Genomic DNA, 58,682 nt, shown 5'->3' on the forward strand with positions numbered 1-58,682 from the left:
TTAGCTAGTAAAGGGGTGATGTTAGCGGATTCTAAACCTGATCCCCCAAAATAGTCTTGCCATTCATTGACTCCCATTGACTCCGCCTAGCCAAGCACTGACCTATGACCCCCTCCATCCTCACCTTCACCTACACTAGAGTGATCTATTACAGGAGGCCACTGTAATAGCTGCTTGACACTTCTACTTTATCTGACCTCCAGGGCCAGGCGATTAGAGATAATCTCAAATTCGCAGACCTTTAGACTGAGCTGGAGGGAGATTTGAGAGTGGCTAGGCGATCTTGGAACTAGAATAGTACTGAATCAATGGTGGCTGTGGCTGTCTAGTAACAGGTACAAATAACGATAACAGTCTTTTTTTTTTTGCCCTGAATGACCCAACTTTTTTATGCCCCCCCCTCACCACTACCACCTCCACTTCTCTCACAAAAAGAGGTTACAGTTGCTAACAGCATACCATACCTATAAATAACATTTCTCAGTTCATTTTAAATGTACAGATATGTACACCTCATTAAGTATTCCCTGTTAAAATACTATATGAAGCGCTTGGGATTTTCAAGCAAGGGTTCCCCCTAGTGGATAAACAATAGAACATCTCAAACCTGCAGCAGTTACAAACGCGACATGAAAACATGCCTGCAATTGGGAGATCTTATGTGATTCAGTTGAAAACACTAGTCGGAAACAAACTGAATCTATATGTTGCCCTGATCAAGTGTTTCTATAACATCTAGAACAGAGGAAAAAAATACACCAGCTGTTGTTGAAATAAAATAATCAACAGCAAACATTTCTCATCCCATCCCTCAACATACCTCACCACAAACAAACAAAACCTGAAATGTTGCTGTTAAAGATGTGTGCGTAGTAAATGCGTACAAAAAAATGTGGGTGTTTCTCTGACAGGGTAGAAAGTGTGATGGAGAGTATATGACTGACTGGGATGCAAAGCAGGTAAGGCATAGGAGGGTAAGAATTAGTTACTGTACCATGTGTGCCACTCACTGTGAGACCATCCTATGGTCCAGGAGTATCAGTGTCCTTCCACTCATCCTATCTCAGGTAAATATGGCATCCCTATCTTAGAGAAATTGTTTGTTTACAGCGTTGTTGTTTTTTGTATTGCTAGGTTGAATTACAACATAATGTCTGATGTAAGATGTTGTAAAGTGTATTTGTCACCGATGCTATTAACCAATTTGGTCAACAACAAAAAATGTTTTGTTTAAAATATATGTAGAAATTGATTGGCATGCGTAAAGTATGGTGTGACTTTTCACATGTCTAGAGCATAGAGTCCAGGGTACGTAAAGTAAAGCGAAACCACAGAAAGTAAAAGTGAGTCACAATATGTAATGGACAGAAGTGATATTGGAGACATTTAGTTAGTGGAGAAAGAAGAATAAAACACGCAGCCTAATAATTGAATGAGCTTTTTGAGTCAACATTACTGATAGAAGTCGCGCCGCCTTATTGATGCTGGTTTTGCATGATTTCCTAATTTGCAAGATGTACCATTCATTGTGGACAGCTACATGACTACTGTATCTCTCAGGTAAATGAAGTCACTCGAGGGCTAAAGATGTGTTAGTTGTCCTCTGTATAGTTAATAACGAACCTCTTTCAGACTCTGTTGAACTTACTGCTTGACATCTTGTGTTTTGAATTTTCACTACTTAGCTGAGAATTGTTCACACCATGTTGTTCTGTCTGGTTTGGCAAAGTTAACAGTCAGCTGCTGCTGAAAGTATTAACATAATTCTCCTTTTTGGCATGTGAGGATGTTCTCCTGGATGCATTTGATCTCAGATTTGATACGTTTATGAAAGCTTTGGTACTCTGTACAACTATACAGAGTACAACTGAGACAGCATGGCAGGTCGATTTCAAGTAGGGAAAGGGAAAGTGGGACACCTCGTCAATTGTACAACTGAATGCATTCAACTGAAATCTGCTGCAATTTGCTTGTATACCTGTATGTACAGTATGTATAAAGAGTGAAAGTACTGTCCCATGTACTGTATGAACACACACTTGTGTACCCTCCAGGATCATACATGAGGGAATGTCCTGGTCACACTATGGCAGAGAAAACCCTCTCTCTTCTCATTATCATTACAGGCAAGTATAGCTCTTTCCATAAAAACCGAACACAATATGGACAACAATGGATTTACTTTTCAGATACAATGAGTGATGTAGATGTTTGTCAGTATGCAAGACAAATTGTTTTTCCAATAATATAATGCCCACTAAATTAATTTGCTTACAAATAGCCATGATCAACATGAATTGCTTAGGTAACACTTTATGTGGATAGTCCATCTGTAAATGCTCTACAGACTATCAGTAACATTTCAACTAATTATCTACTAACCCTAACCTGTATCCTAATCCTAAACTTAACCCTTACCCTAACCCTTACCTTAACCCTTATTGTAAACCGAACCCCAACCTTAACCTTAGCAAACAGTTGCTTATCAACAGATAGCTTGTTGATAGTATGTCCATCTGTAGAGCATTTACAGATGGACTATCCGGACTGTCCAAATAAAGTGTGACCTCAATGATGAGTAATACAATCAGCACACCTCTGTCTTCTTGCAGGAATTGTTCACAACACTATGTCACCATTGCCAGGCAATGCTATGAGGTATGCAAATCCTATGCTTTACAGTATCTTTGGTTTCTATGTTTTATTGCCTTGTATACTCCATGTCAGTAACTACTTTGTTTAAAAGGTACATTTACACTTATAAAAGAGGATAATTACACCATTACATTTATCTCAATGGTTTGTCTTCAGGGTGAATGGAAGAGCACATGAACCCTATGTTGACATCAGTGGCACTACCCAACCCACTACAGGTCCAGGAGATCCTGAACCAACAGTATCCTCTGAAATATTAGCTACCACCACATCCATGGACCTGTCTGTATACGCCACTGAAACAGCCTTTACAAAGTCACAACAGGGAGAGTCAAACCCCCCTTCAACAACATTAGGAGCTCCCTCACCTGGGGATGAAATCATGACGGAAACTTCACATGTCCTGGCAACCACTTTTACACAAGCACCTTCCACAAAAGAACCCCCTGCAAGCACGTCTCAAATTGCCCTTGCGACGAAAATGCCTGCCCAATTTGAAATAGCAAATGTAAAGGCCACAGAAACTACAAACAAATTGGAAGAAACTTCATATGAGACAAAAACAACAGAGAGAACAGACGTAAGTTCATTCAAAACATCAGCAACAGGCATCTTGAAAACATTGACCGCAGTTAATAAAGAAAGAGTAACTGCAGCTGCAGAATCATCTGAAAATTCAGAGGTAAAAACATCTGAAATGTCTACAAGTGCATTTGAACCAGTCCGTGTTGATGCTCATGTAAGATCCTCAATTTCAAAAGACATAACTACACCCACAACCTCTTTGATAACAACACCTACAATCAAATCTGCAATCAAATCAGAAATAGCACCAACATCTGTATATGCTTCAAACTCATCTGGAATGTTAAAAACAACTACATTACAAACCATAGCAACAACTAGTACATTAGGGGGGAAAACGTTTGAGCTGTTAGCCACCTCCCCTGGAAAACCATCTGAAAGAGCATTAGAGACGTCAACTATAATGCCAATGTCAACATCTGCTTCTTTGGCGCCAGGCAGCGTTTCTGAGATATTGTCTGCGGTTACATCACAAAGGATAACTTTTGCCACAGTCACATTCCTACCTATTGTATCAGTTCCTACGCCTGATAGCCCATTGGAAACTAAAGCTATAGCTACGACAGAACATACAGATGAAAACAATCCTAAAGCCACAGCTGCAACTCCATATGAAACAACTGATATAAACACACCTGAAACATCATCCACAACCCCATCAACTAAACCGAAAACATCATCCACTTATACAGCATTCCCATCAACTGCACCTGAAACATCTGTGAAAGTCACTAAAGAACCTTTTACGACAGACAAACTGTCAACAGTCTACTTTCAAGCATATCAAACCACAACTTCAACTGATACATCAACTAGAACTTCTACAACAAGTGACTCTTCAACTATTACTGTGTCTGCAAAACTGTTAACAGTTACAGCAGAAAGGATAACTACGTTCCCCCCATCAACCGAACCTAAAACAGCATCCACAGCCACATACACAACAATCCCACACACCGAAACTGAAACATTAACCACAACTACAACATCCATGTCAACCAAACCTGAAACATCATCCACAGCCACATACACAACAATCCCACACACCGAAACTGACACATTAACCACAACTACAACATCCATATCAACCAAACCTGAAACATCATCCACAGCCACATACACCACAATCCCACACACCGAAACTGAAACATTAACCACAACTACAACATCCATATCAACCAAACCTGAAAAATCATCCACAGCCACATACACAACATTCCCACACACCGAAACTGAAACATTAACCACAACTACAACATCCATGTCAACCAAACCTGAAACATCATCCACAGCCACATACACACCATCCCCATCAACTGAACCTGAAACATCATACACAACTACAACATTCCCATCGACCGAAACTGAATCATCATCCACACCTACGTCATCCCTATCAACCGTACCTCAAACATCATCCACGACTACAACATTCCCATCAATTGAAACATCATCCACAACTACAACATCCATATCACTCAAACCTGAAACATCCTCCACAGCCACATACACAACATTCCCATCAACCGAACCTGAAACCTCATCCATAACTACAACATCCCTATCGACCGAAACTGAAACATCATCCACACCTACAACATTCCCATCGACCGAAACTGAAACATCATCCACAACCACAACATCCATATCAAACGAACCTGAAACATCATCCACAACTACAACATTTCCATCAACTGAAACATCATCCACAACTACAACATCCATATCAACCAAACCTGAAACATCATCCACAGCCACAACATTCCCATCAACTGAACCTGAAACATCATCCACACTTACAACATTCCCATCAACCGTAACTGCAACATCCACATCAACCAAACCTGAAACATCATCCACAGCCACATACACAACATCCCCATCAACTGTACCTGAATCATCATCCACACCTACAACATTCCCATCAACCGTAACTGCAACATCCACATCAACCAAACCTGAAACATCATCCACAGCCACATACACAACATCCCCATCAACTGTACCTGAAACATCATCCACAACTACAACATCCCCATCAACCGAAACTAAAACATCATCCACAATTGCAGCATCCATATCAAACAAACATGAAACATCATCCACCGCCACATACACAACATTCCCATCGACTAAAACTGAAACATCCACAGATACAACATCCATATCAAGCAAACCTGAATCATCATCCACAGCCACATACACAACATTCCCATTGACCGAAATGGAAACATCCTCCAAAACTACAACATTCCCATCAACTGAAACTGAAACATCATCCATAGCCAGAAACACATCATCTCCACCAACTGAACCAGAAACCTCATCCACAACTACAACATTCCCATCAACCAAACCAGAAACATCATACACAGCCACATACACAACATCCCCATCAACCAAAGCTGAAACATCATCCACAACTACAACATTCCCATCAACCGAAACAGAAACATCCTCTAAAACTTCAACATTCCCATCAGCTGAAACTGAAACATCATCCACAACTACAACATTCCCATCAACCAAACCTGAAACATCATTCACAGCCACATACACACCATCCCCATCAACCAAACCTGAAACATCATACACAACTACAACATTCCCAACAACCATAACTGCAACATCATTCACAACTACATCCCCATTAACCAAACCTGAAACATCATCCACAGCCAGAAACACATCATCTCCACCAACCGAACCAGAAACAGCATACACAACCACACACATTACTTACCCATCAACCGAAACTGAAACATCATCCACATCTACAACAACCCCATCAACTGAAACATCATCCAAATCCACAACATCCCCATCAACGGAAATTGAAACATCATTCACATCCACAACATACCCATCAACTGAAATTAAAACATCATCCACATCCACAACATACCCATCAACTGAAATTAAAACATCATCCACATCCACAACAACCGCATCAACCGAACCTGAAACATCATACACAACCATATCCACAACAACCCCATCAACCAAAATATCATCCACAACAACCCCATCAACCGAAACTGAATCATCATCCACAACATCCCCATCAACCGAAATTGAAACATCATCCACAACAACCGCATCAACCAAAATATCATCATCATCCACAACAACCCCATCAACCGAAACTGAATCATCATCCACAACAACCCCATCAACCGAAACTGAATCATCATCCACAACAACCCCATCAACCGAAATTGAAACATCATCCACAACAACCGCATCAACCAAAATATCATCATCATCCACAACAACCCCATCAACCGAAACTGAATCATCATCCACAACAACCGCATCAACCAAACCTGAAACGTCATACACAACCACATACTTGACATCCCCATCAACCGAAACTGAAACATCATCCACATCCACAACATTCCCATCAGCTGAAACATCATCCACAATTATAACATCCAGATCAACCAAACCTGAAACATCATCCACAGCCACAACATTCCCATCGACCGAAACATCATCCACAACTACAACATTCCTATCAACCGAAACTGAAACATCATCCACAACTACAACATCCAGATCAACCAAACCTGAAACATCATCCACAGCCACATACACAACATTCCCATTGACCGAAACCGAAACATCATTCACAACTACAACATCCCTATCAACCGAAACTGAAACATCATCCACAACTACAACATCCCCATTAACCAAACCTGAAACATCATCCACAACCACAACATCCCTATCAACCGAACCATCATACACAACCACATACATGATATCCCCATCAATCGAAACGGAAACATCATCCACAACTACAACATCTGCAATATCAAAACGTGAAACATCAGTGAACGTCATATCTGAAACATTTACAACAGATGGAACCACAACCACTATCTCAGTAGAAAAACGGTCAACAGCATCCCTTCAAACATTTAAAACCACAACTGAGACATCAATAACTACACTTGAAACTCCAGTTTCTACACCAAGTGACTCTTCAGCTATTACTGTACCTGCAGCGCTGTCTACAGTTACATCAGGAAGGATATCTACAGCCCCACCAACAGAATCACCATTAGAAACATCCAAAGCTACATTTGAGACATCAATATCAACCATTCCAGTAACTACAGAGATATCCCCCACCGGATTATCAGCTACAATAGAAAGTCGAACAGCAACAACCTCACCTGGAAATGTATTGACAACTACAATCACATCCTCAATATCTGCTTCAACTACTGAGGGAAAAACAGAAAACCCATCTTCCATCACTCCGGAACCTCCAGCTACAAAAACACGTGTTACATCAACATTTACAGCCTCTTCAGAGAGGCTGAGTATATCAACATCGAGTACCCTCCCAGAAATCACAACTCAGAATTTGACATCTACTTTAACATCTACCTTTTCTGCAACAACGACTTCAAATCACAACATAACTCGGACGACAACAACAAAAAAAACTACAAAACCTGACAGTGTGACGGACAAAGTTGACTCAACCAAACCTAAATCTTCAACGACCACACCTGTGCCAATCCCACCTCCACCCACCTCAACTAATGACATCTTTATGACCATTACTTTGATTATCCTATTATTGATTTTGGTTGCTATAACTTTATTAATTTTTATCTTTGATCAAAATCCTTGCAGAGAGAGCTATAATTTATAATATCTTGGACACAAAATGTATTTTTGACTAAAAGGACCTTACTTAGTAGACAATTGCAACCTCAAGAGAGGGAGAGTAAGAAATCTATCCCGTGTTGATGTCACCTGAAGAGATTTAGTGCCTTTGATCGGGGTATGGTAGTAGGTGCCAGGCACATCGGTTTGAGTCAAGAACTGCAACGCTGCTGGGTTTTTCACACAGCAGTTTCCCGTGTGAATCAAGAATGGTCCACCACCCAAAGGACATCCAGCCAACTTGACAACTGTGGGAAAGAATTGGAGTCCACATGGGCCAGCATCATCCCTGTGGAATGCTTTCCGACACCTTGTAGTCCATGCCCTGATGAATTGAGGCTGTTCCCAGGGCAAAAGGGAGTGCAACTCAATATTAGGAAGGTGTTCCTAATGTTTTGTACACTGTGCATACACTCTTAGAAAGAAGGGTTCCAAAAGGATTCTTTGGTTGTCCCCATAGGAAAACCCTTTTTGGTTCCAGATATAACCCTTTTGGGTTCCATGTAGAACCTTTTGCACGAAAAAGGGTTCTTCAAAGAGTTTTCCTATGGGGACAGGTGAAGAACCCTTATAGGTTCTAGATAGCTTCCAACTTACCATAACTTTGTTGTTAAAGTATTATAAAAACATGAGATACCAAACCCGCTCACAGGATTGGTTAACTCTTGAGGTTCCTCGGGTCTCCACTGAATTAGGTAAATCCGCTTTTAGTTTTAATGCACCTCATTGTTATAACCAACTGTAAAATACACTGCAATTGGATGCTCTGATGTTTTTTGTTTTGTTTTTTTCACCTTTTTTTAACCAGGTAGGCCAGTTGAGAACAAGTTCTCATTTACAACTGTGATCTGGCCAAGATAAAGCAAAGCAGTGCAACAAAAACAACAACAGAGTTACACATGGGATAAACAAACGTACAGTCAATAACACAATACAGTGTGTGCAAATGAAGTAAGGAGGTAAGGCAATAAATGGGCCATAGTGGCGAAGTAATTACAATTTAGCAATTGACACTGGAGTGATAGACGTGCAGATGATGTCGCTTGGGGAATTAAAAATATTGATTGGAGAACTATTTGCTGAGGAATGTGACTGTTTTTCTTGAATGTTTGTTGTGCTGTATTTTTGTTTGTTTTTGTACTTTGAATTGTATATGCAGCGCTCCCTGCGAAAGAAACCCTGGCCTCAGTTGTGACTCCCTGTTTAAATAAAAGTAAAATAAAATAGCAATTTATTTTCTTAGAGTGTACATTTTGGGCATGGTGCCACTACGAATAACAAAGAGAACCTTGCTTTTATTATTGTATCATGAAATGATTGTAAAATAGACTGACATAGTTTAATTTGGTCAAACTTTATTTGGATAGTCCGGATAGTACATCTGTAAATTCTTTACAGATGGTCATACTATCAACCAGCTATCTGGTGATAAGCAACTGCTTGCTAAGGTTATGGTTAGGTTTAGAGTGTAAGGGTTAAGGTTAGGGTTAGTGTTAAGTTCGGGGTTATGATAAAGGCTAAGGTTAGGGCTAGGGTTAGTAGATAGTTAGTTGAAATGTTTCTGATAGTTTCAAATCAAATCTTATTGGTGCGTACACAGATTTGCAGAAGTTATCGCAGGTGCAGTGAAATGCTTGTGTTTCCAGCTCCAACAGTGCAGTAAAACTAGCAATGAAAAGCACAATTCACCCTCTGAATGTGCCATTCAGAGGGTGAATGGGCAAGACAAAACATTTAAGTGCCTTTGAACGGGGTATGGTAGTAGGTGCCAGGCACCGATTTGAGTGTGTCAAGAACTGCAACGCTGTTGGGTTTTTCACGCTCAACAGTTTCCCATGTGTATCAAGAATGCTCCACCACCCAAAGGACATCCAGCCAACTTGACACAACTGTGGGAAACATTGGAGTCAAAATGGGCCAGCATCCCTGTGGAATGCTTTCAACACCTTGAAGGTGGGGTCGGGTAGCTGAGGTCCTTGATGATCTTCTTGGCCTTCCTGTAACACCGGGTGCTGTAGATGCGCTGGAGGGCAGACAGTGTGCCCCCAGTGATGCTTTTGGCTGACCGCACCACCCTCTGGAGAGCCCTGCAATTGCGGACGGTGCAATTGCCGTACCAGGCGGTGATTCAGGTTATTTTCCTGGTACTACTCCACCAGGAGTCTCATCTCCCTGTAGGCTGTTTCATCGTTGTTGGTAATCATGTCTACCACTTTTTGGTAATCAGCAAACTTGATGATGAGTTGGAGAAGTGCACGGCCAAACAGTCATGCTTCAATGATGATGCCTCGAAGCGAGCATAGAAGTTATTTAGCTTGTCTGGTAGGCTCGTGTCACTGGGCACCTCGTGGCTGTGCTTCCCTTTGTAGTCCGTAATAGTTTGCAAGCCCTACCACATCCGACGAGCGTCAGAGCCGGTGTAGTACGATTCAATCTTAGTCCTGTATTGACACTTTGCCTGTTTGATGGTTCGTCGAAGGGCATAGCGGGATTTCTTATAAGCTTCTGGGTTAGAGTCCCACTCCTTGAAAGCGTCAGCTCTACCCTTTAGCTCAGTGCGGATGTTGCCGATGGGGCCCCGTGTTGAGGATCAGCGTGGCTTAGGTATTGTTGCCTACCTTCACCACTTGGGGTCGGCCAGTCAGTAAGTATGTAAAGCGTCTGCAGATGGACTATCCAAATCTAGTGTTACCTTTAAGTTTATTTGGAGTAAAATACATTTGAATCTGAAGACAAAGTGTGCTGAATTCTACTCTATATCATTCTCTATATCAGATGGAAGGAATGGCGCTTGAGGGGATGGCTGCCGTTTTACGTGCTCCTAACGAACTGTGCTATTTGTTCATTTTTTCTGCAACTTCTTTTTACTTATTTTGTACATACCACCAGAAACCGATGCTGGCACTAAGACGGCACTCAACATCGTTCCTAGTGGCCGGGGACTTTAATGCAGGGAAACTTATATCCATTTTATCTAATTTCTACCAGCATGTTAAATGTGCAACCAGAGGAAAAAAAACTCTAGACCACCTTTACTCCACACACAGAGATGCGTACAAAACTCTCCATCACCCTCCATTTGGCAAATCTAACCATAACTCTATCCTCCTCATTCCTGCTTACAAGCAGGTAGTACCAGTGACTCGCTCAATACGGAAGTGGTCAGATGACGCAGATGCTAAGCTACAGGACTGTTTTGCTAGTACAGACTGGAATATGTTCCGGGTTTCTTCCGATGACATTGTAGAGTACACAACATCAGTCACTGTGTCACGTCCTGACCAGCAGATGGAGCTATTGTATTAGTTTTGGGGTCAGGACGTGGCAGTTTTGTGTATGTGAATGTTTGGGTTGTTGATTGGGACTTCCAATTGAAGGCAGGTGTGTTGAGTTGCCTTTGATTGGAAGTCCTATATAGGTGTGTGTGTTTTTCTTTGGGGTTGTGGGTGGTTGTTTTTGCACAGCATTTAATAGCCTGCAGAACTGTTGCTACCTTTATCGTTTTGTCAAGTGGATGCTTTACTCTTTTTTTAAAATTAAATATGAGTATTCACATACCTGCTGCGCCTTGATCTTCTCTCCATGACAACTATCGTTACACACTGGCTTCATCAATAAGTGCATCGATGACGTCTTCCCCACAGTGACCGTACATACATACCCCAACCAGAAGCCATGGATTACAGGCAACCTCCGCACTGAGCTAAAGGGTAGAGCTGACGCTTTCAAGAAGCGGGACTCTAACCCGAACGCTTATAAGAAATCCCGCTATGCCCTCCGACGAACCATCTAACAGGCAAAGCATCAATACAGGACTAAGATTGAATCGTACTACACCGGCTCTGATGCTCGTCGGATGTGGCAGGGCTTGCCAACTATTACAGACTACAAAGGGAAGCACAGCCACGAGGTGCCCAGTGACACGAGCCTACCAGACGAGCTAAATTACTTCTATGCTCGCTTCGAGGCATCAACATTCAAGCATGCATGAGAGAATCAGCTGTGCCAGACGACTGTGTGATCACGCTCTCCGTAGCCGATGTGAGTAAGACAGGTCAACATTCACAAGGCCGCAAGGCCAGATGGATTACCAGGACGTGTACTCCAAGCATGTGCTGACCAACTGGCAGGTGTCTTCACTGACATTTTCAACATGTCCCTGACTGAGTCTGTAATACCAACATGTTTCAAGCAGACCACCATAGTCCCTGTGCCCAAGAACACCAAGGTAACCTACCTAAATGTCTACCGACCCGTAGCACTCAAATCTGTAGCCATGAAGTGCTTTGCAAGGCTGGTCATGGCTCACATCAACACCATTTTCCCAGAAACCCTAGACCCACTCCAATTTGCATACCACCCCAACAGATACACAGATTGCACTCCACACTGCCCTTTCCCACCTTGACAAAAGGAACACTTATGTGAGAATGCTATTCATTGACTACAGCTCAGCGATCAGCACCATAGTGCCCTCAAAGCTCATCACTAAGCTAAGGACCCTGGGACTAAACACCTTCCTCTGCAACTGGATCCTGGACTTCCTGACGGGTCGCCCCCAGGTGGTAAGGGTAGGTAGCAACACATCTGCCACGCTGATTTTCAACACAGGGGCCCCTCAGGGGTGCGTGCACAGTCCCCTCATGTACCCCCTGTTCACCCATGACTGCATGGCCAAGCACGACTCCAACACCATCATTAAGTTTGCTGATGACAACAGTGGTAGGCCTGATCACTGACAACGATGTGACAGCCTATAAGGAGGAGGTCAGAGACCTGGCAGTGTGGTGCCAGGATAACAACCTCTCCCTCAACGTGATGAAGACAATTGTGGACTACAGAAAAAGGAGGACCAAGCACAACCCCATTCTCATCGACGGGGCTGTGGTGGAGCAGGTTGAGAGCTTCAAGTTCCTTTGTGTCCACATCACCAACAAACTATCATGCTCCAAACCCACCAAGACAGTCGTGAAGAGACTGAAAAGATTTGGCATGTGTCACGATTCTCTAAAGCAGAACCCAGAAGCCGACCAGGACAAGGTGAGTAAAATGAAGTTGAGTGTTTATTTACAGAGTCAAGGTGAAAGCAGAATAATCCAGGAGACGGAGCGGCAGCGGAGGTGAGTTGATGAGAGTGAATAGGCAGATCCAATGATGTCACAGAAGCCACCGACGACCAGGCAGGGGGGGGTGAATGTTCCGGGAGAATGACTGTAGACAGAGTAAACGGAGGTGAGTAACCGGTAAAAAGTACAGAACAACAAAACTAACTCTATTGACTTGAGGCTGATACGCTGACACAACATACTGTTCATTGCTAACGATCCGGCAGGGAATGGATGTCAGGTCAGAGCTTATGAAGTGGAGAGGTGATGATCAGGACCAGGTGTGCAGATAGCTGATGAGATGCAGGTGCGGGTAATCGAGAGATCTCCTGCCTAGCTTCGTTGCCCGGCAACCAGACAGGGTGCGTTCAGGAACCTCAGGAAACAGACTCCAAAACAGAAAACAGTCAGTTCAGGCAGAAAACAAACTCAGGAAGCGGGATTCATGACAGCATGTGTCCTCAGATCCTCAAAAAGTTATACAGCTGCACCATCGAGAGCATCCTGATTGGTTGCATCACCACCTGGTATGGCAACTGCTCCACCTCCGACCGCAAGGCACTACAGAGGGTAGTGCGTATGGCCCAGTACATCACTGGGGCCAAGCTTCCTGCCACCCAGGACCTCTATACCAGGCGGTGTCAGAGGAAGGCCCTAAAAATTGTCAAAGACCCCAGCCACCCCAGTCATAGACTGTTCTCTCTGCTACCACACGGCAAGCAGTACCGGAGTGCCAAATCTAGGTCAAAAAGGCTTCTTAACAGCTTCTACCCCCAAACCATTAGACTGCTAAACAGTTAATGAAATGGCTACCCAAACTATTTGTATTGTCCCCACCCCACCACCCATTTGTACGCAGCTGCTGCTCTGTTTATTATCCATGCATAGTCACTTTACCTCTACCTACATGTACATATTACCTCAATTACCTCGACTAACCGGTGCCCCGCACATTGACTCTGTACCGGAACCCCCTGTATATAGCCTTGCTACTGTTATTTTATTGTTGGTCCTTAATTATTTGTTGTATATATATATTTTCTCTTCTTAAAACTGCATTGTTGGTTAAGGCTTGTAACTAAGCATTTCACTGTAAGATCTACAGTACACTTGTTGTATTCAGCACATGTGACAAATACAATTTGATTTGATTTGATATTCTAAATGATGAAAGCTTGGGAGAAATTTCTCTAGTATAATGAGATACTACATCATAAGTTAATTTGTTAAATCATTTTTTTACCCCTTTTTCTCCACAATTTTGTGATACACAATTGGTAGTTAGTCTTGTCCCATCGCTGCAACTACCGTACGGACTCGGGAGAGGCGAAGGTCGAAAGCCATGTGTCCTCCGAAACACAACCCTGCCAAGCCGCACTGCTTCTTGACACACTGCTCGCTTAACCCTGAAGCCAGCCGCACCAATGTGTTGGAGGAAACACAGTACAACTGGTGACCAAAGTCAGCATGCATGCGCCCGGCCCATCACAAGGAGTTGCTAGAGCGCGACGGGACAATGACATCCCGACCGGCAAAACCCTCCAGTAACCCAGACGACGCTGGGCCAATTGTACGCCGCCCCATGGATCTCCTGGTCGCGGCTGGCGGTGACACAGCCAGGGATCGAACCCGTTTCTGTAGTGACGCCTCAAGCACTGCGATGCAATGCCTTAGACCACTGCACCACTCGGGAGGCCCATCATAAGTACATTAACATTCTGATGTATATGGATGATGTTGATAATGGGCATACAGAAGAAATATGTACAAACTATAGGCAGGGACCCTGAACATTAGGAACACCTGCTCTTTCCATGACATAGACTGACCAGGTGAATCCAGGTGAAAGTTATGATCCCTTAATGATGTCACTTATTAAATCCACTTCAGTCAGTGTAGATGAAGGGGAGGAGACCGGTTAAAGAAGGAATTTTACGCTTTCAGACATGGATTGTGTATTTGTGCCATTCAGAGTGTGAATGGACAAGACAACAAATTTAAGTGCCTTTCAACAGGGTATGGTACTAGGTGCCAGGCTTCACCGGTTTGTGTTAAGAACTGCACCGCTGCTGGGTTTTTCACACTCAGTTTCCCGTGTATCAAGAATGGTCCACCACCCACAGGACATCCAACCAACTTGACACAACTGTGGGAAGCATTGGAGTCAACATGTAGAGTCGGGGCATGGACTCTACATGTTGATGTTTGGTGTACTAAGGCTCTACAGTATGTAGATCACAATAGAGTTCTCTCAGCCATTCTCTCTGAAGTACTTTGAAGTCTTATTTCTTCTCCATTGACCATGGCAGGCAGAAGAAACCCCGTTTCTCCACCCGTTGAATACATCTTTGTATTCCTTCTTTAATGTCATACTCTGTATCAGTTTCATAGCCAGTCTTAATAGATGAGAATTTCACACCAATCAATGACAATGAATATTAAAACAAACTGTATATTGATTATAATTCATTTGTTTGGCAGAGGCTCGTCAACTCCCTGAGTACATGTAACGTGATTCATTTATGAAGCAATCTGTTCTATAGTGCATGAGCCTGTGTTGATTTTCTTCTCATGGACAGAACAGGATATGGATGGAAAAAAATGTCTAATCCCAAAGAAAGAACGAATCCACTTTATAAAGAATACAGTCACAAACACACATTTGGTGGTTGACTTCTGCAGTTTAATTTCTTTCTCTCAAAAGCCACTTTGGTTCCTTACAATGCATTGGCAAACAAACTCTGTCATTTTGTTAAGAGAAGTCACTAAGCATGCCATTCCATTTGCTTTGGGGTTGATTTTCCATCGTACTTCGGAGGATTTACTCTGGATACACGAGTTAGGTCTGAATATTACCTTTTACCTATAGTCTAGCTTCATTTGCACTCAATATCCACATGCCAACAATCTACAAGGCAATTAAATGGTTTCCAATGAAGTACAATTTCTTTCCAAAACATCCCGTAAAACAAATGATTACAGGAGCTTGACAGGCACCGATCCAACAGGCAACAAAGTAATCTCCACTTCACATACTTTACAAAACTGGACAATGAAGAGTCTAATATCCCAAACTGTACAATAAGGGTCTTCTACTCATACAGGAGTTCAGACACACAGGAAGGGAGTGGGATTGACAGGAAGTTCCTCATCAAACTGCCTGCAGGAGGGCTTAAGATTCATGGATGTATGAGATCAATGCAACGAGGAAACAACTCAACAAATAAACAAAAACACAAGTTTAACAGTCAAAGGACACAAACAGTTAAAAAAATAATAATTACAAAAATACATACAAAATAAACCAATATGTTACCTTTTTCTATTTTTTTCCCCCCAAAGCATTATCTTAATTAGGTACAAGGAAAATAATTGCTAAGAACCAAACTGGAAGCCTATGCTGCATCTAAGTTCAGTGAAGGAGGAGCCAACGACAATAACACATTTTCTACATTTCAAACATTTCAAAGCCCTTTCAAGGCACCACAACATACTGAATATTGAACGTATAAGACAGAGGGGTTGCATGTGTGTATTTGTGTATGTTTGACAGAGATAAAGTTGTTATAGAGCCCTGGTACGGGTATGTTGGGCCTTCGTGCCTGGTACACATATATTGGGCCTTCGTGCAGGGACAAAGCCATTTTTGCAGTAGCACTTGAATGAGCCAATGGTGTTGACGCACCGGGCATTCTTGCATGGATTAACTCGGACCCCTGGTTCAGCACACTCATCAATATCTGAAAAGAGAGAGAGGGAGAGAGAAAGAGGAAGGTGGTTTGAAACAAAACAGAGAGCTTGCCATCTGCCTGCACATCTATTAACATATAAACAATGTTCCCTCCCAAAAAATTCGGAACAAGGCAAATGTTAGGTCTGCTGAGCGCAAACTTGAACTTGTGAAAATTCTGTGCAACGTTTGACGCGCGTTTACTGTGAACACTGAGGCTGTACCTGCTTTAAGTTACAGTTTTAACAGCGGCCAAGTAGGCTACTGTGACTACTTCATCATAATGCAGGCCATTCAGAGAGGCCTACCATAAAAAACAACGGAGAAAATGCATCCCATAACATTTTAACTAGCTGTTTTAAATAGCTGTTCTAGCTTTCAGCCTATAGTAGCAGCCAATTTGTGCTGTTCGATGAAGGCCTACATTCTATGAGACTTTTGAAAAAAAATATGCAGGGCTTGACATTAACCGGTTTTACACTAGGCCTTCAGATAAGGAGGTGACTGAAAATGTGTTGTTTAATGCAAGAAACCACTTCACAAAATAACGTTTATTATTATTCCCATACCATTACAGAATCAGACAAATGATCCTACCCTCTGCCTATTGGCTACTTAACTTATTCAAGCCAGTCTCAAAATACAACACTGCCCCTTTAAGAGAGAAAAAATGCTCTTTACCTGACTCGTTTTTCAAAGATGGCTAGAAATGCACACGTTTTGTGCTCTTGTACAAAGCAACCACTCCCCCATTGCTGATTATCTATAACAGGGCTAATAACTTACTAACTAGCAAAGAATATGAACAAATGTGTGCACGTGGCTACATGCAGCTCTTGACTTTGATCTCAAAACAAGTGTATCTACTCGTGACCACTCATGCTGTAAACACAGTCCAGTTCAAAGTGAATGGCACAGATCCATATATGGCAATTGTCTATTTGCATATAGGGATACAGCAGTTCTGATTGGTCTGTAGAGTACGGGCTGAGTTGTGCCTGTCAATGCAATAGAATCCTACTCCGGTGCGTTCTGCCTACAAGAAAATCTCTTGCATACTAAGTCTTGCATAGTTTGTTTTGTTTCGGTATGTTGCATTGAAAGTGGCTAATATTGTCAATTCCCACAGTAGAGGGAATCGTTTATAGTGTTAACTAATGGGGAAAACTAGAAAGTTGAGTGAAGTTCAGTCTCGTGCTTCTCTGCTCGGACTGATAGTTCTTCTGCGCTGCAGTCCTGGGAGCTGGCGCCCGTGTACAAACACACGCAGCTTAGAGGGAACATTGCATATAAAATCAACAACCAGATGTTCTTTTCAATGCTAAATAACATTTCAGGCATGTCTGTCAAAACACTTGAACGAAGGACAACAGCTACAAATTATATAGAGACACTTCTGTTCGGCAGAACTGATGAGCATCCAAATTGGCATCCACCTACAGATTGAGACGACTGAACTGAAAATAAAATCCAAGCATTCGCCTTCACTCTAATCCAACACAAAGTTAAAAGGAAGCAGACAGACAGAACAGGTGGATTGTCAACATACCTGTGCAGCGGGTGCGGGAGTGGTCCAGTCTAAAACCTGTGTTACACTCACACATAGTGCCCAGGTAGGAACGCACACAGCGACCATTGGCACAACTACACTCATCTGAGTCCTCTTCTGAGCTGTCCCCTTCTGAGCCAAAACAGAAAGAGAGAGTGAGAATGAAAGATACAGAGAAAATATTATTCAAGTGGTCTAACAGTAGAGGGTGTGCTCTGAGGTAAATTTCGAAAAACAAATTCAGAGTGTAATCAAATATATTACAGGCCTTACCAATACCTGGGTTGTAGTTGGCGAAAGCTGCCAGGAAATCTCCCTCACCATCAGACTCCGTCTCCAAGTGCATCTCACACAGCCGGTTAAAGATCCCTGAATGAGAGGAAGAAGGATGTTTTCTGCAGTCAAAATTCTGTTTTCCTGTGTTTTATATCATATTGTACAACAGCTGATGAAACTAACACTGTAAACGTATGAAAATCATGTATGTTATTTCCTGATAGTTGCTGGTTGAAAGTGCAATCTACACAGGACCTTCTAATCAGCAGGTTTGCATGGGCGGAAGTTTTGGCTTTCCATGGTAACATCCCCATGCGGTAAATTGGTTAATAGACCAATAACAAAGAGAGTTCCAAACATCTCTGCCAATATCAACTAGTTTTCAATTTGCCTATCCCCACTCAGACCATTCCCAGACAACCCTTTGCTAAAAAGCTATTTTTATGGAAATCTGTTACAGTAATGTACTTAATTGTTACCCAGAAATGATTTGTTATTGATATTAAAACAGATGCATTAATTGCCCTTTAATTTATTAGTATTAGACTATTTATGCTGATATGGGCAAAGCCGAAACTGGAGTGACCAGCAGACCAAAAACCAGTGAAAGAAATGGTGCTGGTGCCCACCGGAGTTTCTTTGGGGACAGGTCCTACACTCAGGGCCCCAGCCACGGCCATAGTGACAGCAGCACTCAGAGTAGGTGACAACCAAACCGTTCCTGGGGTGGCTGCAGATCAGGTCCTCATCCACCTGCAGGAAACACACGTCCTTATGGGCCGCTGTGCGGTCTGAGGTAGAGAGAGAGAGAGAGAGAGAGAGAAAAAAGAAAGAGAGGAATCTTAAACAAATCTCAAACAAAGAAGCCAATCTTTTCTCCTGCATTACACAAGCAGACCAGATCCTGAAGCTTCTCATGACTTCTATGATTAAGCAAGTAATTGCTCAGTATGTTAACAGCCAGCAGGTAGATATGAATAAGTGATGAGGCCTAGCTTGTGTTGGTAGGGCTCAGAGCCCTACCAGACCTCTGCTCGGCACATTCATTTACGGTCACACGTCACACACCAGGATGGAGCCATAAAGATCAGCTAGATACAATGAAGTAAAAGCCGTATTGTCAACTCAAACTAGTGGGAGTTTACAACAAAATGATTGAAAGAAAGTAACACAATCACAGGAGAAATGTCATAACGTCTCCAACATGTTACAACATCACATGTATCACAATAGTAAACGGTTTGGTTAAAAGGAGAAACATTGCTTTGGAGAAAGGAAGGTGCAGAAAATGCCACAAGCCATCTCATTTGCCTCCCTTTTATGTCTACTCCCTCACTGTTTCTCAGACACACAAGCAAGTGCACACAATGAAGGATGAAGTAATGAAGTTTTTTCCTGTGACTATGCAAGCTTAGTGGGACAACCACGGAAACGGAGAGGTGTACAACAGAGATCACACTGAATCTATAGAACTGAGATCACATTGACTAACTCAAGTCTCGTGATCTCCCTCACTAAACTGAGAGTGTGTTTCTATAGAAACAAGCAAGAGGGGGGAGTGGTGAGCCTGTGCATAGGGTCATTATTGGGGAGAGGGGGCTCAAAGGGGGAGGAGTTAAAAAAGAGTAGCAGGAGTGGCAGGTGTACAGGTAAGCCAAAACTCAGGTGAGCTAAGCACTGATTGGTCAGGCTCAGGTGAGCTGAGCGCCGATTGGTTATACCCACCGTCATAGACACACTGTTTGAGCGCTGCGCTGAAGGTGAGGGGCTGGGTACATATACAGTGAAAGGAGCCGGGCGTGTTCACACACCTCCCATTCTTACAGTACGAGGGGTCCTGGCACTCATTGATATCTGCAAGGGGCACCACAGACACCACAGACACGGTTACACAACCTACGGACGGACGGACACCAGCCTGGGGCCAGCTCACAGCTTAAAGTGACGTTGAACAGGCCTGCAGGCAGATCGCTACGTTACACTGCTTCCTGAGAGCATGCAGAGTGTTTGGGTGTCTATAGGTACAACAGTGAACACTGATCCTTCCAGTGAACACGGGCCAGGAAGTGGCTACAGGACCAGGGTTGTGTTGGAGTTTATCTCTGATGTATGTGACAGACATGAGGTTATGTAAATGTCAGAGCGGGTGAGGCTGAAGGGGCAGGTCTGGCTGATTAGTAGTGTTAGACTGGAACTAACATTCAAAAAACATTCTCTCATTCAACCTTCAGACACACCACTGAGAACCAACCCACTGTGAACTAGGCTACCCAGCCTCTCTCACACCACCTCCGTCTCCCAATCATCCATCCCGAGCTTCCTGAGCCCACCTCCTGCCCTGCTAAGGACAGTAGTACGCTCTCCTCCACTCACCAGCCTGCTCCTCTGGGGTCACACAGCTGTTGCGGTCCGTGGCCAGGATCCAGGGGGGAGAGCAGATGCAGTAGTAGGACCCAGGGGTGTCCACACAGTGGCCATTTTTACAGTTCAATGAGTCCTGGCACTCATCCACACCTGCAACAACACAAACACACCGCTGACTTAACACCAGTCCTCTTCTATGGCCTGTCCTGCACCTCCCTGTGTGTGTGGATGCGGGTACAGTATGTGCAGTAGAGGGCTCTAGCCAGATCTCACCTGCCACAGTGGGGATGACACACTTCTTATTGGAGGCTTCATAGATCCAGGGGGACTTACAGGTGCAGTAGTAGGAGCCTCTGGTGTTCTTACACTGACCGTTGGTACACAGAGACTCGTCGTGGCACTCATTCACATCTGAGGAGGAGACACATTACCATAGAGGAGCTGTGACTAAATGGGATATCTGATGTGTATTAATACGTAATAATACAGAGGTGTGTTTTGGTGCAGGCCTGCGAGGGGTGGGTCTCTGTGGTTACCGATGCACTCCAGTAGGTTGCTGTCGTAGTAGAAGCCCTGTTGGCAGTAACATTCATAGCCAGGCTGTGTGTTCATACAGCGGCCCTCCTTACAGATCTCATTGGAGAACAGCACACACTCATCGATATCTGTGCACAGAGGGACAGGAACACAGATCTCAAGACAAACAAACTCCCCCGGAGAGAACAAATATTGTCATATAAAGGAATGGTGTAAATGAGAAAACGGCAACAGTGTTGGGTTGAGGTTGTGTAGCTACTCACCTCTATGGACAGACAGGCCGTACTCAGTCACTCCCTCCTCATGGTAGAAACCTCGGCCCACTGGACACAGGGAGTGGAACTCAGCTGGTTGAGGGAAAAACAGGAAGTCAATGAAACAATGTACCTATCCCACTTGACTTATTCACTTCATTTGCCCGCTTTAAGTGATCAATGAATGACATGGAACAGCTGAAATAAGTGAACTGACCCCCCCAGCCCACTTGATGGTTTGTTAAACTAGTGTGAATGTTGTTGGGCCAGGGGTTAAAGCCTAAGGAAAATCAGATGACTGAAACTTCACTGGATCTCAGATCGATTGTCTGGGGCCAAGTTAACCTCCCCTTTCATGAATGACTTTCCCAGCAGCTACAGTATGCTACACACCGCTGTCTGAGTCGGACGCTACGGTGGTGCTCATTATAGACTAATTCATTACCTTCCTCGGAACATCGGGGTGTCATCAACAATCATGTATGTCAGTTCAGTGCATACAGCTAACAGAGAAAATCTAATATTTGAGAATATATTTATTTGGGAATATATTTATTTGGGAATATATTTATTTGGGAATATATTTTGTAGAACAGACATGATTCTGTCTGTATTAGACTATGTCGTCTCAGCTCCTTTAACCCCTGTGATGGGCCTGAGGTACGTACATGAGTGGTAGACGGGGCAGGGGTAGATCTCACAGTGGTCCCCCCAGCCCACGCCGATGGAGCAGCAGCACTCCTGCTTGGTGACGTTGGTGGCCAGGACACTGTCACAGAACACTGTGTCATCCAGGTTCAGGTAACACTCCTTCTTATCTTCCACGGCCACCTCAATCTCTGGAGGGGAAGGGGGCAGAGAGGAAACAGATTGGAGTGTTTGACTATGTGTGTGTGTGTGTGTGTGTGTGTGTGTGTGTGTGTGTGTGTGTGTGTGTGTGTGTGTGTGTGTGTGTGTGTGTGTGTGTGTGTGTGTGTGTGTGTTTGTGTGTGTGTAGAATATAGCTATACAGAGAGAGGGTGAGAAGATATCAGTAATCTTACCCTCACAGCTGTGCTTGTCCTCAGACAGGATGAAGCCGTCTTTGCACACACACACATAGGAGCCCTGTCTGTTCTCACACACACCATGCGGCTGACACAGACCCCTGTCTGTCGCACACTCATCTATGTCTGGGTAGGAGAGAGAGAGAGGGAGAATGTGTTACAAACATCTGCTACAATCCTCATGAGTTCCATTAAGCTTGACTTATGACAGTTTCCACTGGTTACAAAGCTCAACTGCCAGAATGGTTAACACCAATGATTTACAGTACCAGTCAAAGGTTTGGACACACCTACTCATTCAAGGGTTTTTATTTTTTTATATATTTTTTTACTTTCTACATTGTAGAATAATAGTGAAGACATCAAAACTATGAAATAACACATATGGAATCATGTAGTAACCAAAAAAAGTGTTAAACAAATAAAAATATATTTTATATTTGATATATTTCAAAGTAGCCACCCATTGCCTTGATGACAGCTTTGCACACTCTTGGTATTCTCTCAACCAGCTTCAGGAGGTAGTCACCTGGAATGCATTTCAATTAACAGGTGTGCTTTGTTAAAAGTTAATTTGTGGAATTTCTTTCCTTCTTAATGCGTTTGAGCCAATCAGTTGTGTTGTGACACAGTAGGGGTGGTATAGAAAATATAGCCCTATTTGGTAAAAGACCAAGTCTCTACTATGGCAAGAACAGCGCAAATAAGCAAAGAGAAGTGACAGTCCATCATTAATTTAAGACATGAAGGTCAGTCAATGCGGAAAATTTCAGGAACTTTTAAAGTTTCTTCAAATGCAAAAGCCATCAAGCGCTATGATGAAACTGGCTCAAAAGACCCAGAGTCACCTCTGCTGCAGAGGGTAAGTTCATTAGAGTTAACTGCACCTCAGATTGCAGCCCAAATAAATGCTTCACAAAGTTCAATAACAGACATCTCAACATCAACTGTTCAGAGGAGACTGCGTGAATCAGGCCTTCATGGTTGAATTGCAACAAATAAACCACTACTAAAGGACACCAATAATAAGAAGAGACTTGCTTGGGCCAAGAAACACGAGCTACATTGGACTGGTGGAAATCTGTCCTTTGGTCTGATGAGTCCAAATTTTAGATTTTTGGTTCCAACCGCTTTGTGAGACACAGAGTAGGTGAATGGATGTGTGGTTCCCACCGTGAAGCATGGAGGAGGAGGTGTGATGGTGTGGGGGTGCTTTGCTGGTGACACTGTCAGTGATTTATTTACAATTCAAGGCACACTTAACCAGCATGGCTACCACAGCATTCTGCAGTGATACACCATCCCATCTGGTTTGCGCTTAGTGGGACTATCATTTGTTTTCCAACAGGACATTCACCCAACACACCTCCAGACTGTGTATGGGCTACTTGACCAAGAAGGAGATTGATGGAGTGCTGCATCAGATGACCTGGCCTCCACAATCACCCGACCTTAATCCAGTTGAGATGGTTTTGGATGAGTTAGACCGCAGAGTGAAGGAAAAGCAGCCAAAAAGTGCTCAGCATATGTAGGAACTTCTTCAAGACTGTTTGGAAAAGCATTCCAGGTGAAACTGGTTGAGAGAATGCCAAGAGTGTGCAACGCTGTCATCAAGGCAAAAGGTGGCTACTTTGAAGAATCTAAAATCTAAAATATATTTAGATTTGATGAACACTTTTTTATTTACTACATGATTCAAATGTGTTATTTCATAGTTTTGACATCTTCACTATTATTCTACAATGTAGAAAATAGTAAAAAAAATGTTTTAAAATAAACACTTGAATGAGTAGGTGTGTCCAAACTTTTGACTGCTACTTTATCTCCCTGAAACGAATGGAGAGGGTGGAGACGGACTGACCTTGGCACCTCCGACCTCCGACCAGCATGTAACCCTTCTGACATTCACAGCGGTAGGATCCCATGCTGTTGATACAGCGCCCCCTCTGGCAGTTAGAGGGACGCTCACATTCATTTATATCTGAGGGAGGAAAAGACCACAATCAAACAACGGCCATGTGTTTGATCACCAGCTCTATACAGTGGACCATTGGCGCCATACCCAATAGGCAAAGCTTCCCTTAAAGTAAACTGAATTAAATTTGCCAAAAATATATAATTACTCCTGTCTGTACAGAAATAAATAAAACCATTCCAAATACTACACCAGAGACTATGATTTAGCCAAAGAAGATTTGTTTGTTTAAAATGTTTTAAATCACAAGGGCATAGCCTATAGTCGAGGAGCCCGCAATTTGGGATTGTTATACGATTGAGTTATATTAATAACCTAACCTTACTTATGACTACCCAATCTATGTACTTATCACACTAGGAATATCTTCATTTCGTCTGCAAATGTGATGATAGACGCATGCAATGCATTATCATTAAGGAAAAGGTTCATGGTAAACAAATAGCTTCTGCAAATCGGAAACTCACGCGCTGCCTATGCAGTGAGCATATTACTTATACTTCACTGGTAGTGTAATAATGTTGTTAACATTTCCATGGAGCTGTAGTGAGTAGTAACAAGTAGCTCCTGCCTTCACAATGGCTGCCCTCCTGAGTACGCTGGTATCCTGGGTAGCACTGGCACTGGAAGGAGCCTTCTGTGTTGACACAGCGCCCGTTGGCACACAGTCTGTCATCCTCACACTCATCAATGTCTGGAGGGGAGAGAGGTGGAGACACACGCAGCCTGTCAATAGAACCCACATACCCATTCAGATAATAAGATCACGTTATTGGTCAATTGCACACAAGGTCCAACTGAAATTTGACTTCCGCTTTTAACCCAACCCATCTGAAAGACACACATGCATTCACATACAGTACATATACAGGTTTTGGAGAGGTGCAGGGGAGCCTGAGGAGCTATTGGAGTTAAGTGCCTTGCTCAATGGCACAACGGCAGGAAATTGCATCTAGGATTTGATACCAGAAACCCTCTAGTTGCGAGCTCACTTCCCGACAGATTTTTCCCGTCATTCCCGGATATCGAACTGGCAACCGTCTGGTTCGCTGGCTCGCCTCTCTCACCGCTATGCTACCTAGTTCTCTTTTTTCAATATTGTGCAGAAATACTGGTAACCACTACAGCACTGCAAGTCTGCAAGCATAAAATAGTGTCTGTGCAGCATTAAGAGATATTCTATTTAACATTAATCAGTGAACTGACCTCTGCAGCCTTTGCTGTCTGCTGCTGGGAGGAAGCCCTCGTTACAGAGGCAGCGGTAGGTTCCTGGGAGGTTCTCACAGCGCCCATTGGGACACACACCTCGCTTCTGGCACTCATTGACATCTAGTGGAGAGGTGGAGGGGTTGCAGGGGGTAGGGGTGGAAACAATCAGTCATACAGAGGAATACCAGCAACGGACTGGCCCAGTGCCTGTTGGCATCCTGCCTGCTGGCCCTGTGTGTCTGGGACAGACTCCCTATGGCTGATTTATTGACTATGACTGATCAAATCCATTCTCTACATCACACACAGCTCTGAATAGTGAATGCTTTCAATGTCATGGTTCAGACAAAACTAACTCGGGAAGATCAACATATTGAATGTACAGATTGAATATTCTAACTGCTGATTTGACTTGCTTTCCCTGTTGCCGTCAGACTATCCTCTTCAGTAATGCCAACTATGGTGGCATGGCCACTAGGTAGCAACACATCAGCAAACATAACGGCTCAAGTTAGAAAAGGTATAACAACAGTGAGATAGACAGTTATAGGTCATTAAAAGAGTTGATTGGTGTGCGTTCTCTTTAGTATGCATACATGAAGTTATTGGGTCTCACCGTAGCAGACCCCACCCTGGGCCTGGTGACCAGGTAAGCAGGGAACACACTCGTAGGAGCCTGGTGTGTTCTCACACTGGTCATTGGGACAGCTGTTGGGGTCCAGACACTCATTTATATCTGAGGCATTAGAAGACATGAGACAAACACAGACACCCATAAACATTAAATCAATGCGGACACACATATATATACGTACACACACTGCGCACACACAAAGAAATATGAGGGCAGCAGATGCCGCTCTTACCTTCACAGGCTGGCTGGCGTTGTGACTTGCTCCTGAAGCCTTTGTGACACTCACACTTGTAGGACCCTGGCAGGTTAACACACTGACCCCCCTGCCCACAGATGTCCGGCTTGGAGCACTCATTCACATCTAAAGATAAGATCAAAACACACTCATGAAAAATCCCAAGTGACAACGTGATGACTAAAAGATAACATTTGAACAATTGAACCCACACCACACCACTCACCTATACACCTGAGCTTCCCATGGTACACCAGGAGCTTGTAGCCATGGAGACAGCGGCAGCGGTAGGAGCCTTCTGTGTTGATGCAGATTCCTCTGCTGTGGCCACATGGCTCAGTGTCACATTCATCATCATCTGGCAGAGAGGGATAACTTAGAAGTTTAGGGAATTGAGAGATTACAACTCCATTGGAGAATTAACACGCAAGTTCAATTGTGACTCGTTTCTTAAAACTAGGCATATGTCACACATCACTACTTCACAAGAGAGGCATTTGAACGTAAACATTTATTTTTAATCAAAATGTGTTAATTAGCAGAAATGCCTTCCGGAACATGTGAACTTTCATATGTCTTAATAACAAACTCGTATGCCATCTGTAAATATGAATAAAATTGTTAAATTACAAGCCTAGTTGGTTTAGCCACGGAAAAAGGCTGGAACCTTCCCGCTAGCCATGATTGTACCACGCTTCTGTCTATAACAAAGGCCTGCTCAGTATGTGTAGGTAATCCTTTCTAACCCTATTTTTTTTAAGATATAATGAATTACTGCAAAACTGTTGCTCTCCTCTTTCTGGAGGACAGAGTTTTGAAATCAGTGGAATGCCCGGTGGAAGCAGAGTATGATAGCTAAGGATATGGAGAAAATTCTGCCGTTTGATTGCAAATATGTGGAGGGAGTCGAAAAGAGAACACACAGAAGGCTGTTGTATAAAACACTTGTCTCCAGACTACATATTCAAATTAAGGGCAACCATGGCATCCGTAACAGAGAGGGATAAGTGTTCATCCATGCATACGGGTAAAAGAGTCTAGCTAGCTACATTTTCAGATAATATACATTTCAAATTTTGTCAGAAAGTCATTTTCATTGCAAGTTAATGAGTACTGTTAGCTAGCTAGCTAACGTTACCTGTCTGGCTCGCTAGCTAATGTTACGTGTATGATCTGTGTAGTAATATTATTCGTATCTCAGATCCATTTGCATTGCTAGTTATAGCCTAATGTTAGCTAGCTAACATTGAATCTAGTTGGTTAGCTACCTTCAGATTCATGCAGGGTAGTAACGTTATGAGTTGGGATTATGTTTCATTGTTTAGCTAGCTAGCTAGCTACATGTCTAAACAAAAGACTCCACTATGCAAGGTACCATTTCACTGTACAGTTTACATCTTCTGTATCTTGTGCATGTGACAAATAAACTTGAATTGTATTTGATATAGTGTGTGTTTATCAGAGATGGTAATGTGAAGAACTAAATTACCTGCACCAAAGTCAAATTAGGATATAATGTTAGGCCAACGAGACAGTGTCCAAGTTCAAAAATTCTCTGGTAGAATGCCATGCTTTTATTTTGTCACACTCACAACCGTAAAATATTTTCTGTAATTAGCTTGCTATTACCTTGTAAATAATGAACTTGTTGTGAGTTTATCTTCCTGTAATAATGAATACAAATTAGCTAAAGTTAAGACGTTGTCAGCTATATGATGCGGTCATTATTTGAACTGAATAGCCAGCTAACTTAACATTAGCTAGCTAGCTAACAAGCTAGAAACAAACCTAAACATTGGTAAGAAAGTTGCTTTTAGTTGCCTGGTTTGCTAGATTGACATATAGTTAAACGGATGGGTTTATTTGATTTAAAATACACCAGTTATGCAATTGTGGACCCAGACTGCTGATGTCATGCATGTGAATCCTTAAAGAGATGGGTGGTGCTAAGGCTTAAGAGGGTGTGAACGATGCTGAATGGGTGTAGACAAAGAAAAGCTCTCCGGTACATGTACCAAAACATTCAAAAGTGGGGTTACAATTTTATTAACTTTCAAGGTAGAATTACAGTACCAGTCAAAAGTTTAGACACACCTACTCATCCAAGGTGTTTTATTTATTTTTACTATTTCTACATTGTAGAATAATAGTGAAGACATCACAACTATGAAATAACACACATGGAAAATGGTAGTAATAAAAAAAGTGTTAAAAAAAATCAAAATATATTTTATATTTGAGATTCTTCAAAGTAATCTCCACCCTTTGCCTTGATGATGGCTTTGCACACTCTTGGCATTCTCTCAACCAGCTTCATGTGGTAGTCACCTGGAATGGACTTAAATTAACAGGTGTGCCTTGTTAAAAGTTAATTTGTGGAATTTCTTTCCTTCTTAATGCGTTTGAGCCAATCAGTTGTGTTCTGACACAGTAGGGGTGGTATAGCCCTATTTGGTAAAAGACCAAGTCTCTACTATGGCAAGAACAGCTCAAATAGGCAAAGAGAAATGATAGTCCATCATTACTTTAAGACATGAATGTCAGTCAATTTAAAGAACTTTGAAAGTTTCTTCCAGTGCAGTCGCAAAAACCATCAAGCGCTATGATGACACTGGCTCTCATGAGGACCACCACAGGAAAGGAAGACCCAGAGTTACCTCTGCTGCAGAGGATAAGTTCATTAGAGTTACCAGCCTCAGAAATCGCAGCCCAAATAAATTCTTCACAGAGTTAAAGTAACAGACACATCTCAACATGAACTGTTCAGAGGAGACTGCGTGAATCAGGCCTTCATTGTCAAATTGCTGCTAAAAAAGGACACCAATAATAAGAAGAGACTTGCTTGGGCCAAGAAACATGAGCAATGGACATTAGACTGGTGGAAATCTGTCCTTTGGTCTGATGAGTCCAAATTTGCGGTTCCAACCGTCGTGTCTTTGTGAGACGCATAGTAGGTGAAAGGATGATCTCCACATGTGTGGTTCCCACCGTGAAGGATGGAGGAGGAGGTGTGATGATGTGGGGTGCTTTGCTGGTGACACTGTCAGTGATTTATTTACAATTCAAGGCACACATAACCAGCATGGCTACCACAGCATTCTGCAGCGATACGCCATCCCATCTGGTTTGCGCTTAGTGGGACTATCATTTGTTTTTCAACAGGACAATGACCCAACACACCTCCAGGCTGTGTAAGGGCTATTTGACCAAGAAGGAGAGTGACGGAGTGCTGCATCAGATGACCTGGCCTCCACAAAAAGAAGCTGGTTGAGAGAATGCCAAGAGTGTGCAAAGCTGCCATCAAGGCAAAGGGTGATTACTTTGAAGAATCTCAAATATAAAATATATTTTGATTTAACACTTTTTTGTTTACTACATTATATGTTATTATGTGTTATTTCATTGTTCTGATGTCTTCACTATTATTCTAAAATGTAGAACATTTTTAAAAATGAAGAAAAACCCTGGAGTGTGTAGGTGTGTCCAAACTTTTGACTGGTACTGTACTGTCCCATTGTTCCTCAACTGTAATGTATGAGTCTGTCTCTACCTTTATCCAAATGTAAAAAACACCATTTTGCTACATAAGACTGAATCGAGCCCGTCGGTCACAATTGAACTATTTGGATACAGAGTGCCTACATGGCTCTGGTCAAAATCTTTACCCAGTAAATCCCTCCCATCCCTTTGGCCATTCCCCTGTCCTGTCCCTTGACTTACCCACACAGGCATTCCTCTGAGGGTGGAGCCGGTAACCAGCGTAGCACTCACATTTGAAGCCAGTGTGCATGTTGACACACTCCCCATGGCCACAAAGGTTCCTGTTCAGCCTGCACTCGTCTGTCTCTGCTGTGGGGAGGGGGGCACACAGTAATCTACCTAAAACAGTTGATCTCTGTACTGTACATCCCATCGTGGAGACAACAACATTGCAGCTGTAGGCTGAGAGTTAATAGGCTGATAGTAGTTTTGATTGGACTGTGTAGTGGAACTCACGTGAGACCTGCGTCTGTGCCACCTCCAGTGGGTCACTGCCTGGGTTCAACCTGATGATGGGCGGAGGGGTGGGCTTGGTGATGATCACTTTGGGACCAACCAGAGAAACAGACAGACCCAAATCAAGGCCCCATGTCTCCCTGAATATTAACAGGTTTCCCTAACAAAAGGGGCTCTCTTGACCTTAATAGGACTTCCTGAATGAATAAAGAATAAAGGAATGAGAGGCGTACCAGGTACACGGGGGCCGTGGGTGCTGATGGGAGACAGCTGCATGGGTGTGGTCGTCTCTGGAGGCTCCTCCTACAGGACAGGACAAAGAGACAGTGGTGTAAAGTACTTGAGTAAAAATACTTTAAAGTACTACTTAAATCGTTTTTTGGGGGTATCTGTACTTTACTTCACTATTTATATTTTTGACTGCTTTTACTTTTACTTGACTACATTCCTTATGAAAATATTGTACTTTTTACTCCATACATTTTTCTTGACACCCAAAAGTATTCGTTACATTTTGAATGCTTAGCAGGACAGGAAAACAGTCAAATTCACACAGTTGTCAAACGAACATCCCTGGTCATCCCTACTGCCTCTGATCTGGAGGACTCACTAAACAGAGAACATCCCTGGTCATCCCTACTGCCTCTGATCTGGAGGACTCACTAAACAGAGAATATCCCTGGTCCTCCCTACTGCCTCTGATCTGGAGGACTCACTAAACAGAGAACATCCCTGGTCATCCCTACTGCCTCTGATCTGGAGGACCCACTAAACACACATGCTTCATTTGTAAATTATGTCTGAATGTTGGAGTGCTGGTGGCTTTCCGTAAATTAAAAAAACAAGAAAATGGTTCCATCTGGTTTACTTTTGATACATTTAAGTCATTTAGCAGACGCTTTCCAGAGCGACTTACAAATTGGTGCATGATACTTAGGTATATTTTAAATCAAATACTTTTAGACTTTTACTCAAATTTTACTGTGTAACTTTTACTTGAGTCATTTTCTATTAAGGTATCTTTATTTTTACTGAAAAATGACAGTTTGTTACTTTTTCCACCACTGTAGAGACACAGGTCTGTCTAAGAGGAGCTGCAAACACACAGTCTCTCACACAATGAATGGTGCCTAAAGCAAAACAGTTTCTTACCGGGTGCTTGACTTCTGAAAAAGAGAACACACAGAGAAAAACAGGTCAAAATGCTGAATAATTATCCATTTTCATTTACAGATGATGAATTTAGTCACTTTACCCCTATATGTACATATTACCTCAATTCCCTCGACTAACCTGTACCGCAGCACATTGATTTGGTACCGGTACCCGCTGTATAAACTGCATAGCCTTGTTTTTGTAATTGTGTCACTTTTTTTACTTTAGTTTATTTAGTAAATATTTTCTTAAAATTGCACTGTTGGTTAAGGGCTTGTAAGTAAGCATTTCACGGTAAGGTCTACACCTGTTGTATTCGGCACATGTGACAAATAACATTTGATTCGATTTTTAAGCACTCTAAAGTCCCAGTAATTTGGAGGCATCCCCAACAGCCCGACTGCACTCTCAGAAAATCTTAGCAATAGTATCGTTCGAAGTGACTAAGTGAATCCAGAATGAAGTACATCTGTTGGCAGGCGGACAAAGGTAATCATGTCCACCCTTCATCTACTTTCTGGGGGAAGCCACAGTGACTCACTGTCTTTCTTCTGGTTCTTGTCAGGCTTGAGGGGGACCTGCTCCAGGCTGGAGTGGATCTGAGGTGGGAACGCCACCGTCTCCCGGACACTATGGAGGAAGTAGCCCTTCCCTGCTGGACAAATCTTACTGAAGGAGGCTAACGGACCAGGGAGGAGGAATGGAGGTGGAAAAACAAGAGGGGATGAGATGATACAGCATCTGGCCTGTAATCATACAGTATCTGACCTGTCAAATACTAGAAACCAAGCCCCACTCTCCTACTCTAGCATCCCACTGACCCGTGCCGTCTTGGGGACACCTCTCACAGTTGGAGCCCCAGGCCTTGCCCACGGTGCAGCAGCACATCTCCTGGGACAGGGACGTGGGTAGGGCGTGCTCACAGCGACCCGCCTCTGTTGCTATGAGGAAACACTGACCCTGCTCCACCGGAGACGGAGACTCTGACAGCCAGGACCAATCAGAAGAGAGCAAAACACAACAGAGGTTGGAGTTAGGACATTAGGCTTACAGAAGAGGTCACTAAGGGTAGTGCTGTTTCTGGAAGGGAAAATCATATGACATTTCGGTTATTTCAGATGTGGCATTTTAAATAACGGACATAAGGGATCTGTGAAAATACTGGACTAACTATTGGGACAGAAAAGGATAGCTTTGGTGACAGCTTTGTGGATGTGAAACATATTCAGCTCATCTACCTATCAGGCGCTGAGGTCACCTCTTGACCTCTCCATTGCCAACAAATCAAAACCCCACAATAATTAATCTTCACACACATGTGAGGAGCGGATGTATAGTGTATATTGCTGCTGCTACTGAAAGCAATATGGCTGTGCTGAGTAAATGCAGAGTTGTGTGGAGAGCAGGTCTGCCTAGAGGAGGTTCTGAGTCTCACCCACACATCTGGTCCTGTCCAGGGTGAAGCCAGGCTTACAGGCACACAGGAAACTACCCTGGGTGTTCAGGCATTCTCCGTTCTGACACACCCCATGCATGGTGCACTCGTTGATGTCTTACGGGTGAGAGACAAAGAAAGAGTGGGGGACAGAGAGTGGGGGGAAAGAGAGAATGTGAGGAGTGGCTTTTTTCTCCTCGCATCAGTGAAGCAAATGGGCAAAGATTTACACTCCGGGCATACCAGGCATACCAAATGAGTACCAAACAAAATGTGGTGAAACTTGTGTAAATGATCTATTGTTTGATACATCCTCCTGATGTGCGTTGGATCAGTCAGGGGAGAGGCAGTATGTTCATGCTACCTTGACAGTGGGTGCTGTTGAGTCTCTTATAGCCCTGAGGGCAGGTGGAACCATAGTCTTCTATGATGGTCTGCAGCTTCACCCCAGGATCTGAGGGTAAGGCAGAGAAAGGGGGGGATGAAAAGGGGAGGAAATGGAAGAATGAGTGAGGAAGGGGAGACTACACACAGCTCATCAACGAAAATAAAATAACATCTCATAAAATGTCTGAGAATCTGAGAAGAAAGACAGGCCTAAACTAAACCATTGAGTAATGGATCAGGCCTACATTTCTAATAGCAGTAGAGTCTGTGATCATTTCTTCCAGTTAGTCATACACTAGTGAAAGGGGATACCTAGTCAGTTGCACAACTGAATACATTCAACCAAAAATGTGTGTTCCGCATTAACTGCCTTAATCGACATCCAAGTCGTCAGCACCCGGGGAGCAGTTGTTGTTGAGGGTTATCTGCCTTGCTCAAGGGCAGAACAGCAGAATTTCTCCCACTTTACCATCTCAAGGATTCAAACCAGCGACCCTTCGGCTACTGGCCCAACGCTCTTAACTGCTAGGCTACCTGCTGCCCTGGACTAAGTAGCTCATTTAGCTGTTCCTTGTTCAGTCTGAACACACTGTCAGCATAGGCAGCGTGACAGTAAATCTGTGTGATTCCATGGGACAGAGATATGTGTAGATGAGACACGTTGGATCAGAGCCTGGGTTTGAGAGATTACAGGTATCCAAGCATGAGTATGAACCAAGGAGTAGTAAGAGAGGGGAAATAAAATAAAAGAGGGGTGAGCGACCAAGTGAAACTCATCTTCATCTGGGGGAAAGAGAGATTCAACAGAAGGAATCAAATGATGATAGAAAAAATAGTGGTGTGTGAGTGATTTTACCTCCAGGCAGAAAAATTGAAAGACAGTTTTTGTGGGAAACTGTGGGAGCAGAATACCTTTCAAAAATACCGTTCCAGAATACTTTTCAAAAATAGATGGAAAAAAAGTACAACTTTTAAAAAAGTTCATGATTCCCAAGAAAAGCCCAGAATCATATTTTCCACTTGTTGCTTTTGTCTGTTCATTCGCAGAAGACATGTCTCATGAAAACAATACAACGTTCCTTCAACGTTACTAGAAAAGAGGCGAGAAGCACGCCAGACAGGGATCCTGCTGTCCCAAGTTTAAAGATTAACCATAACTATCCTTTTCTTACAAAGGTTTCTTTGTCTGACTCACAACTGAGGAATGGAGTAATAGAAAAATGGAAAAAGGTAAGTTGGCCAAGATTTTCATGGGGCGCAGCTTGAAATTCAATTTTCGGCAATTCGATGACAGTATTCCACTGGCCTGGCACATGGGAAGACACGTAACTGCAGAGTTCTTTTCTCTCTCTCTCGCTCTCTCTCACTCACTTGCACACATACACACATGCACACAGACACACACACACAAAAACACACTCACACATATACACACACACATGCGTACACACTTATACAAACATAGACATACACAAATTGCTTGCGTTAATGCAGGCTCATTATTTCATAAGCTGGGAATGAATTATTGGCGTGGATGCCTGGTGTTTTTGGCTCCATAAACAAATGACTTAATGTGTATAACAGCAGAGATCGAGATCAGATGGACATCTGCCAAGGAGTTAGATAATAAACAATGGAAGCTCAGTTGTCACACCTGACAGATAATAATCACTATACAGGACAGATAATAATCACTATACATGACAGATAATCACTATACATGACAGATAATCACTATACATGACAGATAATCACTATACACGACAGATAATAATCACTATACATGACAGATAATAATCACTATACATGACAGATAATCACTATACATGACAGATAATAATCACTATACATGACAGATAATAATCACTATACATGACAGATAATAATCACTACACACGACAGATAATAATCACTACACACGACAGATAATAATCACTATACATGACAGATAATAATCACTACACACGACAGATAATAATCACTACACACGACAGATAATAATCACTACACACGACAGATAATAATCACTACACACGACAGATAATAATCACTGTACACGACAGATAATAATCACTATACACGACAGATAATAACCACTACACATGACAGATAATAATCACTATACACGACAGATAATAATCACTATACACGACAGATAATAATCACTATACATGACAGATAATAATCACTATACATGACAGATAATAATCACTATACACAACAGATAATAATCACTATACATGACAGATAATAATCACTACACATGACAGATAATAATCACTATACAGGACAGATAATAATCACTACACACGACAGATAATAATCACTACACACGACAGATAATAATCACTACACACGACAGATAATAATCACTATACACGACAGATAATAATCACTATACATGACAGATAATAATCACTGTACAGGACAGATAATAATCACTATACACGACAGATAATCACTATACACGACAGATAATAATCACTATACATGACAGATAATAATCACTATACACGACAGATAATAATCACTACACATGACAGATAATAATCCCTATACACGACAGATAATAATCACTATACACGACAGATAATAATCACTACACATGACAGATAATAATCACTATACAGGACAGATAATAATCACTATACATGACAGATAATCACTATACATGACAGATAATCACTATACACGACAGATAATAATCACTATACACGACAGATAATAATCACTATACACGACAGATAATAATCACTATACACGACAGATAATAATCACTATACATGACAGATAATAATCCCTATACACGACAGATAATAATCACTATACACGACAGATAATAATCACTATACATGACAGATAATAATCACTGTACAGGACAGATAATAATCACTATACACGACAGATAATCACTATACACGACAGATAATAATCACTATACATGACAGATAATAATCACTATACACGACAGATAATAATCACTATACACGACAGATAATAATCCCTATACACGACAGATAATAATCACTATACACGACAGATAATAATCACTGTACAGGACAGATAATAATCACTATACACGACAGATAATCACTATACACGACAGATAATAATCACTATACATGACAGATAATAATCACTATACACGACAGATAATAATCACTACACATGACAGATAATAATCCCTATACACGACAGATAATAATCACTATACACGACAGATAATAATCACTACACATGACAGATAATAATCACTATACAGGACAGATAATAATCACTATACATGACAGATAATCACTATACATGACAGATAATCACTATACACGACAGATAATAATCACTATACACGACAGATAATAATCACTATACACGACAGATAATAATCACTATACACGACAGATAATAATCACTATACATGACAGATAATAATCCCTATACACGACAGATAATAATCACTATACACGACAGATAATAATCACTACACATGACAGATAATAATCACTATACACGACAGATAATAATCACTATACACGACAGATAATAATCACTATACACGACAGATAATAATCACTATACACGACAGATAATAATCACTATACATGACAGATAATAATCCCTATACACGACAGATAATAATCACTATACACGACAGATAATAATCACTATACATGACAGATAATAATCACTGTACAGGACAGATAATAATCACTATACACGACAGATAATCACTATACACGACAGATAATAATCACTATACATGACAGATAATAATCACTATACACGACAGATAATAATCACTATACACGACAGATAATAATCCCTATACACGACAGATAATAATCACTATACACGACAGATAATAATCACTGTACAGGACAGATAATAATCACTATACACGACAGATAATCACTATACACGACAGATAATAATCACTATACATGACAGATAATAATCACTATACACGACAGATAATAATCACTACACATGACAGATAATAATCCCTATACACGACAGATAATAATCACTATACACGACAGATAATAATCACTACACATGACAGATAATAATCACTATACAGGACAGATAATAATCACTATACATGACAGATAATCACTATACATGACAGATAATCAGAAAGGACACACACACACTTACACTTAAGCAAGTCAAGAAGTCCATTCTGAGGCATTTGTTACTCACATGGTAGCTTGGGACATTTATAACATTTGTTTTGTCCCCAGGAGTTACCGACACTTCCACAGCAGTCCTCCTGATTGGTCAGTACAGGGAGAGGGGTACTGCTACACTGAAGCACATGGCGTGAGAGAGAGAAGGAAAGAGGGAAATGCACATAATGGCGTTTGAAAAACCATAATACACTTATTGTATGTAAAGTGACAATCACTATGTTGATGGGTGGTGTAACTCACAGCTTGTTTGGGCGTGGTCTCCTGGAAGCACCGCCCCCTGGGTTTGTGAGTCTGAGGGGTCAAGCGTGTCACGGTTTTATGAGGGGGCTTTGAATCCGATTGGTCGAGAGGATGGATGACAACGGATGTGTCGTGTGCATGGTGGACACGGACATTGAACTGCACTGAAAAGAGAGAACGATAGAGCGAGAGGGAGAGAGAGAGAGAGAGAGAGAGAGAGAAAGAAAAAGAGTGCCGCGAGCGAGTGAGAGAGAGAGAGTAGCAGAGAGAAGGGAGACGCCAAGACAGACAGGGAGAGACAACCACATGGGAGATTACATGAATATGATTCCAGTTCTTTACAATGTCACCCAAAACAAACTGCTATAAGGGCACAGGTATTGATATATACAGCAATTTGACTGTGGTTTCAGTGCCCACAGTTTGCCATGATGGTTACCTTCTGATGAGTGGTGGCCTGCCCCCTGTGCCAGGGGAAGGGTGAACACAGAGTGGGTCTGTGTCAGCTGTGGTCGCCCCATGGCTGTCTGCTCGCCCTGGCTCTGGCCGTCTGGCAGCACTGACAGCGTGTAGACGGGTTGCTTGTTGCCCCGCGCCGCCTGGGCCTCAGGCATCTGCCGGAGCGGGAACTGGCACAGGCGACCAGTAAAACCTGGCGGGCACAGGCAGTGGGTCCGCGAGCTGCACACCCCTCCATTCATGCAGGTCAGTGGACACACAACTAAAGAGACAGGGAGAGAGAAAGAGGTGTAAAACACATCACCATGAGGAGAGGAAAAACATGTACACATGGTGAACATCATCAACATAATGTAATGTTGCGCTTTTTTCATTTGGAACATTATTTTAAACAGAGAACAGTTGGGACTTTTATAATAGCAGGACCATAGTTCCTGTAGAAAATAAACATGTCATCCCCCACAAATGATGGAGCGCCCCCTTGGGCCAATCAGTGCAATTTTGTAAATCCCAGATCTCTATGGCAAGACGCATCATTCACCCAAGTTTCGTAAAAATCGGACCAGTGAGGGCGGCGCACAATTGTCCCAGCGTCGTCCGTGTTCGGGGAGGGTTTGGCCGGCGCGGGCTTTACTTGGCTCATCGCGCTCTAGCGACTTCTTGTGGTGGGCCGGGTTCCTGCAGGCTGACTTCGGTCGTCAGTTGGGCAGTGTTTCCTCCGACACATCGGTGTGGCTGGCGTCCGGGTTAAGCGGCCGGGTGTTAAGAAGCGCGGTTTGGTGTGTCATGTTTCGGAGGACGCATGACTCTACCTTTGCCTATCCCGAACCCATTGGGGAATCTCGGCGATGACACGAGATCGTATTTGTATATCACAAAATTGGGGAGAAAAAGAGGAGAAAAAATAATAAATAGGACCAGTGGTGTCTGAGATATTGCGTATAATTAATGTATGTACAGTTGATTACTATAGCACCTCCCTTGGGCCAATCAGTGTAATTTTCCAAATGAAGGATTTTTATGGCAAGACGCATTAAGACGCACCATTCACACATCATTTTTGTCAAAATCAGACCAGTGGTGTCTGAGATATTGCATGGATTAGCTAGACTCACATCCCTGAGCATGTGTGCCAAATCTCAGCACTCTGTGTCAAACAAATCAAGAGATATAAACATGTGCCCATTATAATGCCGATGTGTGGTCGATATGAATGTTCTTGCATATGTTGAGTCTTGACAGTGCTTGCAACATGTGTACCAAATTTTGATATATATGCATTTATGTGCCAGGCCACACCCACGTCAATGTTTATTGGTTAATAGCGGCCATATTGTTTTAGGTACAACTCTGGAAAATATTGCATTGAGAGAGCTTTGTCCATAGATGCCATGTATCAGGTTCCATGCAGATTGGTCATTCGATGCCAGAAGAGTAGCATTTCAAGTGTTTTTCACAATATTCAAAATGGCGGAAGATCCATCATGACAGACCTTATGGGTCCCTGATGCAAATGTGGTCATTGTGAGGAGAGGGAGCTACGGTATGTACCGCATTTCATGCCTTTAGGTCAAACGGGGTGAGGAGCGTGACCTTTCAAAGTTTGCATTTTCAATCTCTTACTATAGCGCCACCATCTGGCCAATTAGTGTATTTTTGTAAGTGCCTGACCTCTATGGCAAGACACATCATTCACTCAAGTTTCGTCAAAATCAGGCCAGTGTTGTCTGAGATATCGCATGTGACTACCGTATGAATGTCCTTACGGACGGAGACAGATCCACAGAGCAGAACACTGATACAAATGATGGCTTTTTACTGGGATTTGTAAAATATTTGAAACCACAAGAGCTCTGCTTAAAGAAAGAGCTTCATGCCATATATACCGCTCTGTAGGTTTCTCCTTGTGTTTACTTTTATAGTAGCCACTTTTCTCCCTAAAAAGGAGAATCAGGTTAAACAGTGGGAGCCAAGATCTGGGAGCGAGGAGTACATACCAGACTGAGACGTTCAGCATAAAGAATGGGATCATAACTTAATTCAAGACATGCTGCAATACATGCTGTAATAACACACATAGTTCAATAGACATACAACAAAGTGTGCGATAAAACGTTGAAACGTATTCATCAATGACTAATATGTTGTGCACTTTCTCTGTCCCATAATGGGGCCATGAAATGAAGCAGAAGTTCAGTGGTTAGGATGTCTTGCCCTGCAGTCTAGCATAGCAGTATCACGGTGGTGTGAGTCCCACAGCAGGAAGAGAGAGAGAACGAGATAGAGAGAGAGAGAGAGAGAGAGACGACTCAGCACGTCTGACTGACGCGGAGACCCACCCAGTGGTTGAGAAGAGGCCTGTTCGTGTTACCCGCCCCGCGGAGCAGAGCTCCGCACACTGAAGCAATTAGGCCTGGACTGCCTCGGAGTCTAGGCCGCTGTGTAATAACGGGACTAGATCACCTCAAACACAGCGTGGACATCTTTAAACCAATGAGAGTCAAGGAAAAGAGCAACCGGAGAAATCACAGCCATAATGAAATGACACGAGGCTGTGCAGCTTATGTTTAAATGTGTAGTGGGATAGGCTGGGCTGTTCTGACGCAGCCTGCACTGCCTGCACCATAATTAAACTTGACAGTGGTCTTTAACCGTACACCCAAAACAGGCAGCTACATGCAGCAGCAGGTTACTGGGGAGGCTCACATATAGCAGGGGGAAACCTGTAGAGCAAATCTAACTGGAGAAGGACTTCCCTTCCCCGTGCACAGCTCTCCAGACATCTACTGGGTCTGATGACTTCTTGTCTCAGTGGAGAAAGCTGGAAAGACGGAGAGAGAAAGCGGAGAAAGCTGTTGGGAATGGAGAATTGGGAAGAGAACACAGAGAAAGAGACGGAGAAAGAAAGACAGGGGCGTAGCCTCCTCCCAAACCCAATTATACAACTTCAACCCACAGAGACCGGAGAGACAACATAGGAAAAGTCTGGTAAGGCTTGGGGAGAGGGCCCGTCTGGCAGAGAAGAAGTCTCAGAGAGAGCAGAGCAGTTCCATCTGACGGGGAACTGGAGCTCACTGCATTCACACACACACACACACACTCCATGGCCAACAACAGGACGGGGTTCTATGGAGAAGGAAATAACACGGCCCTTAGGTAAAGTTAGTCAAAATGATACCTTTGTCTCCATGAACATGTTGCACACATGCCTTGAAGCAGACTGTACATAAGCTGTGGTTAAAATAAAATCTGGTGAATGGGCCTTTCTTTTGATGTTTCGAATTAACCCCAGCGTGGGGCTTCACAACAGAGACTACAGCACATAGCTGTCTGCCATTTCTAGCACACCTCTTGCTGTGTGCTTGTATTTACAATGTTCATCCCTTCCCCACAGATTAGCTAGTTGGGTGGAGTACTGGTGCTTAGCATGACAGGCTAAACACATATCTAATGAGGTAAAGAGGGTGGACCTCCAAGTCCCCTAATCAGACTACACCACACTGACTGGACCAGGCGGACAGTTCTCAGACCGCTCCTCTCACAGTCAATAGGAGGGAATTTAAACTCGACTCTCCTCCACATCTGCTTCCTCTATCTAAACCCAGGAAAGGGCAGTTTAAGAGACCTGGGTGTAAATGCACATGGACTAATGTTTTCTGCAGACTGTGCTTGAGTGAGTGAGCTGATCGTGAGACTGTTATGATCCAGTCATGATAATATGTGTTCCACTGCATCCTTGAATTATGAAACCCAACTGGGCACAAAAAGTCTGCAGATGGGAAATTCTCCCACTCTGTCGAGTGGGTAGCAGGCTGTCGGAATGGTCTAGAATAGATCATCTGAAACACTAAAGCCACCCAGCTATAGGATCACTCCAACAAATGCTTGGTGCTATCTAGGCTATATTATACAGTGCTATATATTATAAAGCACTTCTAAGAAACCCATGATCCCAATATGGATATCAATTCTCAGTCACCAGCATTAATACTGAAGTCCAAAATGTAATTATGCTCACATCTCCCTTTCACATTATACCATTTTATTGGCATGTCTTAGGAAATAGATTTCATACTCAAAATTGGGTCACATGTGTTCCAAACCGTAGTCAAAGGGGGAATCTTTTTCCTATCCAGCATGTGCTGGAACCGAAAGAGAGAAAAGAGAGGGGGAGAGAAGGAGGAAGAAAGGAACAAATGTTGGCTTTAAAGCTCTTCTCGACATAGTGTTTTATGTGAGGAGTGAGAGCTCGTTGCTCATAATGCCATGATTTAGACCAGCGGTATTCAAAATCGGGGTAATTGCGGTGGGGTCTCCAAAATTGTTTTTTATATACTGCGTATTCGGGAAAGTATTCAGAGATGTTTCTACAACTTGGGTCCACCTGTGGTAAATTAAATTGATTGGACATGATTTGGAAAGGCACACAACAGCTTATATAAGATCCCACAGTTGAAATTGCATGTCAGAGCAAAAACCAGGAATTGTCCGTAGAGCTCCGAGACAGGATTGTGTTGAGGCACAGATCTGGGGAAGGGTACCAAAACATTTCTGCAGCATTGAAGATCCTCAAGAACATAGTGGCCTCCATCATTAAATCGAATAAGTTTGGAACCACCAAGATTCTTCCTAGAACTGGCCTCCTGACCAAACTGAGCAATCGGAGAAGGGCATTGGTCAGGGAGGAGACCAAGAACCCAATGGTCACTCTGACAGAGATCCAGAGTTCCTCTGTGGAGATGGGAGAACCTTCCAGAAGGACAACCATCTCTGCAGCACTCCACCAATCAGGCCTTTATGGTAGAGGGGCCAGACGGAAGCCACTCCTCAGTAAAAGGCACATGACAGCCCGCTTGGCACCTAAAAGACTCTCAGACGATGAGAAACAGCGACACTCCCCATCCAATCTGACAGCTTGAGAGGATCTGCAGAGAAGAATGGGAGAAACTCCCCAAATACAGGTGTGCCAAGCTTATAGCGTCATACCCAAGAAAACTTGAGGCTGTAATCGCTGGCAAAGGTGCTTTAACAAAGTTCTGAGTAAAGGGTCTGAATACTTATGTAAATGTGATATTTCAGTTTATTATATTTTATACATTTTCAAACATTTCTAAAAACCAGTCTTTGCTTTGTCATTATGGGGTATTGTGTGTAGATTGATGAGGGGGAAAAACGATTTAATCAATTTTATCCATAAGGCTGGAACGTAATAAAATTTGGAAAAAGTCAAGGGGTCTGCATACTTTCCGAATGCACTAAATATATATATATATATATATATATATATATACACACATACACACATACATATTTTTAAAACAACTGTGGGGGGGAACAGAAAATTAAGAGTACAGATTATTGTATGGTGGAATATACAAAAAGATAATTTGAAAATACAATTTTATTGAGTCAATTTTATTTGTTGAAAATGTATTGGTTTCTTTTAATTTTGAGGTTATTTGTTGACGTAAAAATCTAAATTTACCAATTTTACGGTTTTGTCATTAGATTTGGGGTGGGGTGAGATCCCAAGAAATTATTGAGGAAAAAAATGGTGTCCCCAGAAATTCTGGCAGAAAAAATGGGTTCTCCAGTGAAAAAGTTGATTTTGACTGAAACCGACAGTGTGTAGGAGATAGACAGGCCAATGGAGGCACTACAAAAACAGAGAGAGAGAAAGAAAGATGGATAGGGAGAGAAAGAGAGAGTGGGGGGGTGAGAGAGCACGAGAGAGAAGATGAGAGGGAGGAGCGGAGAGAGAGGGAGAGTGTAAGAAAGAGCGAGAGAAAGAAAAAGAAGTAGAATAGAGAAAGTGCAATGGAAAAAGCATCAGAGGGATCCAAATGAATCTGTTATTTCTTTCTTCAGATGCAGAGGGACGTTTTTTTCAGAAATACATACCTGTCATTCTTCAACTGTTGCGTGGGCAAGCTGAGACAACTGTACACACATGTGCTTTACACACACTGACATTACCACAGAGCTATACATACCATGCTGTACATATACAGAAAGTCGGACACACCAACACACACACTTTGGAATGTTTAATTATGTTATTATTTCAGACCAACTACTGGCTGCTAGGTTTTATTACAACCACCCACGTTTGAGAGCGACAGGGTGGAAGAGTTTAATCCAAGGATAATATTTCAACAATAGGCCTTACTAACTCAAGACTTGAGCAATGATCTGACCCATGTCCAATACCAAACCTAGACTCACGTTTCTACACTCCAGGTTCAACAAGGACCATTCTATTTCCTTTTCAGTAATCCAAAGCCCCAGGAGCAACAATAGGTTCAACTAAATCCCCGTTCAAATCAAACCTAGCTGAAGAGATGACAACTCAGAGCTCTCTACTATCGCTGCATCACAGTTCATACAGCACATCTAAAACCAGCAAGACTCATTCTTCCCCCGGACCTCAACAGTAACTTTAGTTGGGGCAATCTCCTGCCCGTCTGTGCACTGTGTGCAGAGGGAGGTGGGGAAGGGTGTGTGTGTTTCAGGGGCGCCCTCTGCGTGCCCCTGGGGTTTTGCTCTGACTGTGGCCACCCACCCACTTCTGTCTGTCTAGAGATTATGCAGCAGCAGCCTGGTTACCTCCCCCCTACAGCCTCCCATCCAACCACAGCCTCTCCCTCCCAACTCAAATATTCCCAGCTCAAAATGATCAAATTATAGTTTAACGCTCCAGTTCAACAGCTAGTCTACGTACAGTTCATCTGATATCTTACATTTCTTAGAAGATAATTCTGAATATGTCAGTGGGTCAGTGATGGCTGGCCAGCTTCTCATGGCTTAACAAATATTTAAAGTGATCATGAGATTATGATTATATGTCTTAAAAAGTATGGCGTTATAGAGGAGGGAGTATTTGCCAAACAATCAGAGAATGATATTAAGTACATTTCTTCTTCGGTATTACTATTACAGTATTACGCTAGTATTACAGTATTATACTGTTGTTACAGTAAGCCTGTAAGCTACACAACCCACATCAAATCAATCCATTTTCATCTCTTCATTCCCACAAAAAAATACCATCAAAAGGACAATGACAAAAACAACATTACACCACAATAACAATCACCACCGCTACCACTACTACCACTATTAAAAGGGCATGATCACAATAATGGGAGGCACAGCGTCTTATGACGCTCTTGCCTTCACGGTCAGTAGAAAAAGCAAGAAACCACATCCCCAAGTATGCCTGCTTTAAACTGCCGCTCTGAGACCGCATACCACATACACAGAGTGGACTATGGACTGGGCCAGACTTCTGTAGCCTAGCCCAGAGTAAATGACATAATCACTGGCTTTTTAAAAACACAGGCCTGAGAAAGTCTCCTCTGCTTCCTCCTGCCGACTAGCAGGCCGCCTGGGAGTAAGGGCCTCCGCTTACTGAATGATACTCATACTGTACCCCTGCATCCCCTCAACCCCCTGCATCCACCCCAGATCGCTTGGCAAGGAGGGACGCAGCCCTCCAAACAGTGCCTGTTCCAACGCTCAACACACATAAAACATTTGCAGTCACTAAATTATTGCTGTCTTTAACAGTCGACTGGCACAAAATGACCTAGCAGAAATCTTGCCTGAATAAGACCACCCTCGCTGGTCTTTGATCAACTTTCATTTTAGTCCACTTCATTAACCCCACCCCCTTTTTTGTAAAGCAAAATGATCTAGAACACTTATTTTGATTTAAAAATAAACCATATTTAGGCAGATCACTTCTAACATTACATATCATTAGCATTAATCTGGTGTGAGACTACGATACTGCACTGTCTGTCTGTCTGATTATGTATAATTGCCCAAACCCATCACTCCAATCCCTGCTCAATGGGGCATATTATGACATGTCATGGAGGTATGTAAGGTTGTTTCTAAGGCCAAGAGGTAGGCATGAACCCAGTGTAACCTGGCAACCCCCTGCACCAGACCTATTTAACGTCTGTGGAGAGAGAGAGGGAGACAGAATGTTGGCACCAGCTTTGGATAAGTGATGTCATGTAATCACTGGTCTAATCTGTCCTGTGGTATATCAGCAGGCCAGGTAGAGAGAGGAATGCTGACAGTACACCCAGCAGAGCTGACGTGAGCTCTCTGCCCAGGCCCGGTGACGATGCGATGGCACACCCCTCAGGGGAGGTATGGGTCTGTAGTGGCTCAGGGTGTCTCAGCGCCTTCCCCCCGTCCTGGCAGCAGCACTGTTATTCTGTATTTACCTTGGCTAATGGCTGTGCGGCTCCAGAGATCTGGTCTGGGGGTGCAGTTACACAGTCTCGCAGTGCTCACATTCCACTAGCCAGCTTTAAATAACTGCTCCCTTTCTCCCCCACCCTAAGCAAATGGGAGGAAAGCGTGTTAAACATGGCGAGCCAGGCTAGCTCCTCCTATATTAGCCTCAAATGTGAGACGTCCTCCTTCCTGACACACACACACTGTGTTCCCTCATCACTTTCAAAAATGACCTCTAATTGGTGTTTTGTTTTTGGAGCTTCAGCTGCCAAAAACAATTTGCCTCGCACTGTTTTTTCTTCTTCTCAACCTGCACCGAAGTGTTGACTTGAATAGAGCCAGTGACAGGACAGGAATAGCCCTGAGAGGAGGAATCTGATTCCATTAAAAATCTGAGTTAAGATCCCCCAAATAAACTGGACTGTAGATCTACATTGCCTGTGACCTTAAATAACCTGAGATATTTGCCCTCCATACGAGAGCAGCCTAAACCATGCACACAGAAACATTACAACACAGCCTTGAGGGAAGGCTGATGACATGGCACCAAACACACACACACACACACACACACACACACACACACACACACACACACACACACACACACACACACACACACACAGAAAATGTGAATCCCCCTCTCTATGGCCTTGGGAGAGACTGACAGAGAGTGTGTGTGAGTAAAGCTCTGCTTAGACTCACCTCTGGGCAAAGCCAAGCCTGCGGCACACTGTGGAGTGGTGCAGGTTTCTGGGTTGCCCATGTTTACTACAGCACCCATAACTTGGCATCAGAGGAGGAAGTGAGTGAGTGTGGGGAAGGACTCTTAGAGGGGAAACTAAAGTGTCTCTAAACAGGGACAGCAAGCCCTGGGCAGCTCCAGTTCGGCTTGTTTTGCTGACTTCTCTTTTACCTTTCATTCTCCTCTGACCAATACCCAGGGAAACCCCAAATAAATCACTGCAATAACGATTGGGTTTGAATGACCCATTAAACTCATATTTTGTGCATGATCACATTGGTCATTTCACATTCTCACATGACCTCCGTCCTGAGTCACGGATAGATAGACATGAGCCAGATGTACTGCAGTAGGATGGAGGGAGAAGTCCATCAGGAACTGAATACAGGGGGAGTGACATAGGACATTCTAGAGAGACAGAAGTCAGCTCAGCCTCAACAGTAAGGATGGGAATGTTGCTGAGGTTAGAGAGTCCACCACTTCCCTGCATATCAAAGTTGGAGGAAACCTGAGTCCCAGATACACATAGAGATACAGAGTGATTGGGCTGAATGAGACAGCAGGTTTAGTTTAGGATACAGACAGATACAGAGTGAGAGTGACTGAGAAGCAGAAGCAGGTCCAGAAGAGGTGGAGAGCAGCTGCTGCCAGTCTGCTGAGGTTGATGGGTGGAATGCCTGTGCGGAGGAGGAGGAGGAGAAGAAAGGCTGCGTCCTCCGTCCCTCACCCAAACAGAGCTGTTTGCAGTAAAACTGGGGGAACAGGCTCAGAACTACCGTGGGTAAATACTGCAGGGACGGTGGAGGTGGGAGGAATGTCTATCAAGATTCCCATTCCCAGTCTCTTAAGTCATACATCCAGAGTGCTGCTTCAGTCTGACCTGCACAACCCAGCTCAACCTCTATGACCGTGTGGAGACATAAAAAATTATAATAAAAATAAAAAATAAATACAAAAATGGATTTAACCTTTATTTAACTAGGCAAGTCCGTTAACAACAAAGTCTTATTTACAACGACGGCCTACACCAGCCAAACCCGGACGACACTGGGCCAATTGTGCGCCGCCCTATGGGACTCCCAATCACAGCCAGTTGTGATACAGCCTGGATTTGAACCAGGGTGTTTGTAGTGACACCTCAAGCATTGCGATGCAGTGCCTTAGACCACTGCGCTACTCGGCAGCCCAACACAGTACAATGCCTGCCTGATCCAAAGACCAACTGCCGACTGACTCTTTTCATCTGTAGAACCTGCCGGAAACTAACGTATAACAGCATCTCAACATACAGCACATGCCATCTCTGATATGAATATAGGATTTATCTTTCATATGTAATTTGAGTATGACAAGAGATAATGCTGAGAAATACAAGCATAAGTTTATTTAGCTAGGTTTATTTGGCAACTCTGCCCTTCTAGTTTATTTTCACATCACTACAGCATGTAAATACAGAGACCATCGTCCAGTGCAGACAGGAGTCTGTGTGACCTAGCTGTCTCTCAGCTGATTTATCCCTGGAACAGTAAGTGTAGCAGTAACAGCAAACGTAGCAGTAACAGTAGCTTATCCCTCTCTATCCCTGTTGGATTCCCCACACTGTCTGTCAGAGGGCTGGGGGGGTAGCCAGTCCTGCTTTACCAGGGATAGTAGATACATAGAATCCACAGAACGGAATGAAGACGTCCTGGTGATTCTACTTCTATGGATAAATCCTCCCCTTAAGGAGGAACGTCCAGTCGCACCTCAGATCACCTGGTGACGAGAGGAGAAGTGACCAAACCACTGGACTTCCTGAACATGACATCTTAGGGGGCCTTTGTCATACACTTCAGACAGTAGCATAATAGAAGTATTAAGAGAATGAGCACAGAATGAGCATGGAAAAGTTGATTTATATAATTAACCACTGCTGTGGTTTGACTGGTTTGTGTTAATACTCATTTAGCAGAGATGACAAAAAATGGAATCCTGCTTCAAAATATCTGTTTACGTTACCATGTCAGAATCTGTTCAAGTAGATACTATTCCAAATCTTTAACTGAACAAAAGAAATCCAGGATGGAAATGTACCTACTGTAATATATAGCAATAGCTATGTAATAGCTGTGAGGCCAACCTGGCAAATCCGCTGAGGCCCAGTAGATTTCCCTGAAACTCACCGAGCCTTATTTATTCATTTTCTCAAAATATCCTACAACAGCTTTAGCAACATTGCTCCTGTGAAGACTTTAAGAAAGGCAATCTTGAATCATAAGGCAGTGCCGTACTGCATTTGGAAGTGAACTGCTTCACAGCAAGGTTCTGGCATGTCTGCTTAGTCTAGGCCTCAGCCTTGCTGTGGTGCTGACGTCACAGCCACTCGTATATGGAAAAGTGTTCATATTGCTGTCGTTGACCGCGGCCATTTTAACATGCTAGAGAGAAAATTCCACATGTCCACAGAGTACACTGTCCACACACACTTCTGGTTTGCCAAAAGCTGACACTGGCTCAAGTTGCACTCTGTAGCCCCTGCCAGACAAACCCAAACAACTGCACTAAAGCCGGGTTAAATGCAGCTTACAGTACCCGTACAATACCAGACACAGGGCCGTTTGTACGCTAGTTTGATTCTCCAGACCAAATGTTCAGATTACACAAAATTAACAATCCTTTGCTGCACTGTAATTACAACTGGAGTATGTAAGGAGAACCATTTTGATGGTTTTGTGATCAAAGGGTGGGCAAGTTCATTCACAGTACAGAGGAAGAGAGTTTCTTATGACAAAAACGCATTAGGTCATTTATAAATATGCTGTAGTTCTGTAGTATGCTGTAGTTCTGTAATGAAGGGTGGGAGAAAAAGCCTAGGAACATCACATTTCACGAGAAGTTCCAAAACAAAATCTGTACGTCAACCTTATGACAGTAAACTGGCATTACAGTCATTAGGTGTTCAAGAAAAATCTAAACATTGGGGGGGGAAATGTGTGTAAATGTATAGGACATGTGTGGGCCTAAGTGAATGTGAAGGTTGCTCAAACTCCCTTGACCACAGAGCCCCACAGCCGACACTTTAAGGACGGCCTCTGCATGCATTTCCATAAATGTAGCTCTCACAGTGACTGAATCAGTTCCCTCGTTTATTACTGCAATTTATTAATGGGGTCCTGTTCGCATTCTAAAGCAAATCTTAGTCTGCCTTAATAAGGTGTTTGAGGGGAAATCAAATCACACTAAAATAACCCTGGGCTCCACACAGATCAACATAGAAATGGACATCCTATCATCACAACTAAGGAAAAAACGGAGCAAATAACTACAGCGCTCTCTCAAAACAGAGGCAATATTTTTGATACATTTAAAAAAATGTTTTTAACGAGTATTGTGTTTTAAAAGCACACTTGCTAGGTTACATTTTAATGATCTACTGTGATGGATCACAGGCTAGCAGCAGTTGTCAGACTCATTTTTTCTTTTTTATTTCACCTTTATTTAACCAGGTAGGCCAGTTGAGAACAAGTTCTCATTTACAATTGCGACCTGGCCAAGATAAAGCAAAGCAGTTCAACACATATAACAACACAGAGTTACACATGGAGTAAAACAAACATACAGTCAATAATACAGTAGAAAAATAAGTCTATATACAATGTGAGCAAATCAGGTGAGATAAGGGAGGTAAAGGCAATAAATAGGCCATGGTGGCGAAGTAAATACAGTATAGCAATTAAAACACTGGAATGGTAGATTTGACAGTAGATGAGTGTGCAAAGTAGAAATACTGGGGTGCAAAGGAGCTAAATAAATAAATAAATACAGTATGGGGAAGAGGCAGTTGTTTGGGCTATTTATCGATGGGCTATGTACAGGTGCAGTGATCTGTGAGCTGCTCTGACAGCTGGTGCTTAAAGCTAGTGAGGGAGATAAGTGTTTCCAGTTTCAGAGATTTTTGTAGTTTGTTCCAGTCATTGGCAGCAGAGAACTGGAAGGAGAGGCGGCCAAAGGAGGAATTGGCTTTGGGGGTGACAAGTGAGATATACCTGCTGGAACGTGTGCTACAGGTGGGTGCAGCTATGGTGACCAGCGAGCAGAGATAAGGCGGGACTTTACCTAGCAGGGTCTTGTAGATGACCTGGAGCCAGTGGGTTTGGCGACGAGTATGAAGCGAGGGCCAGCCAACGAGAGCGTACAGGTCGCAGTGGTGGGTAGTATATGGAGCTTTGGTGACAAAACGGATGGCACTGTGATAGACTGCATCCAATTTGTTGAGTAGGGTGTTGGAGGCTATTTTGTACATGACATCGCCAAAGTCGAGGATCGGTAAGATGGTCAGTTTTACGAGGGTATGTTTGGCAGCATGAGTGAAGGAGGCTTTGTTGCGAAATAGGAAGCCAATTCTAGATTTAACTTTGGATTGGAGATGTTTTATGTGAGTCTGGAAGGAGAGTTTACAGTCTAACCAGAAACCTAGGTATTTGTAGTTGTCCACATATTCTAAGTCAGAACCGTCCAGAGTAGTGATGCTGGACGGGCGGGCAGGTGCAGGCAGTGATCGGTTGAAGAGCATGCATTTAGTTTTACTTGTATTTAAGAGCAGTTGGAGGCCACGTCTGGAGGGTTGTTAACACAGTGTCCAAAGAAGGGCCAGAAGTATACAGAATGGTGTCGTCTGCGTAGAGGTGGATCAGAGACTCAACAGCAGCAAGAGCGACATCATTGATATATATAGAGAAGGGAGTCGGCCCAAGAATTGAACCCTGTGGCACCCCCATAGAGACTGCGAGAGGCCCGAACAACAGGCCCTCAGATTTGACACACTGAACTCTGTCGGAGAAGTAGTTGGTGAACCAGTCGAGGCAATCATTTGAGAAACCAAGGCTGTTAAGTCTGCCGATGAGGATGTGGTAATTGACAGAGTCGAAAGCCTTGGCCAGGTCAATGAATATGGCTGCACAGTACTGTTTCTTATCGATGGCGGTTAAGATATCGTATAGGACCTTGAGCGTGGCTGAGGTGCACCCATGACCAGCTCTGAAACCAGATTGCATAGCGGAGAAGGTACGGTGGGATTCGAAATGGTCGGTGATCTGTTTGTTAACTTGGCTTTCAAATACCTTAAAAAGGCAGGGTAGGATAGATATAGGTCTGTAGCAGTTTGGGTCAAGAGTGTCCCCCCCTTTGAAGAGGGGGATGACCGCAGCTGCTTTCCAATCTTTGGGAACCTCAGACAACACGAAAGAGAGGTTGAACAGGCTAGTAATAGGGGTTGCAGCAATTTTGGCAGATAATTTTAGAAAGAAAGGGTCCAGATTGTCTAGCCCGGCTGATTTGTGGGGGTCCGGATTTTGCAGCTCTTTCAGAACATCAGCTGACTGGATTTGGGAGAAGGAGAAATGGGGAAGGCTTGGGTGAGTTGCTGTGGGGTAATCATTAAATACACTGAGTGTACAAAACAAAGAGGAACACCTTCCTGTTCCTTCAGAACAGCCTCAATTATTCGTGGTATGGACTCTTCAAGTTGTCGAAAGCGTTCCACAGGGATGTTCGCACCATGTTGACTCCAATGCTTCCCACAGTTGTGTCAAGTTGGCTGGATGTCCTTTGGGTGGTGGACCATTCTTGATACACATGGGAAATTGTCGAGCGTGAAAAACCCAGCAGCATTGCGGTTCTTGACACACTCAAACCGGTGCGCATGGCACCTACTACCATACCCTGTTCAAAGGCACAATCAAACAGGGAAATGATTCCAATTGTTTTTAAATCATGCATTTTTTCCCATAGGGGATTTTAGAAACACTTAAAATAAGGACTGTGTTTCGTGTAGGCTTACCCTGGCATGACGTTTTGACAACCGTGTAAATCTCTCTAGGACAAGGTGACTCTTATCAATATATTCGCCTGTATTTACCCCCAACAAATGAAATGCTAATTAGCTGCTAATGTGGCTGTCATAAAGAACTACAAATGCCATGATGATATGGACGTGACTGCCAAATCAAGGCAAAGGTAAGAATCTCTGAATTATCTATCTAATGTTAGCTAAATGTATTATTTAATAAAATGGCTTTCTTTAAATGAACCTGTTAGCAAAGGTGCCAGGTAGAGCTGACGTGCAGGAGCTTGCAGGGATTTGTAGCCTTGCATGATGTCTACTTTGATGCTAATTAGCATTTTCGAATCTGAGAGTAAATAGAGCCAAATATATTGATAAAAGTCACCTTGTCCGAGAGATTTACATGGTTATCAAAACGTCACGCCAGGGTAAGCCTACACGAAACACAACCCTTATTTTTTGTGTTTTTAAAATTCCCTTTGGGAAAAATGAATGATGGAAAAACGATTGGAACCATTTCCCTGTTGGACCACTAGGTTTTATGGGTATTATGAAACCTCCACTGTGGGGCTCTATTGTCTCAAGGCTTAAAACATTATTTAACCTGTCTCCTCCCTTCATCTACACTTATTGAAGTGTATTTAACAGCTGACATCAATAAGGGCTCATAGCTTTAACCTGGTCGGTCTATGTCACGAAAAGAGCAGGTGTTCCTAATTTTTTGTACACTCAGTGTATTTATTGTGTCTGACAACTGCTGCTAGCCTGTAGATATCACAGTAGATAATTCAAATGTAAACTGGCAAGGGTGCTTTTAAAACACAATCCTGGTAAAATTGTTATCATTGTGAGAGTGTGTTGACTGAATGGTTGCTGGTCGCAGCTTTATACTGGGCAGTGGGAGAGGGAACAGTAAACTCTAGCAGATAAAACTCAACTTTCATTTTATGTGATGCTGGAGCTCCAGTCCGCCCACACTAGTCGTAAATCGTGGAGTTGAGTTTAGTTGGCTAAGTAAACTCCAATGTAGGCTCCAGAATGTAAACGTATAGGCCCAGGAGCCATGGTTTACAACATTTCATCTGACACGGTTCAGAAAGACTAAACTCATGCCAGCCAGACAATGTGGGCAAGAGATTAGAGAAGGGGGAAAATCTGAAATATGCCAATGAGCCATGTCTGAGCAATGCAATGGTCATTTTGATTCTGATGATTAAGGCCTATGGGTCTATGTGTATTTTCTTCCCTACAAGGACTGATATTGTTCATGGATTAGAATTAAAAAAGAAAACAGCATAATTAGGCCAGGGTAAGCAACATAATCTTTATTTCTGTAAAGAAAAGAAAAGCATTATTGTTTATCATCGCATCACCACTCACCCACTCTGAATCCAGGCCCTGTGAGAGTATCCGCTGACTGTCCGTTCTCGCCTATCAGTGTGGTGTTGTTGCCCTGCTCACAAGTGTCCTGGCACTGGCCTTTTAAACAAATCCTCTTGCAGATGAGAGGGGCGATGACCACTTTGAAGCGCTCCCGGGTGGATGTGCGCTCTGCGCACCAGGCCAGCCTCTGGACACCCAGCCAGATTACGAGCAGATGGGAAATGATCAGAGAAGGCATCCTGGCATCCTTCACCGTCGTGCGCAAAGAGAAGGGGGCATTCACGGTGTCAAAATGTAATGCTGTTAAAGACTGTTCAGAACAAAACACCAAGGGACTCTGTATTCCTTTCACGCGAACCCTGAAAACAACCGACTAACTTCCGGAGGTATTCCAAAATGTTGATTATAAAGGTGCCTCATACAACGAAAAAAGTGCTGAGAAAACTTCAGTGGTGTACTGCTTCCCTCCTGCCCTTTAAAACAGCCAATTTCAGTCTCCCCGCATATAAAAATGATTCATTCCGAACAGTAAAATGTATGGCATTTTTATTTTAACTAAAATACAGGACCCAAAAGTTATCGAGAGAACTTTCTCATTTCCCTACCCGCTTTCTCGCTCTCCTTTCTCCCTGCTGTTGCTTGGATGGTTACTGTGTGCGTATCTTGGTTTGGGAAAGAAGGGAGGAGAGAGGGAGAGGGAGCCAAGCCAATCCTCTCCAGAAAGAGCTGGCAGCAGGCCAGGCAGCGCAGGAGCTAAGCTGAAAGTGGTTTCGTTGTTGGTTATTTCTCCTAACACCCCCTAACCAAGGAACGATAATGGCACAGCTGTGCGTGTCGCTCTGGAAAACACCTCGAAATCAAGTGTGAATGCCAACTGTACTAAACAGCTCTCCGTTCAGGGGAAAGTAGAGCATCATATGGCTTACAGTTACAGTTGTGGGAGGAAAAGAGGTGCCTGTTGACAAAACTCAATTTACAAAAAAAACATTCATCATTAGCTCTCATAATTTAAGCCTATCTCAAATCTAGACTATTAAATAAATGACAAATATTGGTATAGGTGTGACACCATACAACGACTGGGTGAGAAAGTAACAGCGCCAAATCCAGCTATCCAATCAAAGTATATCAATTGTTACTGTATTTAGTAGTGAAATATAAAGACAGTATGACATAACAGAGCATTACCACATTTCCCCCTTCACTTACAGACCACACACCCACACCATTAGCTAACCTTCACAATCAGTCAAAGGTGTACAGTTGGGGTCAGGAATGTCATCCGGTGGGTTCATGTGATGGGCCAGAAAGAGAAAGTGAGAGTTGGGGAGAGGGTTGAGTCACTTCCTCTACAAAAAGTATGAATATTTGCTCTCAGTTGCTAAAGGAAATGACTGCATGGGCCTGGAGAGTTCACAGGCTGCACTTACATTTCTCTGCCTGTGCTTCTCTCCCTCACAGCGACATCCACTGCCAAGACAGACACTTGCACAAAACACACTCGCATGCATACTCACAATCGAATAAAACAACCACTCACAGAAGCGTACAAAAATAGAAGCCAGTCGAGCTGTAGCACACCTACTCAAGCACATTCACTCACACCACAAACACACAAACTAGACAAAGACAGCTGTTGTCCACTGCCTCCCTCCCCAACTAAACTAATACCCAACTCACAGCCCAGTCGTGCTTTTTACATTAGAACGGGAGAGAGGTACTTACAGACTAGACTGATGAGAAATGGAGAGTCAGGAATACAATAACACAGTCAGGGTACTGCCACCTGCACGTAGAGCGGACAGAAGACTATCAAAGGTCTGATTTCTGACTGCCACTCATAACAAGACTGAGGGAGTCACAGCTATAGAAAGGAGGGGTATAAGTCATTGCCTAATGTCTTTAGTCCCATGGAGGACAAAGGAATTCCAGGTATTATAAATTGCCCCCTTTGTAAACTCATTGGTTATTTATTACTTACAGACCAAGTAGTAAGGCTACTGTAACTGTCATTACAACAACCCATAATCATCGCGTGAGATAGCAGTGAATGCCAGAACACCACCAGACTGGGTCAGTGGTACCAGTGGGACAGACTTTAAGACCACAGGGCTGTGGCATGGTGGAGGCTGTGGGCTTACAGACATCACCGAGGTCAGCACTGGCATTTCAGTGGGACTGGGTAAACAAGGAGGGACTGCCGTGCCTAAGTCTGAGGAGGGATGGAAGTGTTTGACTGTGGTTGGCAGTGATTTTCTATTTATCTAACCTTTAGATGCTACTGGTTTTCCATGGGCCTGATTATGTTAAATATGGTGCTTCTCCAGTCATATCCTGTGACCCAGTCTACTAGCATGTCATCAACGTTTATGACGAGGGCCCTGTGGAAAAAGCAGGGAGTGTGTGGCTGTTTTTTGTGTGCATGAGACGTCAATATAATCAATCCATAGGGGGGAGGGGGGCTGTGTGTGTGTCATTGTAAGTAGTCTGTGGGTGAGGGTGTGTCAGCCCGGTCATATCCGTCAGGGAGGGTCACCACTTTGGTTGCATGTGTGGAAAACGAGAGTGGATCAGAACAACACCAGTCTGACCACACCAGAGAGACCACAGGGCGCTGTGTTCAACTCTGCCTCTGTTAACCAGGAACATCTTACATTTAATGTGCCCGAGCGCCACTGTTGACTTGAAATTGTTCCACCACTAATCCCCATAAACATTGTGGAAAACAGAGTGTTGCAAGCTCAAGCCCTCACAGCAAGATCAATAAACATTCTCTTATTGATTACATACAATAACTAAAAGGTGACAATATCAACAAAGGCCCTTTAATAGGTAACATTAAGACAAAGTAACTTTATGCATCAGATGGGTCCAAATACATTTTAAACACAGGAGGACAAGTAATAACAAAATCATGTTCTTTAACATCTCATACCAAATTCTTAGCAGGAAGAAAAATATAACAATTTGTTCAATATTGACGTGCAAAAATAACCACAGAATGCGGTACATGACCCTGTTACCTTGGGTACAGAGAACCCACTACGCATGCTGGATGTAACTCCAGCATTGCATTTTAAAGAATATTTCCAATATTGTCAACGGTAATGTACATTTTTCCATAATTGCAGATGGACCAAGTCTAGTTCACAAGGATCATACACTGGGAAAGAGATTGACAGCTTTAATAGGCTGAAACTAGAAGTGTGCTTTGATCAGACAGACACCCCTTCAGATAAAGAGGGTTCCCCTTCTTTTATCTGAATGGGCCAATCAACACCAGAAAGAATTGGGAACAATTGCAAGTGATTACATATTTACATTACATAGTGGCATTAATAGTTAAAGGAACATTCAGCAATATGACATGACTATAAGCAGCAACTTCTGACAAAGAGAGTAGGACACAGCTATCACGCTGCATGAAAGAAGAGGGATTTCCCAACTGGTACATATATGCAGTTGTTTATCAGTATGTGTGGGGTAGGTGCTGTAAGGCCTTCCACTCTCTCTGAAGTTGGATTTGTTTATGGTAACGTCACAATGATGAATCTCAGATTAACGTCACCATGGCGGTGGCACTAATAGTAGTTAACTGTTCATTTGGACATGTTTTTTTATTTGTTTAACCTTTATTGAACAAATTCTTATTTACAATGACGGCCTACTGGGGAACAGCGGGCAGAAGGACAGATTTTTACCTTGTCAGCTCGGGGATTCGATCCAGCAACCTTTCGGTTACTGGCCCAACGCTCTTACCACTAGGCTACTTGCC

General features: G+C 43.0%; 2 protein-coding genes across 8 annotated transcripts; one reads left to right on the forward strand and one right to left on the reverse strand.

Moving 5' to 3' along the window:
- The first annotated feature begins 2,549 nt into the window (after nt 1-2,549).
- LOC115153765 (uncharacterized protein PB18E9.04c-like) lies at nt 2,550-10,724 on the forward strand. Its single transcript, XM_029699344.1, has 4 exons — nt 2,550-2,658; nt 2,812-5,128; nt 6,032-7,718; nt 10,705-10,724. The coding sequence occupies exons 1-4, from the start codon at nt 2,630-2,632 to the stop codon at nt 10,722-10,724; spliced, it is 4,053 nt and encodes a 1,350-aa protein (XP_029555204.1). The 5' UTR covers nt 2,550-2,629.
- A 4,971-nt stretch (nt 10,725-15,695) lies between these two features.
- On the reverse strand, nt 15,696-55,584 carry ltbp3 (latent transforming growth factor beta binding protein 3). 7 transcript variants are annotated; one of them, XM_029701211.1, is made up of 29 exons: nt 54,905-55,584; nt 38,686-38,967; nt 38,247-38,410; nt 38,017-38,122; nt 33,794-33,883; nt 33,430-33,546; nt 32,816-32,977; nt 32,536-32,673; nt 31,992-32,005; nt 31,073-31,142; nt 30,840-30,926; nt 30,564-30,689; nt 27,070-27,201; nt 26,841-26,969; nt 26,591-26,710; nt 25,972-26,094; nt 25,337-25,459; nt 24,652-24,771; nt 22,788-22,916; nt 22,413-22,583; nt 21,754-21,837; nt 21,490-21,618; nt 21,227-21,364; nt 20,963-21,103; nt 20,315-20,443; nt 19,219-19,380; nt 18,593-18,682; nt 18,314-18,445; nt 15,696-16,774 (listed from the first exon to the last, which is right to left on the reverse strand). In XM_029701211.1, exons 1-29 carry the CDS (start codon nt 55,143-55,145, stop codon nt 16,599-16,601), a joined length of 3,825 nt encoding a protein of 1,274 aa, XP_029557071.1. In that variant the 5' UTR covers nt 55,146-55,584; the 3' UTR covers nt 15,696-16,598. The 7 variants fall into 7 exon arrangements, with proteins under 7 accessions (XP_029557071.1, XP_029557067.1, XP_029557069.1 ...); XM_029701207.1 differs by having other exon boundaries at nt 18,587-18,682; XM_029701209.1 differs by having other exon boundaries at nt 18,314-18,442; nt 30,564-30,692.
- Between the last annotated feature and the right edge of the window lie 3,098 nt (nt 55,585-58,682).

This window comes from Salmo trutta, chromosome 19, assembly GCF_901001165.1.
Source record: "Salmo trutta chromosome 19, fSalTru1.1, whole genome shotgun sequence".
Taxonomy (NCBI): domain Eukaryota; kingdom Metazoa; phylum Chordata; class Actinopteri; order Salmoniformes; family Salmonidae; genus Salmo; species Salmo trutta.

Excerpts from the sequence above, each read along its gene's own strand:
- LOC115153765 (XM_029699344.1), top strand. The coding sequence starts at position 2,630 with ATGTCACCATTGCCAGGCAATGCTATGAG. Across the intron at positions 5,129-6,031 it reads ACACAACATCCCCATCAACT|ACTGAAACATCATCCAAATC; the intron begins GTACCTGAATCA and ends ACAACCCCATCA. Across the intron at positions 7,719-10,704 it reads AAAAACTACAAAACCTGACA|ATGGAAGGAATGGCGCTTGA; the intron begins GTGTGACGGACA and ends TCTCTATATCAG.
- ltbp3 (XM_029701205.1), bottom strand. The coding sequence starts at position 55,145 with ATGCCTTCTCTGATCATTTCCCATCTGCTCGTAATCTGGCTGGGTGTC. Across the intron at positions 30,927-31,072 it reads CCACGGCCCCCGTGTACCTG|TGATCATCACCAAGCCCACC; the intron begins GTACGCCTCTCA and ends TTGGTCCCAAAG. Across the intron at positions 25,460-25,971 it reads AGACAGCAAAGGCTGCAGAG|ACATTGATGAGTGTGAGGAT; the intron begins GTCAGTTCACTG and ends TCTCCCCTCCAG.